Source organism: Bradysia coprophila, unplaced genomic scaffold (assembly GCF_014529535.1).
Source record: "Bradysia coprophila strain Holo2 unplaced genomic scaffold, BU_Bcop_v1 contig_137, whole genome shotgun sequence".
NCBI classification, from domain to species: domain Eukaryota; kingdom Metazoa; phylum Arthropoda; class Insecta; order Diptera; family Sciaridae; genus Bradysia; species Bradysia coprophila.
In genome coordinates this window covers 884,054-956,142 of record NW_023503408.1, presented here as the reverse complement: position 1 = coordinate 956,142, position 72,089 = coordinate 884,054, and the positions used below count along the sequence as shown (strand labels likewise).

General features: G+C 39.1%; 4 protein-coding genes and 1 long non-coding RNA gene across 7 annotated transcripts; 2 read left to right on the top strand and 3 right to left on the bottom strand.

Moving 5' to 3' along the window:
- Positions 1-5,912: 5,912 nt before the first annotated feature.
- LOC119073091 lies at positions 5,913-11,766 on the top strand. The gene is made up of 4 exons (XM_037178405.1): positions 5,913-9,734; positions 9,799-9,922; positions 11,260-11,262; positions 11,753-11,766. The coding sequence occupies exon 1, from the start codon at positions 5,969-5,971 to the stop codon at positions 9,254-9,256; it is 3,288 nt and encodes a 1,095-aa protein (XP_037034300.1). The 5' UTR covers positions 5,913-5,968; the 3' UTR covers positions 9,257-9,734; positions 9,799-9,922; positions 11,260-11,262; positions 11,753-11,766.
- Positions 10,750-11,511, bottom strand: LOC119073129. Its single transcript, XM_037178428.1, has one exon. It carries the CDS (start codon positions 11,509-11,511, stop codon positions 10,750-10,752), a length of 762 nt encoding a protein of 253 aa, XP_037034323.1.
- A 23,395-nt stretch (positions 11,767-35,161) lies between the features above and the next one.
- LOC119073138 (UDP-glucosyltransferase 2-like) lies at positions 35,162-45,250 on the bottom strand. The gene is made up of 7 exons (XM_037178435.1): positions 44,980-45,250; positions 44,427-44,653; positions 42,093-42,384; positions 41,827-42,034; positions 37,386-37,650; positions 37,246-37,322; positions 35,162-37,177 (listed from the first exon to the last, which is right to left on the bottom strand). Exons 1-7 carry the CDS (start codon positions 45,093-45,095, stop codon positions 36,773-36,775), a joined length of 1,590 nt encoding a protein of 529 aa, XP_037034330.1. The 5' UTR covers positions 45,096-45,250; the 3' UTR covers positions 35,162-36,772.
- On the top strand, positions 39,567-48,093 carry LOC119073140. The gene is made up of 3 exons (XR_005087009.1): positions 39,567-39,698; positions 46,573-46,575; positions 48,082-48,093. It is a non-coding gene; the product is annotated as an uncharacterized LOC119073140 (long non-coding RNA).
- A 3,820-nt stretch (positions 48,094-51,913) lies between these two features.
- LOC119073139 (proton-coupled amino acid transporter-like protein CG1139) lies at positions 51,914-63,949 on the bottom strand. 3 transcript variants are annotated; one of them, XM_037178437.1, is made up of 5 exons: positions 63,755-63,949; positions 58,108-58,490; positions 57,377-57,790; positions 57,025-57,298; positions 51,914-52,430 (listed from the first exon to the last, which is right to left on the bottom strand). In XM_037178437.1, the coding sequence occupies exons 2-5, from the start codon at positions 58,226-58,228 to the stop codon at positions 51,935-51,937; spliced, it is 1,305 nt and encodes a 434-aa protein (XP_037034332.1). In that variant the 5' UTR covers positions 58,229-58,490; positions 63,755-63,949; the 3' UTR covers positions 51,914-51,934. The 3 variants fall into 3 exon arrangements, with proteins under 3 accessions (XP_037034332.1, XP_037034333.1, XP_037034331.1); XM_037178438.1 differs by lacking the exon at positions 63,755-63,949 and adding an exon at positions 63,207-63,490; XM_037178436.1 differs by lacking the exon at positions 63,755-63,949 and having other exon boundaries at positions 58,108-58,516.
- Between the last annotated feature and the right edge of the window lie 8,140 nt (positions 63,950-72,089).

The window sequence follows — 72,089 nt, the reverse complement described above, 5'->3', positions numbered from 1 at the left end:
ACCGTCCTTACGAACGAATACATGTGAACAATTGTTCAGTTCTTTAAAAACAAAAATTTTTTGTTTATGGTGATTCGAGCTTTTTACCGGTTGAATCTCATCCATAATTCTTTTTAATTTTTCTACAAATAGAAAAGGGATTGGCTTCGGTATTATGAAAAAAATGATATGGTAAACGTAAAGTTGATCCATATACCATTTCTGAAACGGAAGCGTTTAGGTGTGGGTGTATTACTGATCGTAATCCTAGCAATATAATTGGTAGGGTTTGAACCCACTGTGGATTGTCATGACATTCTATCGCAACCTTAAGGGTGCGGTGCCATCGTTCAACAATTCGTTGTGTGAATACGTTTTGTTCCCAGAAGTTTATTTAATTCTGCGAATAAATCGGATTCAAACTGTTTTCCTTGATCCGTTGTAATTATTTCTGGTACTCCGAATCGGGAGATCCAATTAAATAAAAGAGTCTTGGCTACAGTCTCTGCTGTAGCATCTTTCATTGGCATTGCTTCAGGCCATCGTGTGAAACGGTCGATTACAGTTAAGCAGTAAGTGTAACCTTCTGAACTAGTCAATTGGCCAACAATGTCTAAGTGTATATGATTGAATCGTTCATTCGGAACATCAATTGGCTGAAAAGGACTAGAGTTATGTCGAGTTACTTTAGTCTTTTGGCATGGAATACAACATTGACAAAACTTCTTAATGTCTTTTGCCATGGAATTCCAAACGAAGTCTTTTTTTATGAGGTTGCCATTGATCTTTGCTCCATTGGAGAACTGTTCCTCCCAGGGCGAAATCAGAGGCATCGACGTATAAGGAAATTTTAGCGTGCCGTAATCATTTAAACGAGTAAAAAGTAGTCGTAAATGTTTTTCATGTTCTTGTTCATTTTCTGAAGCTATTAAAATATCGTCAAGGTAGACAAAACAGAAGTCTAATCCTTGAAGAACTTCATGAATGAATCTTTGAAATGTTTGTGCTGCATTACATAAACCGAAAGTCATGAATGGAAATTCAAAGAGACCGAAAGGTGTAATTATGGCAGTTTTCTGTACATCATCTTCATGCATAGGAATTTGATGGTAAGTGTTGGGCAACGCTGCAAGGATGACAGCACCGACTCAACGACGAGATTGCCAGATGGCAACAAAAAGTAGTTGAGTGACAGTTGAGAGATTTTTTGTTCTTTACTTTTCGCCGGCCGACCGTTTAAGTTGATGATTCAATAGTTAACCAGTATTCGGAATTAAATTTAAATTTAAAAGTCGACACAAGTCGCATTAGCATTAGATTAAGTTTCGTGAGTGAAAATAAAAGCGAAAGTCGTGTGTGTGATTCTGTTTAGCGACGGAATTTCCGGAATAGCCGAAAGGTAAATAAATAATTTGTTCAACTGCCATGTGCGCAACTGAGTAAATGTTCCGATGAATTTGTAGGCCTAATAACCATCGACACAGAATACGTTCATGCTGGGTCGTAACTTTAAGTTTAGCAGAGCGGTATAGAGCGTAAGGATTTTCTTTAGTATTATTTGACCGCTGGTAATTTGAGGTTATGTTATTTAGGATCCGGATGTACACACACACACGGACTTTGTAATTTGAATTGTTTGAGCATACGCAGAGGATACAAGATGTAAGAAAATTGTATTAGTGGATTAGATTAACTCGTTACTCAACTTTCATTGTTTATTTTATAGAATTTTGAAGTGTTATAGACAGTAACACGAGCGACAATAAAATTAAAGGAAAACGCAAACTACCGTCTATTCACTGGTCAAAACCAACTCCTTTGCGGGTGCACGCGTGAAACGAATTTTCACATTCTTCAAAATTATCTTACTGGTCAATGGTCGAAGCATAACCTTCAAGTCACGTCAAGCTATCAGTGGATCGTGCTGCTATCATTTATCAACACTTTGGTACAAATCGAGTCGAAAATGTCATCCAAAAAGGGAGCTATTCCTAAACTACGTTCGAATCAGCCATTTAAGAGATTACCAAGACTTGCCCGAACTCCTCCACCGATAGCCAGCCCAACACCAACAACACAGAAAGCTGCCGAGACTACAAATCCAACGAACGTCTCCGTTTATTTGTGTCAATTGTGTGGAATCATAGATGAATTTCGGAAGATCTGCTGCGACAGTTGCTCGCTATGGTATCATTTCACATGTGCGAATGTAACCGAGGATGTCATGTTGCAAGAAAGTTGGACGTGTGATAATTGTAGAAACAGGAGGAAGTCAGTGGTTCCTGAAGGCACTTTGGTCGATATCAATTTCGGAAATCCATCTGGGCAATCGACTTTACAGACACCCATGGCGACCACAACTGGCGACCTCAACTTACAGCCACCTCAAACAACAGCTGTCGAAGTGGTAACGGCCACGAGTGAAAACAACAAGTCCCGTAAAGCTCGGTCAACAACGTCCTCAATGAGTCGTAGAGCATTGCTGGCTCTACAACGTTTAGAAGAGGAACGGGATTTGCGTGAGAGACGTGAAAGTGAAGCATTACAAGCTCAGCATAGGCGAGATCAGGAGTATATGCGACAACGATATGCGATCATAGAAGACGATGCAATGTCAAACCTAAGCTACGATGATCAAGAATTGGAGCAACAAAAGTTGGAATCCGTTCGTCAATGGGCCGAAGGAATCATAGCTACTAGTGAACCTCAGCACGGTGAAACGCAATTCAACGACCTCGTCACAGAATTTCCAGTTAGTGGTTTAATTAAACTTGGAATGGGCGACCAAATGACTGACCAACCAGTCGGGGCAATTGGTGGAATCGACGTGAATAAAACAAATAGCAACGTTGAAGTAATAGCCTCAGGTCAAACCAACAATTTACCCGCTTGGCTAACAAATCCGAAAACATCCGTAAACCCGTTAACACACCCGAATGACCAGCAGCCATTGGGTACTAGTCAACCGCAGTCAATCGGTGCTAGTCAATCTCAGTTATTTGGAACAAGTCAACAGCAGCCATTCGGTACTAGTCAACCGCAGTCATTCGGTGCTAGTCAATCTCAGCTACTGGGAACCAGTCAACCCCAGCCATTGGGTACTAGTCAACCGCAGTCATTCGGTGCTAGTCAATCTCAGTTATTTGGAACAAGTCAACAGCAGCCATTCGGTACTAGTCAACCGCAGTCATTCGGTGCTAGTCAATCTCAGCTACTGGGAACCAGTCAACCCCAGCCATTGGGTACTAGTCAACCGCAGTCATTCGGTGCTAGTCAATCTCAGTTATTTGGAACCAGTCAACAGCAACCATTGGGTGCTAGTCAACCGCAGTCATTCGGTGCTAGTCAATCTCAGCTACTGGGAACCAGTCAACCCCAGCCATTGGGTACTAGTCAACCGCAGTCATTCGGTGCTAGTCAATCTCAGTTATTTGGAACCACTCAACAGCAGCCATTGGGTTCTAGTCAACCGCAGTCATTCGGTGCTAGTCAATCTCAGTTATTTGGAACCAGTCAACAGCAACCATTGGGTGCTAGTCAACCGCAGTCATTCGGTGCTAGTCAATCTCAGCTACTGGGAACCAGTCAACCCCAGCCATTGGGTACTAGTCAACCGCAGTCATTCGGTGCTAGTCAATCTCAGTTATTTGGAACCACTCAACAGCAGCCATTGGGTTCTAGTCAACCGCAGTCATTCGGTGCTAGTCAATCTCAGTTATTTGGAACCAGTCAACAGCAGCCATTGGGTGCTAGTCAACCGCAGTCACTCGGTGCTAGTCAATCTCAGCTACTGGGAACCAGTCAACCCCAGCCATTAGGTGCTAGTCAACCGCAGTCATTCGGTGCTAGCCAATCTCAGATACCTGGCATCAGTCAATCCCGGCCATTGAGTGCTAGTCAAATCCAGTCATTCGGTGCAAACCAATCTCATTTAATTGGAATTAATCAACCGCCGTTATTCGGCGTCAGTCAACCATCGCCGTTGAACACAAGTCAAGTGTTTGGTAGTGGTCAGCCGTCAAACAACGTCAATCAATCGGCGGGTTACGGTCATCCATATGACATTCATCAACAACAATCAACGATGAATAGTAGCAGCTACATTCCAGTTGGTCATGTGTCTCAAATGAATCAACCAATGAACTCATCATATGTCATGAATCAAGGTGTTAACCATGGAAACACATCAGCAATTATTCCGGCAAGATTGACTGTAGAGCAAATTGCAGCTCGCCACGTTATGCCTAGAGACCTTCCTTGTTTTGGCGGAGATCCATTGGAATGGCAAGCGTTCATTAGTGCATATGACAATGCCAATGAGACATGTGGATTCACTGACAGCGAGAACTTGGGTCGGTTGAAGAAGTGCTTAAAAGGAAAAGCGTACGATCTCGTAAAAAGCCGATTGTTCCATAAGGACTCAGTGCCCGGAGTTATTCACACGTTGAGGATGATGTATGGAAGACCGGAGCAAGTCATAGATGCAACCATCAAAGACGTTCAAAAGCTAACACCACCGAGAGAAGACGATCTATCGAGTTTGATAAAGTATGCGATTGCGGTTCAAAATATGAGCGCTACGATTATAAGTTTTCAAGCGATAGAACATCTGCGAAATCCGACATTAATCAACTCGATCGTAGACAAGCTTCCTACGCAACATAAATTGAATTGGGCTTTTTACATACAAACGGTTGGAGACGTTCACATTGGCCATTTAGGAGAATGGCTGTATCGAATAGCTGATGTAGCCAGTTATGTTGTCCGGAACACTAGCAAATCGGATAAATCACAAGACAACAACAAGAAGAAAGCCGATGCAACGAAACCTAATCCATTCCTCAACACGCAAGTGGAAAATACGCCGACCAAAGGTACTCCGAGTCACAATACCACAAAAAGCGAAGGAAAAAGAAGTTGTCCAGCGTGCAGTAGCAATAAATGTGTCAAATTGGCACAGTGTAAAAAATTCAAAGACGCAAACCGTGAAGAGAGATGGAAAATTGTGAAGAAAGGCAAGATATGTGGTCGATGTTTTGGGTTTCACAAGTACTATCACTGTCAGTCCGAGCAAAAATGTTCAATTGAAGGCTGCACAGCCAATCATCATTATTTGCTACACAAGCACGAACACGATACATCATCGGAAACTAAACCAATCGAGTCAACTGACGCTGCAGAAACTCAGAAGAATACGTGTAATTCTCAACGATCGAAATCCAGCCAAAGAATCGATAAATTTCGCATTGTACCGGTGATGTTACATTACAAAAACAAATCGGTTCGTGACTATGCGTATATGGATGACGGTTCTAATATGACTACTATGGAAGACAGTCTAGCAGATGAACTGGGATTAACAGGTTCAGTGAAAGAATTGTGCGTAGACTGGGCGTTTGGACAAACACACTCAGTTGTCAACTCAAGGATTGTTGCTGTTAAAATATCCGGATACTACGACAACGCACCTCGTTTCAATATGACGAACATTCGTACGGTGGAAAATTTGCACCTTCCAACTCAGTCATTAACAACGAGCTGGATTGCACAATATCCACACTTTAAGAGCGTTCCGATTGCCACATACGAGTCAGCAAAACCCAGATTGCTCATTGGATTGCAGTATTCAAGGTTGATTACGTCATTGGAAACGATCGAAGGAAAAGAAGATGAGCCAATTGTTTGCAGAACCCGACTAGGATGGGTCGTTCAAGGGCCAACATACGAAATGGATAAACCACTAAATAGTCAAAGGCTTAGCATCAACATGTGCGTTTGCCAGTCGAACGATAACGAGCTACACCAGTTAGTGAAAGATTATTTTACCCTCGAACATTTGGGCATCAAAATTCCAAATAATCGACTGGAATCGAAGGATTTGCAACGAGCAAGAAGAATTCTTGATTCAACCACAATCAAGAAAGGAAATCGATATGAATCCGGGTTGCTTTGGAAACAAGATAACGCACAACTTCCTGACAGTTATGGTATGGCATTGAAGCGGTTTATTTGCCTGGAAGCAAAGATGGAGAAAGATCCACAACTAAAATTGAACTTGCATAACCAAATCAAACAATTTGTCAAGAAGGGCTACATTCGGAAATTGTCGAAGGAAGAGGTGAAGCAATGCGAATATCCAGTTTGGTACTTGCCGACTTTCCCAGTATTCAATCCGAAGAAACCAGAAAAGGTGCGTTTGGTGTGGGATGGTGCCGCTAAGGTCCAAAACACGTCGCTAAATTCAAATTTATTGGTTGGACCAGATGAACTTGTTCCGCTACCCGAGTTACTTCGCCGCTTCCGAGAACGTAAAATTGGCATCATTGGAGACATCGAAGAGATGTACCATCAGATAAAAGTGCCAGAAAGCGATCAACACGTACAGCGATTCCTATGGAGAGACGATCCGTCACAAGAGCCCGACGTCTATGTTATGATGGTCATGACATTTGGGTCAAAATGTTCTCCAAGCACAGCGCAATACGTGAAGAATAAAAACGCTAAAGAATTCGAAGAAAAGTTTCCACGAGCAGCCGAGGCTATTATACAAAATCACTATGTCGACGACATGATTGACTGCACCGATTCGGTGGACGAAGCGGAAACATTAATTAAAGACGTAAAGATGATTCATCAAGCCGGTGGTTTCAACATTCGAAAATTCAATTCAAATTCGAAGAAGCTATTGGAAAGAATAGGTGAAAATGCAACGACGCAAAACAAAGATCTCAACATTGGCGCCGAGCTCAACAAAGAACGTGTGTTAGGCATGTTTTGGGACACTACAAACGATGCATTCACGTATTCACTCAGATTCACGAAAATCAACGGAAAAATGATGTCTGGTGAATATTGTCCTACAAAGCGGGAAGTCCTACGAATATTGATGTCAGTGTTTGACCCGATTGGACTGATCTCAAATGTTCTCGTTTACGGTAAAATTCTACTGCAAGAGATCTGGCGAAGTCAGATCGAGTGGGACGACAGGCTTACCGAATCGCTTCATCACAAATGGGTTAGTTGGATACGAGCTTTACCAAACGTTGAAAAGTTACAAATTCCGAGGTGGTACTCAACTAAATTGGCACCAGAAGTTCAGAAATCCATTCAATTGCATACATTCGTTGACGCTAGTGTTGAAGCGTGCGCAGCGGCAACATATTTACGGATCGAAACTCAGGATGGAGTAGATTGTTGCCTAGTAAGTGCAAAAACGAAAGTTGCCCCAACGAAGCAATTGACTGTTCCACGACTCGAGCTGCAAGCAGCTGTAATTGGATCGCGATTAGCTGAAAACGTAAATAAGAGTCTAACGGTGAACATCGAAAAACATTTTTATTGGACGGATTCGCAAACGGTAATGGCTTGGATCAATTCAGAATCGAGACGATACAGCCAATTCGTTTCATTTCGTGTTGGGGAGATATTGGAATCTACAGATTTGGCTCAATGGCGTTGGGTACCAACAAAGCATAATGTAGCTGATGAAGCTACGAAATCAAAATTGGTTCCGAATTTGAACGCCAATGCCAGGTGGTTCAAAGCTCCGCCGTTCTTGTACAACGAAGAGAACAGCTGGATCAATGGTATCGACAAATTCACGACTGAAGAGGAACTCCGACCGTGTTTCGTTTTGTCGATTCGAGAAATTCACCAAGAACGACTTATTGATCTGGATAGATTTTCGCAATGGAATCGACTGGTGCGTACGCAGGCCTATGTTCTCCGATTTATTGAAAACACGAGACGAACCAAGTATAGTCGCATAGTTGGTGTTTTGACCCAAGAAGAATTATGTGAAGCAGAAAATCATCTATTTCGAAGAGCCCAACGAGACGTTTTTCTGGACGAAATTCTCATTCTGAAACGAAACGAGTCTGCAGAAACACCAGAAGAGTTTGAACCATCGAGCGAACTTCGAAGGTTTTCGCCGTATTTGGATGAACAAAACGTTTTGCGAATGAAAGGAAGAATAGACGCCGCACAATCAGTTACACAAGATACAAAGCGGCCAATAATACTTCCTCGTCGTCATCGAGTCACTCAACTGTTGGTCGATTCGTATCACAAGCGATACAAACACATCAATCATCACACAGCTATCAACGAAATTAGACAAAAATTCGTCATTCCTGCGTTACGAGTTGTGATGAAAGGTGTCAGAACTATGTGTCAGAAATGCAAAAATGCATCAGCAATGCCGAGGATACCAGAGATGGCCGGATTACCTTTTGCCAGACTTGCCATAAATACACGGCCATTCACATTTACTGGAGTCGATTATTTCGGGCCATATTCTGTTAAAGTCAATCGCAGTATCGTTCCGAAGTACGGAGTCCTGTTCACATGTTTAACCACAAGGGCAATTCATTTGGAAGTGGCAGACTCTCTTAACACGAATAGTTGCATCGATGCCATTATACGATTTTCCGCACGAAAGGGACAGACCCGAGAATTCTTCAGTGATAATGGAACCAATTTCCATGGAACGGATAATGAACTGAAGAAGGAATTTGATAAATTGGACAAAGACGCCATTCAACAACGATTTACGTCGTCTGAACAGAAGTGGACGTTCAACCCGCCTACAGCCAGTCACATGGGCGGTGCTTGGGAACGGCTGATTCGAATTGTTAAGAGTTGTTTGAAGCAAATGCTAACAACAAAGACTCCGAGTTACGAAATGTTGGTTACATTGATGGCAGAGGTCGAGAATATAGTCAACTCGCGACCCCTAACATATGTTTCGCTGGAATCAGATGAAGACGAAGCATTAACGCCCAACCATTTTTTGTTTGGATCATCCAACGCATTGAAGCCAATTGGAGATACCACACCGAGAGATCTTAACCGAAACGATTGGCGGGCACTTCAAGAGATGACTAAGCATTTTTGGCATCGGTTCGTGTTAGAATATCTACCAGATCTAACAAAGCGCACAAAGTGGTTCAAATCTGTAGAGCCGATTAAAGTGGGCGATGTCGTCCTCAACATTGATGAACGCAATCCGAGAAATGAATGGCCGAAAGGAATAGTAGAGGAGGTCATCGTCGCCAAAGATGGATGCATTCGGCAGGTAATGGTGCGATTCGAAAAGAAAACACTGCGAAGACCGGTGTCCAAGTTGGCCATCATGGAGATCTCGCCGCCCAACGAAGAGCAGAAAGTTAACCTGAACCATATGGGGTCAGTTAACGGGGGGAAGGATGTTGGGCAACGCTGCAAGGATGACAGCACCGACTCAACGACGAGATTGCCAGATGGCAACAAAAAGTAGTTGAGTGACAGTTGAGAGATTTTTTGTTCTTTACTTTTCGCCGGCCGACCGTTTAAGTTGATGATTCAATAGTTAACCAGTATTCGGAATTAAATTTAAATTTAAAAGTCGACACAAGTCGCATTAGCATTAGATTAAGTTTCGTGAGTGAAAATAAAAGCGAAAGTCGTGTGTGTGATTCTGTTTAGCGACGGAATTTCCGGAATAGCCGAAAGGTAAATAAATAATTTGTTCAACTGCCATGTGCGCAACTGAGTAAATGTTCCGATGAATTTGTAGGCCTAATAACCATCGACACAGAATACGTTCATGCTGGGTCGTAACTTTAAGTTTAGCAGAGCGGTATAGAGCGTAAGGATTTTCTTTAGTATTATTTGACCGCTGGTAATTTGAGGTTATGTTATTTAGGATCCGGATGTACACACACACACGGACTTTGTAATTTGAATTGTTTGAGCATACGCAGAGGATACAAGATGTAAGAAAATTGTATTAGTGGATTAGATTAACTCGTTACTCAACTTTCATTGTTTATTTTATAGAATTTTGAAGTGTTATAGACAGTAACACGAGCGACAATAAAATTAAAGGAAAACGCAAACTACCGTCTATTCACTGGTCAAAACCAACTCCTTTGCGGGTGCACGCGTGAAACGAATTTTCACAGTAAGCTCTTACGAGGTCAACTTTACTAAATATCGTTTTTCCATGAAGGAAATAATTAAATTCTTGTAGATTCGGGATGGGATAACGATCTGGTAGAGTATTTGCATTTAGTCTACGATAATCGCCACAAGGTCTCCATCCACCTGTTGGTTTAGCGGTAAGGTGTAGTGGAGTGGCCCAAGGGCTGTTTGATGGTCGGCATATACCGAGACGTAACATTTCATCAAATTCTTTTTTCGCAACGTCTAACTTAACAGGATGTAATCGTCGAGCTTTTGCAAAAAGAGGTGGACAATTAGTAGTGATCCTGTGTTTGACGTTGTGTTTACGTTTCGTTGTTTTGAAAGCGGACATATCCAATATATCTGGGAATTCATTTACTAATTGATGGTAGACAGAGATATTGGAAATGGTTTTTACAGTTTGTGTGAAAATCTCGTGTTTCTCAATACCATTTACAGACAACGATGTCAAATTGTCGATTAACTTTTTGTTTTTCATGTCTACTAAAAGATCGCACTTGGCGAGAAAGTCAGATCCAATTATTGGTTGTTGCACGTCTGCAATAACAAAAATCCAACGGAAAGTACGTCGGAGGCCCAAATTTAGGGTGATGGATTTGCTACCGTATGTTTTTATCTTTGAGCCATTTGCGGCATGCAAAGTAAAGTCACAGGGAGCATGACCTTTCTCTTTGGATGTGGGTGGTATTACAGAGATATCAGCACCCGTGTCAATTAGAAAATGTCTTCGAGATGATTTTTCGTGAATGTAAAGACGACTTATCATTTTGCCTTTATCAAATTGCGTCGAATTTGAATGGCTCTTTAGTTTTTTGAGTCAGTCTTAAAATTGCAAGGAGGTTTGCATTTCCGTGCTTTGCTTTTATAAATCCGATGATAATAACATTGTTTGTCATTATGTGATAGTTGGTTCGAATTAGAACCAGAACGAGAACGATATTGTCTAGCAGGACTGTTGCGGGATCTAGAACGATTGAAGTCTTTATGTAGAGCAGCAATCTGTTCTTCCAGTTTGCAGAACTGAGTTGCAATATCGGTGTCGGATTTATCGTTTTTGGATGATAAAGCTTGGATGGAATTCTGATCAAGCGTTTCGAAGATCTTATCGGCCATAATAACTTGCTGTGTAAGCGGTTCATTGCTGCAAGAAAGTATGCTTTCGGATGGTTTGTCTTCATTTAATGAAAGATCATGAAAGAGTGTTCTCAATTTCTTTTTATCCGAGTCGGCAAATTCAGTGGTCAGTCGAGCTTTTATTGCATCATACTTATGAGTCGCAGGTGGATTTTTAACTATGTCACTGACTTTTGAAAGAATGTCAGAATCTAATTTACCAACAATTTGGTTATATTTAGATAAATCAGTGCGAATATTAGCAGATGAGAATTGTGCTTCAATTTGGAGGAACCAGAGTTCTGGGTCTGCTTTCCAAAATGGTGGCATTTTAATTTGAACGGCATCGATGCGACCATGATTGTTATTGTTGCGTGCGACCTGTTGAAGAATTCCGTCAACTTCATCGTTGGGTAAATTATTATCAGGTTCAATAACGTTTGCTTCAGCCATGTTAATGGGTGGTATTTAAATGGCGCAAAACAGATGTTTTTTTTTATATTTGGAAATTGTTCCCACAGATAGTTAATCTGGACAGTAGAACAATAACCGTTGTCACTTAAATATTGGAGAAGTCAAAAGGGACGTTTCTCAAGATTTAGTGAGAGTTTTTGTATTTAATGCAAGAAAGCAGTAAATAATTTGGACTTGAAGGTATAAATACGTTCAAAGTCGGGGTCACCAACTTATGGAGTGAATGTAAAACAAGATGTTTACTGGTCGAGCTCCAGAATTAGAATGAATTTATTTCTATTAAACACGCTGTATATAAAGGGTACAAATGGGTAACTGTGACCACTTTTAATTCAATGGGATACTTGATCCGCCACAACATCAACGACTCTGGTTTGTTGTCGAATCCATTGATTCGTCATTCTGTCTCTGAGTGTTATTCCAAGCATACTCCGTTCCATGGCTCTTTGTGTCACTCTCAATTTATCTTCGAATGCTTTCGTTAAGGTTAACGTTTCCGCTCCATAAGTGAGCACTGGAAGGACACAAGTGTCGAAAACTTTGCGTTTTAGACTATTATTCATTTTGCTTTTGAAAATTAGTCTGAGTTTTCCGAACGCTGCCCATGCAAGACTAATCCTACGTCTTATTTCTGCAGTTTGGTTGTCCAGACCTAACTTCAGTTTATGTCCTAGATATACGTAGCTGTCGACTCGTTCAATGACAGTGTCACCAATTTTGATTTCTCTATCGTCCCCGATTTTGGTCATGACTTTTGCCTTATAGCTGATAGACGCGTTCGAAAATTGTAAAAAAGATTTAGCCAATACAACATTACTTGCACACCCAGATCCAAAAGCTAAAATCTCTTTACACTTCGACGCTTCGGACTACGCTTTAGAAGAATTGCTTGCCATCTACGAAGGAATAAAACACTTCCGCTCAACGCTAGAAGGAACTGATTTTACCATATTTACAGATCACAAACCCCTAACACATGCCTTTAACTCAAAATCTGATAAAGCAACTCCACGACAAATACGACAATTGAATTATATTTCTCAATTTTCCACTGATATTCGTCATGTCCCTTGAAAAAAGAAAATAGTCGCAGATACTCTCTCACGTATCGCCACTATTAACAATATCTTTTGAGAGTTCAATCGATTATAAAAAATTGTCACAAGCACAACAAAACGACAAAAAGTTTTACGAAAATCTTAATTCTAGTCTCCATATAATTAAAACAGACTACAAAGGCGCGAAATTATATTGTGACATTTAACAGGAAAACTACGACCGGTTATACCTTCTAGTTCTCGCAAAATAATTTTTGACAATGTCCACAAATTATCCCATCCTGGAATAAAAGCTTCAACAGACTCAATCAAAAGAGATTTTGTTTGGAATACCATGTCAACATAAAAAGATTTTGCCAAAGTTGTATTCCATGTCAAAAGTGTAAAGTTACTTGTCACAATTCAATCCCAATTCAAACAATTGAGGTTCCAAATGAACGATTCAACCACATTCATTTGGACATAGTAGGACCTCTCAACATTTCCGAAGGATACCGCTGAAACAGTAGCAAAACATCTTCTATACCATTGGATCTCTCGTTTTGGAGTACCAGAAATCATAACGACAGATCAAGGTAAACAGTTCGAATCCGACCTGTTTGATCAACTTAACAAACTTCTCGGAACTAAACGGATTTGAACAACGTCATACCATCCTCAAGCAAATGGAATTGTAGTGCGATGGCACACAACACAGGGACTAACCTAAGGAACATCGTGGGTGGGAATTTTACCACCTGCGCCTTTTGAATTCCCATCCACGAATTCAATTTTGCCCACACTAAATTTTTTTACAAAAACGTAAAAAGAACTTTGTTTTTATTCCAAGTTTTCGATTAGTTTTAGTTTAGTTTTCGTTTAGTTCATGCCAAGTAGGTTTTAGCGTAACAATCAGGAGGTCGACAGATCCGTACCACTTAAATTCCAAGTCGTTGATTGATGATTTGATTAAGAATTAAGAGGCTGACAGCCTCACCATTCCTGTGTGCAAGACTGTCGACCACTTGCCGACTCAAGACAACACGATATTTAAGTTAATATCAGTTAGAAATTACGAAAATCGACAGTGGCAGCGAAACCATGTCCACAGCATTGACAAGAAAATTAACCATCTGAACAAATTGATCAAAGCTCAATTTAAAGCTCAAGACAGACTTTCACAGTTGACAAAATACTCTAACCAACTGTGGAAGATTACTAGGCTGGTTAGCAATTGCAAAAGCAGTCTTCATTCCTTAAGGATACATCAGGTGCTAGCAACTACAGACCAATTAGCCTGCCAAACTCCATCAGCAAAATCTTTTAAAAAAATATTTTTAATCGATTGCGGCTGTTTATTAAAACCAACAACATCTTTGTTTTTAGCCCCGTACGAAGTACGAAGGGGCTTATAGGATTACGGTGCCGTGTGTAATTGATGGAATTCGAAGCAGGCGGTAAGGGCAAAGTGTTTGCCTATTTTCATGCCCATGCCCATGCCCATGCAAGACTAATCCTACGTCTTATTTCTGCAGTTTGGTTGTCCAGACCTAACTTCAGTTTATGTCCTAGATATACGTAGCTGTCGACTCGTTCAATGACAGTGTCACCAATTTTGATTTCTCTATCGTCCCCGATTTTGGTCATGACTTTTGCCTTATAGCTGATAGACGCGTTCGAAAATTGTAAAAAAGATTTAGCCAATACAACATTACTTGCACACCCAGATCCAAAAGCTAAAATCTCTTTACACTTCGACGCTTCGGACTACGCTTTAGAAGAATTGCTTGCCATCTACGAAGGAATAAAACACTTCCGCTCAACGCTAGAAGGAACTGATTTTACCATATTTACAGATCACAAACCCCTAACACATGCCTTTAACTCAAAATCTGATAAAGCAACTCCACGACAAATACGACAATTGAATTATATTTCTCAATTTTCCACTGATATTCGTCATGTCCCTTGAAAAAAGAAAATAGTCGCAGATACTCTCTCACGTATCGCCACTATTAACAATATCTTTTGAGAGTTCAATCGATTATAAAAAATTGTCACAAGCACAACAAAACGACAAAAAGTTTTACGAAAATCTTAATTCTAGTCTCCATATAATTAAAACAGACTACAAAGGCGCGAAATTATATTGTGACATTTAACAGGAAAACTACGACCGGTTATACCTTCTAGTTCTCGCAAAATAATTTTTGACAATGTCCACAAATTATCCCATCCTGGAATAAAAGCTTCAACAGACTCAATCAAAAGAGATTTTGTTTGGAATACCATGTCAACATAAAAAGATTTTGCCAAAGTTGTATTCCATGTCAAAAGTGTAAAGTTACTTGTCACAATTCAATCCCAATTCAAACAATTGAGGTTCCAAATGAACGATTCAACCACATTCATTTGGACATAGTAGGACCTCTCAACATTTCCGAAGGATACCGCTGAAACAGTAGCAAAACATCTTCTATACCATTGGATCTCTCGTTTTGGAGTACCAGAAATCATAACGACAGATCAAGGTAAACAGTTCGAATCCGACCTGTTTGATCAACTTAACAAACTTCTCGGAACTAAACGGATTTGAACAACGTCATACCATCCTCAAGCAAATGGAATTGTAGTGCGATGGCACACAACACAGGGACTAACCTAAGGAACATCGTGGGTGGGAATTTTACCACCTGCGCCTTTTGAATTCCCATCCACGAATTCAATTTTGCCCACACTAAATTTTTTTACAAAAACGTAAAAAGAACTTTGTTTTTATTCCAAGTTTTCGATTAGTTTTAGTTTAGTTTTCGTTTAGTTCATGCCAAGTAGGTTTTAGCGTAACAATCAGGAGGTCGACAGATCCGTACCACTTAAATTCCAAGTCGTTGATTGATGATTTGATTAAGAATTAAGAGGCTGACAGCCTCACCATTCCTGTGTGCAAGACTGTCGACCACTTGCCGACTCAAGACAACACGATATTTAAGTTAATATCAGTTAGAAATTACGAAAATCGACAGTGGCAGCGAAACCATGTCCACAGCATTGACAAGAAAATTAACCATCTGAACAAATTGATCAAAGCTCAATTTAAAGCTCAAGACAGACTTTCACAGTTGACAAAATACTCTAACCAACTGTGGAAGATTACTAGGCTGGTTAGCAATTGCAAAAGCAGTCTTCATTCCTTAAGGATACATCAGGTGCTAGCAACTACAGACCAATTAGCCTGCCAAACTCCATCAGCAAAATCTTTTAAAAAAATATTTTTAATCGATTGCGGCTGTTTATTAAAACCAACAACATCTTTGTTTTTAGCCCCGTACGAAGTACGAAGGGGCTTATAGGATTACGGTGCCGTGTGTAATTGATGGAATTCGAAGCAGGCGGTAAGGGCAAAGTGTTTGCCTATTTTCATAGATGACGAATCAGCAATAAAAATTTTGTCTGTCCGTCTGTCCATCTGTCCGTCTGTCACGTCGATATCTTGAGTAAATCAAATCCTTTTTCAATTTTTTTTTCCCCTGAAAGGTAGTTGAAATTGTGAGGCTAAGTTCGAAGATGGGCGATTTTGGGTCGACCCCTCCCGAGCTGGGGCCCCATAAGTGCTTTAACGTTTTCCGAAGATATATCTGGCCATTTAAAGGCTACACTTGTAAGTGATACGTCAAATGAAAGGTATTTACAATACCGATCGACGAAAAAAAAAGTTTATGGAAATTGGATGACCGACTCGTGAGTTAGACCCCTTGGTGTAAACTAGGTACAGGGCGGCAAGCCGTTTTTGATTGTAGGTTGGCCAAATTTGAACGGATTTTAATGAATTTTGCTTTATTAGATAGGTATTGACCGTACCAATGAGGGAAAAAAAGTTTATGAAATTAGGTTGACCGGAGCATGAGCTAGGTCCCTTGGAGTGAGCTCATATCCGGCTACTCGGCCGTACAGTGAAGGTGGTGTTTTTATTAATATCTCGAGTAAACTTTGACCGAATTTCATGAATTTTTTTTTGTTTGAAAGGTACTAACGAATGTAAAGCAGTCGTACTACCTTCCACCTCCTAACAAAATGGCCGTCGTACTTAATTTTAGGTCAATTCGAAATTTGTGTTACATTTGAAAGGAACGTCGTTCGGGGCTTCGTAATTGCGCTATGCGCAATTTTTAAGACATACACATTTCATAAGAATTTTACTTTACCGACGTTTACGGGCGCAGTAGGCTTACGGTAAGAGTAGGGCGACGGACAAACTAGGGTCACGTACGCAATAGATGTACGGGTTTGTACGGGGCTCAGTCGCAGCAAACGCTCCGACTGTTCTGACGGCTCGTTTGTTAATATCTCGAGTAAAATTTGACCAAATTTCACGAATTTTTTTTGTTTGAAAGGTTCTAACCTCCAACCAAATTACGAAGGACCATTTGAAGTAATAAAAAGAGACAAAAAACACTTCACTTTGAAAATCAAAGGAACTGAAAAAGTCATAAGTATTGACCGTGTCAAACCGTGTTTTCAACTTTCGGAGAAAATTCAATCCAAAATATCAAAATTAAAAAACACGTAACTTTCAATTTATAAAACTTAGTTAACCTTTCTATAAATACTCAAGAAATAAATAAAAATTTTCACATTAAAATTCAACAACAACTGCGAAATAATTCCTCTACTCAAACGCCAAAAAATGCTAACAACATTGAGAGACGAATTTACTCAAATAAAAATAAGAGTTTATCCGCAAAGTTCAGTCTCTGTTCTTCCGGAATTTCTTTTTGAAAACCAGCCGACTCAACTATCGCTGTACACCCCTAATAGAATTTTCCCACTGTACCGTTTGTGCGATAAAAATATTAAAATACGCGGCAATTCTTTACGTGGCAATTCTACACGTCAGATACTTCACACATAATTCTAGGTTCCGATTTTCTTCAAAGCTTTGGATATATTACTTAAGCAACTACAAAGTACACTGAATCAATCACTGTACAAATAAATCACTCTACTAGTTTGATCATACGAACTACTAGATTTGAATTAAATTTGGTTAACATATCATTGACTTGCCTTTAGATACAAACGAAGACAAGAACATATCGTCATTCAGCTAAGGACTTGTGAAGAGTCAACAACTCCAAAGCAATTAAAAATTTAAAAGGAAACAATCATGTCGAATACATCATTGTTAAATAAAATCTTGAGCGAACTTCATGAACTTCGCCAAGACAACACTGCAATTCAACGAGCACTAGTACGGATGGAAGCAGCCTCCTTTTCGACGATGCCGTCAGGACACCGCAATCGCCGACGTTCCGCGTCTAGAGGAACACAAACCGGTTGTGGTCAGCAGAACAACAATATACTTGGCCGATCAACAATGCAGCGACCAGTCCGAACCAGTCATGGCCACCCAAACAGTCAGGTGGCGATCGAGACACCACCAACAGTGCAGAACCGTATTACAATGGCAATATGAATGGTCAGGTCACTCACACCAACCATTTAGAATGCGACAAGTTTTGAATGCGGCCATGGACACACCAATTGATACCACAATTTGCCGCAATCATCGTCAGTTTGGCAAAGCAGCTGATCCTCGTTCTTGCCCATCGGAATGTGAATTTTTGGTTCGTCAACATGCTGAACAATTGAACAATTAACACTCCCGCCGCCACAAGAACCAATTCCAAACATGCAACAATCCGCAACTCCAGAGGACACCGCAATGAGCAGCGACTTGGAACGAGAGTTGCTAGATCTTTCAGATTAAATAAAAAATCGGAGGGGAAGTACTGTGGTGGTCACAGTAGTCTGTTGAATTATAATTAGTCACAGTAAACGATGAGATTCCATTATATACGAAGCTTTTGTTAGAAATAAATTCATTCCAGTTTTGGATGTAGAATTGCAAACAACGAGTTTCATTTCCTCCACAGGCTCAACTCGAGGGCCCAAGAGTTGGAAATTTTTCTGCGAACAAACAACATAGATATTGCTTTTATATCTGAAACACATTTTACCGACAAAAGTCACGTAACAATTAGAGGCTTTGAAGTGCACTGGACAAATCATCCGAACGAAAGAGCCAGGGGAGGCTCAGCTTTAATAATTAAAAAAACATAGCTAACGCCGACCCGTACGAAACACCTATTCGTATCAAAAGCCTTTAATGTGAAACTCTTCATTTCTCTACTTTCTCAATAAATTGCCGGAGGCAAAAAAGACAGCCTCGTACGAAGTCACCTTTCATAAATTCCTATTTAAACAGCTGTATATCGCTATATTTACCTATATTTCACTATAAATAAACATTTCACAGAGGAATATGCTAATGTATAGCTCTATATACCTGTATATTTCTCAATATAGCTGTATATAGTTATATATAGATGTCCATATATGGAATGCCTAAAGCACCCCACACACATAACCAATTACTTCTATGTTACCAGAAACTCTCTAAGTACCATTTTTCCCACTTTATATCACTTTTACTAAAATACAGTATGGCCGCCGGCAGTCATTTTGTTAGGAGACCTGAAATAGTACTGACGCTTTACATTCGTTAATACCTTTCAAACAAAAAAAAAATCATGAAATTCAGTCAAAATTTACTCGAGATATTGACAAAATACTACACGTTCACTGTACGGCCGAGTAGCCAGATAAGAGCTCACTCCAAGAGACCTAGCTCACGCTCCGGAGAACATAATTTCATAAACTTTTTTTTCGCTGATTGGTACGGTCAATACCTATCTAATAAAGCTAAAACAGACGAAATATGTTCAAATGTGGCCGACCTACAAGCAAAAACGTCTTGCCGCCCTGTGCCTGTTTCACAGTCTAACTCAGTCTGTTTTTCAGTCTAACTCACGAGTCGGTCATCCGATTTCCATAAACTATTCGATTTTTGTCGATTGGTATTGTAAATACCTTTTATTTGACGTATCACTGACAAGTGTTGTGCTTAAATGTCTGGAGATATTGTCGAAAAACACTTAGGCACTTATTGAGCCCCAGCTCCGGAGAGGTCGATCCGAAATCACCCATCTTCGAACGTAGCCTGTCTTTTGACATTACCAAACGAGGAAAAAAAGAATTTTTAAAATCGGATGCGTTTTACTTAAGTTAGAGACCCACAGACGGACGGACAGACAGACGGACGGACAATTTTTTTTTGGGGACTCAGGGAGTCCAATTCGACGTGTTACAAACGTATGCGTAAACCTATAAGACCCCAGTACTTCGTACGGGTCTAAAAATATAAAATATCATACACAGAACAGCATACAGAAAGAGTTTATACAAGCCACTGTAATTACATTCAGTTCAACAATCAAGATGTAATTATAGCTGCCGCATATTGCCCACCAAAATCTACTCCAGTATATTCAGAATGGATGGAAATCTTCGGAATATTGGGCCAAAGGTTCATCATTGGTGGTGATTTCAACACGAAACACACAGCATGGGGAGCGAGGCTGATAACTCCGGTTAAAGGCAACGGTCTTCGAAACGCAATCAAAAAAGAAAACTGTAGTTACCACTGTGGCCGTAAGCCAACGTACTGGCCTACAGACCAGAAAAAGGTACCAGATCTATTGGATCTCTTCATTTCAAAAGGAAAATCACACAACAACATGGAAGTAGTAAACATAGTGGAAGTGACATCAGATCATACACCAGTGATTCTTAATCTCAATGCTACAGTCATACTAAAAAAGAAAATCTTACTAATAAATGCACCGACTGGGAACTCTTCAGAAATTTAGTAGAAGAATCAACCTAAACGCTAGCCTGAAATCAAAACAGGAGCTTGATCTACAAACGGAAAATTTTATCAGTCTTCTGTAAATTGCGGCAAGAACAGCAACTCTGGAACGAAAAGAAAAACTTATTCACGAAATCAATTATCCAGCCGAAATAAGAGAGCTTATCAAGGAAAGGAGAAAAGCGAGAAGATATTGGCATAGGAGCAGAAACCAAAGTGACAAAAGAATCTTCAACAACATTAGTAACAGAGTTAATAAAGTTACAAAGCAGTATAGACAAGAAGGTTTTGAAAACTACCTAAGCAATTTAAGTTCGAGTAAAGATAAAGACTACTCTCTATGGAATGCGACGAGACGATTCAAACGCCCATGCGTCCAAATCCCTCCCAATAAATAGATTTGAGTTTGTTGACCTTATTGTTCCACACATAAATAAGTACGTAACAAAACGAATTATTACACTAACCTCGAACGTTTTCGATACCCAAGGTATCATCTACAGGAGTCGAAACCAAACTGTCATCCAAAATTCTAAAAATTCTTCTCGTACAATACCATGTACTCGTCGATAAACAATCCATTCGTATAGTCACAATTGATTATACTCATCACCAGTGCCTATATTCGCGAAAATATTTCAAGAAAATTGTGAAAACTTGAGAAAATTCATGAAAATTGTGAAAATTTGACAAAATTTATGAAAATTCATGAAAATTCACGAAAATTTGTGAAAGTTTATGAAATTTGTGAAAATTTATGAAATTTGGGAAAATTTATGAAATTTGGGAAAATTTATGAAATTTGGGAAAATTTATGAAATTTGGGAAAATTAAAGAAAATCTTGTAAAATATCAGAAAATTACTTATTTTTTCATAAAATTTTCTATATCGTTGTTTTTCTCGTTTTTTTTTAATTTTTTTTATTAGACTTACAGTTTGTTCATCTTTAAAAAACACAATTTTCGATTTATCAGAGTTTTAAAAGTCATCCATGTTCCCAATTGACTGGGCTTCCCAGTCTATGATGTTTTGGCGTTTGAATTCGCTAATTAAAAAACGCACTTTTCTAATTATTTGTGAATATTTAGTAAATGCTGTCGTTTGTTTTTTTTTGCTAAATAATCGTTTTTTAAACTAATTTGACGCAACGCATTATTCCACTGAGTCAGTACTACCGACTTGGAGGTTTTTCTTTCGTCACAGAAGTAAAAAAAGCAACTCGCAAAGACCACCGTAATCGATTTTCGTATGGACTATCAAAGTAGATGTAGGGTTGTCTGTAACAAGAACTACATGGGTATTGACATTTTTGGCTGAAAATATAGATCAGCCATTTTGGAGCAGTTTTTGCTTATTATGATGTTTAACAACAATTAAAAATAATTTGTCCAATTTATAGTTCCCCATTATTTTCATTACATTCATCTGTTATCGAACCTCTGTGTAGTATGATTTCAGTATTTATATAGTAAAATGCATGTTAAAAAAATTGAAGTACAAGATTTGAAATCAACCGATTAAAAATACTTTTATGCAATTCCGTCGCAAAATGTTCACTTTTTCATGCATCATTTCAATGGTATATTGATGTACTTTTTATCACTAGTGACAAAAAGGACTTCCATATAACTTTTTGTCACTAGTGATAAAAAGTAAATCAATATACCTTGAAATAATACATGAAAAAGTGATTTTGCGACAAAATTGCATAAAACGTTGTATGCAACACGTTGCGAAAGTGGTTGTTTTTGTCACACGATGTTGTTATCAAACTTGCTACGCTCGTCTGATAACATCACATCTAGTGACAAAAACAACTACTTTTCGCAACTTGTTGCATAAATTACTATGATGGATGCAAGTAATAGGATAGTAATATTGAAAACTGAAAATCGTAGCACTTTATCGAAACAGAAACAAATGTAACTCAGAACTAGTTTCTCTTCGTCGTATCGGGATATAAATGTATATATTTGTTTGATACGAGTACGAGGCCGTAATCGTTTTTTGTTTCAATTCGCTCCTAATCACATAATTTGGTCATATGTATAAAACAAAGAGCATGAATATCTTGACGTATCAAATTGCACGTATGCACCATATTTAAACAATGTAACAATAGGTTTACAAGCGGTTTTCGTGCGTTTTAAACCAACGTGAACCTCTTTTGGTAGGTGAGCTGGGCACTTTTCAGTTAGAATAAGAAAAGTTATTTATTTTCGTCAGCATTTGAACGGATCTTACAATATTTGGCATTCATACAACTACGAATAAGAAAAAAGGTTCGAAAGACCGCATTTCCTAAATATCCATCAAATAATTAGTAAGTCTACGAAAAAAATTTGAAAAAACAGGAAAGAAAACAGCGAAATCGAAGATTTCATGAAAAATACCCACCCTGTACTTTCCAAAAACATTTTGATTTCTTCATTCGTGTTCAGAATTTAGAGATTCGCATATCCCAGTTAATATATATATATATGTAAAACACTTGAAAAGAGAAGAGAATGGCCCAAAATTAAGCATTTTTTCAATAACTCAAAAATTTCGACTTTGACGATTTTTTCGGCTTATCCTGTATTTTACACAAACTAATTTTTTATCTTTTCGAGTTCTCGTGATATTCACTAAAAAACTTGAAAAACACGGATTTTCGGATGCCGCCGCTGATGCTAACTTTTCTTCATCAGGATACTAAACTCAACCGAAAAACACTTTAACATGCTCCGGACCTCACTTTGACACAGGGTTTTCAGTGACCCATCGACTAAATGTTAATTAAACTGAGTGTTTGACGATTTTCTAATAGTTCTCTTGTTTATTCGTTTTTCCTAAATTTCATGAAAATTCTTGAAAATTCATGAAAATTTGTGAAAATTTAAGAAAATTCGTGAAATTTCATGAAAATTCACGAAAATTTGTGAAAATTCAAGAAAATTTGTGAAAATTTATGAAATTTGTGAAAATTTGAGAAAATTAAGAAAATATTTTCGCGAATATAGGCACTGCTCATCACTATTGTCTTAATGTTCACTTGCAAAATTTGAAAAGTCTACTGTCCAGTGGCGGCGGACGAACATTCATTAAATGATCTTCAAACTTCTTCATGTACAAAGATTCCCACGCGTCCAGATACACTTCATTCGATACGACTTTCAACAATTTACCGGATCTTTCTTCATTAAATTTATGAGTTTCATTTTGATCATAATGTAGTGCGATCGCATTTTCTAGGTTTTTCTTCCTTATGTCACATTTATGTTCTTTCCATCTCACAATCACCGCGCGACGGCTCTGACCTACGTACACTTGATCACAACTTTCACATTTCATCCGATAAATGCCGCTTTTCATACATTCTTCAATTTTGTCTTTGTTGTTGCACAACCGATCTTTAATCATGTTTCCACTCGCGAATGCCGGTTCAATGTCAGCTGACCTTAATGCCTGGGTTAACTGATTCGTGATCGGTGGATAATACGTCAATTTCATCCTCCGTTTTTTGTCCGTGGCCTGTTCGAGCGTTGTCAAATTTTTCACATGTATTTTTCGTTTCTGCTTGTCAATTAACCTTTGTATCAGCGTTCGACCATAACCATTTACTCTCGCTATCTCGAAAATTAGATCTTCTTCTTCTTTCAAATCTTCCGGGTTCATTGGAATATTGAGCATTCTGTGTATCATCGAATTGAAAGCGGCCATTTTTTGTTGGAACGTGTGGTAGGAATCGGAAGTGATGAATCTCATTGTGTTGGTGGATTTTCGGTACACTTTGAATTCTAATTTCTTACCATTCCTCTTTACTAGCACATCCAGGAAAGGAATCTTTCCGTCGACTTCCACTTCATGTGTGAATTTCACCGTACCGTAAATCGAATTCAATCTGTTCAGCGTCTCGACAAGGTCCTTCTTCTTGATAACTGCAAATATATCGTCTATGTATCGAAGCCAAATGCGCGGAAACCATCGTTCTGTCGAAATTTTCTTTTCCATGTACCCCAGGAAAATGTCTGAAGCCAAAAATGGCGCCAATGGATTTCCCATTCCGATACCATCAATTTGATCGTAGAAACGACCTTCAAATTGGAAAAACGAATTTCGGGTACACAATTTGAGGAAGTCCATGTAGACTAGTTTGGTCGTCTCATCCACCTTATTTTCGGTTAACCATTGGTCGACTAACTGGATAATATCCTCAATCGGAACACTCGGATATAACGATGCGACATCGAACGACACCAAGATCTCATCATCTTCGATCTCAACTTCTTTCAGTTTGTCGACAAAATCGATCGCATTTTTCACTGATAGGCTAAACGGAGCTTTAAGCTTTTGGAATTGCTTCAACAACCACTTGGCTACTTTCTCATTCGGTGCATTAATGTTGGAAGCAATCGGTCTAACCTTTGGGGAAGGATCACTGTCAGGTTTATGGTCTTTATACAACACATACAGACGCGGAACAACTGGATTGTGTGTTAACATATGATACTTCTTACCGTTACCCAGAAATTTCTTGTGTTTGTTCAGCATTTCGGACGTAATTTTAACGAAACTTTTTAACGGATTCGCTATTTCTTCGTAGGGTCCTTCAGTAATTAACCGATTAGCTCGGGCACTATACTCAGCTTTGTCCATAATGATGATTTTGTCCACGTCCACTCATGATGACGAAGAAGTAGAAAGATTCTATGAAGATGTCGAGAAAGCTCTGGACGAAAACCCTTCACATTACCAATATCTAATCGGTGATTTCAATGCGAAGCTGGGAAAACGAGAAGAAGACTCCGAAGTTTCTGTTGGTAGTTTTAGCAACGACCAAAGAAATGAGCGTGGAAATACTTTACTCAACTTCTTACAGCAACACAATTTGTACGCAATGAATTCATTTTTTGCAGGAAAGCCTCAACGGAAATGGACTTGGGCTAGTGCAGATGGTGTAACGAAAAATGAGATCGATTACATCATAACTGGCTGTAAGTCAACCGTTAAGAACGTTACGGTCCTAAACAATTTTTCAACCGGTAGTGATCACCGAATGGTTCGTGCAAGAGTCACGTTAAATACCAGATTTCAAAGATCACAACTAGTTCAGAAAAGTGAAAGGATTGACGTACAACGGCTTTACACACAAAATGAAGAATTTGCTACGAAAATGACTGCCGAATTAGATAACGTCAACAATCAATGTGAAACATTGGACGAATTGAATACCAAAATCGTCGATACAATAATGGGTTTCATGAAATCCAAATGCAAATCCGTCCAAGGGAAAGAATCAAAACTCAGCAGAGAAACATTAGACCTGATCGCAAGCAGAGCAGAGTTGGTAAAAAACGGAGGACGAGATTCGGTGGAATACCGGAACCTGTCTAAAAGTATCAACAAAGCAAGGAGATCAGATGAAAGAAAATATAATGTCCAATTGGCTCAAAACATAATTGAAGCTAACTGCAATATGAAAGTCCTACGGAGAAAAATGACAAACGCCAAAAAAGAAATCTTCAAACTACGAGACAAAACAGGAACGATCCAAACGGATCGAAATGCGATATTAAACGTTGCAACAGAATTTTATGAGAATTTGTTTTCTTCAGCAAGACAGAGTCCAACGGAAGAAACCGAAGATAGACCAATAATAAGAAACGTGGGATCGGAGGATATGCCCGACATAACTGTTGATGAAGTCAAGACCGTAGTAGCCGAGATGAAAAACAAAAAGTCTCCCGGAGAAGATGGTGTTCCAGTGGAAGCCATTAAACTAGGTGGAGACTCATTATTAAAGGCAATCACGGCTTTGTTTAATCAATGTCTCCAGTGGGAAGAAGTACCAGAAGCCTGGGAAAATGCGGTAATTACATTGCTGCATAAAAAAGGAGACATAACAAAGCTGGAAAATTACCGACCCATAAGCCTATTGTCAACACTCTACAAGTTGTTTATGAAAATCATTACGAAGAGGAACACTAACAAGTTCGACTTCTACCAACCTGTTGAACAAGCTGCTTTCAGATCTGGTTTCAGCACAAACGACCATTTGCAGGTGATGAGAACGCTTATTGAGAAGTGTCGTGAATACAACATCGACATAGTCTTGCTATTCATAGACTTCGAAAAAGCTTTCGATTCAGTGGAAACATGGTCGATATTGGACGCATTAGACGAATGTAGAGTAGACTCAAGGTACTCCAACACAATTCGATATGTGTACAAAAATGCTACTTCATGTATAAAACTTCATAAGAGCACGGAGAAATTCAGAATTGGCCGAGGTGTAAGGCAGGGTGACACCATTTCACCGAAATTATTCACGGCGATTCTGCAGAGTGTTTTTAGGAAGTTAAACTGGAGTAAAATGGGAATAAAGATAAATGGAGAGTACCTGAGCAATCTCCGCTTCGCTGATGACATTGTACCGATAGCAGCGAATCTAGGTCAGGCTCAGCTTATGCTACAACAGTTAAGTGAAGAGGCGAGCAAAGTTGGCCTCAAGATGAACTTATCGAAAACAAAAGTCATGACCAACATCGGGGACGATAGAGAAATCAAAATTGGTGACACTGTCATTGAACGAGTCGACAGCTATGTATATCTAGGACATAAACTGAAGTTAGGTCTGGACAACCAAACTGCAGAAATAAGACGTAGGATTGGTCTTGCATGGGCAGCGTTCGGAAAACTCAGACTAATTTTCAAAAGCAAAATGAATAATAGTCTGAAACGCAAAGTTTTCGACACTTGTGTCCTTCCAGTGCTCACTTATGGGGCGGAAACGTTAACTTTAACAAAAGCATCCGAAGATAAATTGAGAGTGACACAAAGAGCCATGGAACGGAGTATGCTCGGAATAACACTCAGAGACAGAATGACGAATCAATGGATTCGACAACAAACCAGGGTCGTTGATGTCATGGAAAGAATAGCATCTCTGAAATGGAGCTGGGCGGGACATATTGCAAGAAGGACAGACGAACGTTGGACCAAAAAGATCATGAACTGGCGACCATATAAAAGACGAGCTATAGGTAGACCACCAGAGAGATGGACAAACGGAATTAAGAATATTGCAGGTACAAACTGGCAGCAAATGGCAATGGATCGTACGAAATGGAAAGAAGTTGGAGAGGCCTACATCCAGCAGTGGATAGAAACAGGCTGAAAAAGAAGAAGAAGAAGAAGATGATTTTGTTTCCTTTGTCCGCTTTCATGTAAACACAGTTCTTTTGAGACAAAGTCTTCAAAATCTCATGGGCCCGTTTTTGGCAGCCCTTCACTCCCACAGGGCGTCTGTTACAATTCTTCAACACTTTGATGACACTCGCGTTCACTTTATCCTTCTGTTCTTTTGTAAAATAATCACTTCCGGTATGCGCTACAATGTCAACGATCACTTCATTTTGCATATCCCGTACGGGTGGGAGCGCAAAGTTCAGTCCTTTGTTAAGAAACTCCATTTCTTCTTTGGTAAATACACACGACGACAAATTCTTAACGTAATCATCAAGAAAAATGGGTTTGAACATTTGTCTCTCTTTCACGCACTTGGCTTGCAATTCTCTGATCTTTTTATTTTGTGTCCTATTCTTCTCACTTACTTTATGACCAACAACGCGATGCGTTTTCTTATCGAATTCAAGCCAGCATCAAAGTGTTGAAGAATTGTAACAGACGCCCTGTGGGAGTGAAGGGCTGCCAAAAACGGGCCCATGAGATTTTGAAGACTTTGTCTCAAAAGAACTGTGTTTACATGAAAGCGGACAAAGGAAACAAAATCATCATTATGGACAAAGCTGAGTATAGTGCCCGAGCTAATCGGTTAATTACTGAAGGACCCTACGAAGAAATAGCGAATCCGTTAAAAAGTTTCGTTAAAATTACGTCCGAAATGCTGAACAAACACAAGAAATTTCTGGGTAACGGTAAGAAGTATCATATGTTAACACACAATCCAGTTGTTCCGCGTCTGTATGTGTTGTATAAAGACCATAAACCTGACAGTGATCCTTCCCCAAAGGTTAGACCGATTGCTTCCAACATTAATGCACCGAATGAGAAAGTAGCCAAGTGGTTGTTGAAGCAATTCCAAAAGCTTAAAGCTCCGTTTAGCCTATCAGTGAAAAATGCGATCGATTTTGTCGACAAACTGAAAGAAGTTGAGATCGAAGATGATGAGATCTTGGTGTCGTTCGATGTCGCATCGTTATATCCGAGTGTTCCGATTGAGGATATTATCCAGTTAGTCGACCAATGGTTAACCGAAAATAAGGTGGATGAGACGACCAAACTAGTCTACATGGACTTCCTCAAATTGTGTACCCGAAATTCGTTTTTCCAATTTGAAGGTCGTTTCTACGATCAAATTGATGGTATCGGAATGGGAAATCCATTGGCGCCATTTTTGGCTTCAGACATTTTCCTGGGGTACATGGAAAAGAAAATTTCGACAGAACGATGGTTTCCGCGCATTTGGCTTCGATACATAGACGATATATTTGCAGTTATCAAGAAGAAGGACCTTGTCGAGACGCTGAACAGATTGAATTCGATTTACGGTACGGTGAAATTCACACATGAAGTGGAAGTCGACGGAAAGATTCCTTTCCTGGATGTGCTAGTAAAGAGGAATGGTAAGAAATTAGAATTCAAAGTGTACCGAAAATCCACCAACACAATGAGATTCATCACTTCCGATTCCTACCACACGTTCCAACAAAAAATGGCCGCTTTCAATTCGATGATACACAGAATGCTCAATATTCCAATGAACCCGGAAGATTTGAAAGAAGAAGAAGATCTAATTTTCGAGATAGCGAGAGTAAATGGTTATGGTCGAACGCTGATACAAAGGTTAATTGACAAGCAGAAACGAAAAATACATGTGAAAAATTTGACAACGCTCGAACAGGCCACGGACAAAAAACGGAGGATGAAATTGACGTATTATCCACCGATCACGAATCAGTTAACCCAGGCATTAAGGTCAGCTGACATTGAACCGGCATTCGCGAGTGGAAACATGATTAAAGATCGGTTGTGCAACAACAAAGACAAAATTGAAGAATGTATGAAAAGCGGCATTTATCGGATGAAATGTGAAAGTTGTGATCAAGTGTACGTAGGTCAGAGCCGTCGCGCGGTGATTGTGAGATGGAAAGAACATAAATGTGACATAAGGAAGAAAAACCTAGAAAATGCGATCGCACTACATTATGATCAAAATGAAACTCATAAATTTAATGAAGAAAGATCCGGTAAATTGTTGAAAGTCGTATCGAATGAAGTGTATCTGGACGCGTGGGAATCTTTGTACATGAAGAAGTTTGAAGATCATTTAATGAATGTTCGTCCGCCGCCACTGGACAGTAGACTTTTCAAATTTTGCAAGTGAACATTAAGACAATAGTGATGAGTATAATCAATTGTGACTATACGAATGGATTGTTTATCGACGAGTACATGGTATTGTACGAGAAGAATTTTTAGAATTTTGGATGACAGTTTGGTTTCGACTCCTGTAGATGATACCTTGGGTATCGAAAACGTTCGAGGTTAGTGTAATAATTCGTTTTGTTACGTACTTATTTATGTGTGGAACAATAAGGTCAACAAACTCAAATCTATTGATTTAGTTCCGCAGTGCTCGTATTAATGTTTTATGTACAAAGATGTTTGTCATAAATGATAATGTTAATTTACCTCCCAATAAAGGACTCCAGAGGTATTTGGATACGAAAGGATACTGAAAAAACGGAATTCTTTGCAAAACACCTGGCAGAAGTCTTTCAACCTCACAATGACATACAATCAAATGTAGACACAACAACAACATACCGACCTGGCAAAAATTTCAAAAAAATTCACTCCATATGAAATTGCAACAGAAATAGGTAAACTAAACAAGAAAAAGGCTTCACGTATAGAGAAATTAGCACCAGGAGTATTGAAAGAACTGCCAGCACATGCGGTGCACATGATTACATATCTGTTCAATGCATGCCTTAAATTCAAATATGTACCAAAAATGTTGTTCATAATTGTTAGTCTATAATATCATTTGTCTAAGGAATTTTCAACTTTCGTTGGCTGTAGCGTCATGGCCAGGTTGTCAAGGAAAGCAATTTCAACACGAATTAGCTTAGAATTAGTCCCTCAATCCGTTGCGGTAACAATCTGTACTGAAATTGACTCGTGGGTCCCGGTCAAACAGTTTCACACAAAGTGCATTTCTACGTTACCGTCATCTATGCGCACACACAACACGTATGATTGAAGTAAACACATTGTTAAGAATGTGTTTTGATTGTTTATCATACAAAAAGTGTTGGTTGTGGTAGATCAGCTGGTGATATTCAGTTGGTGCTTATTCTGCACATAGAAATCTTTTAATAATTGTAGGTGGGAGACAGAAAACTTGAAAATTTAGCTTTTACAATTTGTCGTAAGTTTTAAATAAATTTTTTTCAAATTTTCAAAATCGATTTTTTGTGTTAATCCATCGCACACCCCTATTGTGCTCGTGTTTACTAATTTCATATAATGCAACGTTATCGATGTTGTAATAAAGAAACTTACACATTTTTTCTCATTTATTCATATCGAACCTTAACCGATTAACAAGGGATAGCGTCGGCGTCGCTTCAGTCTGGCTTCGTAAATTGCCTAGAAAAGCGATAAGTTAGTAGTTCAGTTCACTCAGTCCCGTATCGTATTGGCATCAGTGGCGCTTTTTCTGTTTCTGCTGTTCAATGAGTTGACGTGTTGTGGCAGCACTACATCTCACATCGGACGCACTCATCATGCGTATTAAGTTTAGTTAAAGTTTAGCAACACTGCATGTCATTATCAGCTGACAATTGGACTTTGGATATCTATTGTCTTATTTTGCATGTAAACATTACCGTATAAAACCAAGTGCTTTTCATAAATAAAATTATTCCTTCTTGTGGATTCAAGAAACTAGTTTATTCTAATATCTTCCCACAACTGGTGACCCTCGACATTTTTCGTCTTTAAAATCATTGCGCAGTGCAAACAATACGTTTCAACTGCTGTTCAGAAAATTCGTTGCTTTCAAGTTCAACTTAAATTTTCTCTATTTTCACTACACTTGCATATCTACTATGGCAGATGGTGATAACAACGATCAATCAATCGGAGAAACTCCAATGGTTGTTCCTACAGTTGGTAGTGGAGGTAACTCTGATTTAGGTAATGGAAATATTCCACCGGTTAACAATTCGGTGCAACGCATCCAGCTAAAAATACCGCCATTCTGGAAAAAGAACCCACAGCTGTGGTTCATACAGCTGGAAGCGCAGTTTACTACAACAAACATAACAACCGAACAAACCAAATTCAATCACATCGTAGGTGTAATTGAATCGGATATTCTCGATTATGTTAGTGATATTGTACTCGCTCCACCTGCGAGAAATCAGTACCAAGCAATCAAAGCCCGCCTTATCAAGCAATTCACTGCTACTGATCAACAAAAACTGAAGGCTCTCCTCGAAGAATTAACCCTCGGAGATATGAGACCCACGGATCTTTTACGTAAAATGAAAGCTCTCGCATGCAAGAAGGTAGGTGATGAATTCCTTCGCACCTTGTTTTTGCAAAGATTACCAACTACAATTCATACATTCCTCGCTACGAGTGTAGCACCTATAGAGGAACTAGCACAATTGGCAGATCAAATGTTTGAAGTTACTCAGTCTTCTTCTGTAAGTGTTCAAGAAGTCTCTAGTCCCTCAAACGACCTTCTCGACGGTTTAGTTAACGTTGTCCATAAGCTGGAAGACAAAGTCGAAACTCTCACACAGGGTTTTCGCAGGACTTGGAATAGTAGTGGACAAAAATCACGAAACCGATCGACGACGCCGGCCAAAGCGTCGAATGTTACACCAAATAAACTCTGTTTTTATCACAAACGTTTCGGATCCAAAGCCGATAATTGCTCTCAACCCTGTAGCTGGGTTAACAGAAAGTCTAAAGAAATCGGGCAGCCAGCAGTTCGTACACTCACTCAGGGCCCCCTCATTAATCGACTTTTTGTTACTGATAAAAACTCAAACAGAGATTTTTTGGTAGACACGGGCGCCGACATTTCTGTGGTCCCCCCAACGTCGAAAGAAAGGCTCAACGCTCCATGTCTGTTTAATCTCTTCGCAGCAAACGGCTCTAAGATTAAGACTTACGGAAGCAAATCTATAACGCTCAATCTCGGTCTTCGCCGACCGATAACTTGGTTATTTATCATTGCAGACGTGCAATCACCAATAATTGGCGCCGATTTATTAAAGAAATTTGACCTTTTAATCGATGTTAAAAATGGTAACCTAATCGATAACGTTACAACCTTGCCTATTCAAGGAAAAATCAAACAGGCTAGCATTGATATCCAAGTGAAATCTCTCACAAACATAGGAATCTATCATGAACTAGTACAAGAGTTTCCTTCGCTACTCGATCTTTCTTCTTTTAAAAACCCATTGAAGAAACATAACGTTCGTCATCAAATCGTCACGAACTGCCAGCCTATTTTTTCTAAGCCGCGCCGGCTTAACCCAGAAAAGCTTAAAGTAGCCAAAGCCGAATTCGACAGGATGCTCGAACTTGGAATTTGCCGTCCTTCAAAAAGTCCATGGGCTTCTCCATTACATATAGCGCCCAAGCCATCCGGCGGTTGGCGTCCATGCGGTGACTACCGCCGTCTTAACGCTCAAACCTTACCCGATCGTTATCCAATTTCTCATATCCACGATTTCAGTAATTTTTTGAATGGAAAGAAAATTTTTGGAGTAGTTGATTTGGTAAGAGCTTACAATCAGATTCCAATGGCTGATGAAGACATTCAAAAAACAGCTTTGATCACTCCTTTCGGACTTTTTGAGTTCCCTTACATGACATTCGGGTTGTGCAACGCCGCTCAAACTTTCCAGCGTTTTGTCAACTCCATCATTCAAGGACTCGACTTTTGCTTTGCGTATTTGGACGATATTTTAGTCGCATCAAGAGATGAACAAGAACACCTTGAACATTTAAGAATCTTGTTCGGTAGACTAAATGATTACGGTGTCGTAATTAATGTCGACAAGTGTGTGTTCGGTCAAAAGGAGGTACGTTTTCTGGGCTATTCAATCGACGTAAACGGAACTAAACCTTTACAATCAAAAGTTTCCTCGATTGTTAATTTTCCACTACCGGAAACAATCGACAAACTCAAACGTTTCCTCGGTATGATCAATTATTACCGTCGTTTTATTCCTAAAGCAGCTCACATGCAAATTCCATTGCTAGATTGTACGAAAGGTAACAAAAAGAACGACAAATCGGTAATTGAGTGGAACCCTGAGCGCCTCGGCGCATTCGAGCTATGTAAAAAGGCTTTAGCCGACGCAGCCTTGCTCGCCCATCCGTCTCCAGACGCGAAGCTCTGTCTCATGGTTGACGCATCCGACACTGCTATCGGAGGGGTGGTAAATCAATTAGAAAATAATCACTGGAAACCTCTCGCGTTCTTTTCCAAACGCCTTTCCTCAGCTGAACGAAAGTATTCAACATATGACCGGGAGCTGTTGTCAATCTACGCTTCAATTAAACACTTCCAAAATCTGCTGGAGGCGCGTACATTCACGATTTACACAGATCATAAACCGCTCGTTTTTGCTTTCCAACAAGCCAACGAAAAAGCAACTCCCCGTCAACTTCGACACCTCGATTTGATCGGTCAGTTCTCAACAGATATTCAACATATCTCTGGAGTAGATAACGTGGTTGCTGACACTCTGTCTAGGATCAACAGCATTTCCACAGTCTCACTGTCCAGCACTGTTGATTACAAACTCATCGCCTTAAAACAATTAGAAGATGAGGAGCTGATCCAGCTAAGGAAGCAAAAAACTAAATTAAAAATCCTCGATATTCAATTTCACGATATCATTTTGGCATGCGACGTTTCAACCACAGAACCTCGTCCATACGTTCCGTCAGAATTAAGGAAACAAGTTTTTGAAAAAGTTCATAACCTCGCTCATGCAGGGGTCAAGGCAACGCAAAAATTAATTAGCAAAAGTTTTGTATGGCCTTCAATGAGCAAAGACATCCAAGTCTTTTGTAAAAGTTGTTTAGCTTGCCAACGAACCAAAGTCAGCAAGCACAACCAAGCAGCCTTTGAGCAAATCAAAACGCCTAACGCTCGGTTCGAACATATTCATATAGATATCGTTGGAAGACTCCCGGAATCAGAAGGTTTTTCGTATTGTCTCACTATCATCGATCGATTTACTCGCTGGCCCGAGGCAATACCAATTCAAGACATGTCTGCTGAAACAGTAGCAAAGGCCATGTTTCTCAATTGGATCGCTCGTTTCGGAGTGCCCTTGAGGTTGACCAGCGATCAAGGCCGAAATTTCGAAAGTAGCTTATTCACCGAGTTAAATAAACTGCTTGGGGTCCAAAAATTCCGCACTACTGCTTATCACCCTCAAGCTAACGGAATTTTAGAAAGATGGCACCGCACACTTAAAAATTCAATCAAGTGTCACGGAAACATTCGCTGGACAGAAACACTTCCAACAGTTTTACTCGGTCTCCGTTCAGTAATTCTGCAAAATGTAAACGCATCTCCAGCAGAGTTAGTCTATGGAACAAATTTGCGTCTTCCTTATTTTTACTTCGACAAAATCAAGCCCAGCCTAGTCTCAAATGCTTCAACATTTGTCGAACGATTAAAAGATGCAATGGCTGAAATCAAACCCATTCCATCTTCTAATCATAACAAACAAAACGTTTTTGTACACAAAGACATGTCTTCATGTACTCACGTTTTTGTCCGGTCGGACGGGGTTAAAAAAGCGCTCCAGCCGACCTATACCGGCCCATTCGAAGTAATTTCACGAAATGAGAAGTTTTTCACAATCAAAATTGGAAAAATTAATAAGGTAATTTCAGTTGACCGTTTAAAACCTTCATTTGATTTCAATGAATGTGTTTCGGTGAAAAAACCACTTAAAAAGAAAGTACGTTTCGCTAAAAATCATTAAACACATCAACTGCTATAAACATAAAATTTTACAGCAAATCGCATTCATCCTACTGAAATTCTCTCATCTCATCCTTTCTACAAAAGTCTGTGGTACGAGTAACACACTACACACTACTTCAGCAAAATTTTTATTCAAAAAATCCTACAAGTCATCGTGCTTTTCACTTGCAACCAAGTCATGGCACCAAATAAGAAACTTACCGAAAACCCGGAGTGGCTCAACGCATTACAGCAAATTTTAAGGAATCAAGAGTTGGCAATCCGTGAAATCCGTATAATCGCCATGGAAAATCAACAATTTTTGCGCGGCATGCGCAATAATCCAATTCAGTCTACCAATCCGACTCAAACGCAACGCAGTTCCGGTCAATCATCTGTACCAGGTCAGCCTTTCTCAGCCAATCCATCATTTTCGGCTAGTCAAACGTCGCATCCCAGGCAATCGTCAGCAAAAAAATCGCCAATCAGTCGTTCAACGTTCAGTGCAGAGAACACGTGTTTCGGTTAGGCAAGCATCGGTCGCCGTTCGTCAAGCAGCCATTCCAATCAAGCGCCCGACAAGACCGTCAGCCCAACCCGGTCGATTTTGCTGGTTTCACCGACAATTTGGTCGAGCCTCAGTGAATTGCCTACCACCTTGCGATTTTGTCGATCACATGACACAGCAGCAGTCCATGCGTAACCTGGCAACAATTCAGGTAACACCAACATCACATCCGCATCAACCGACCGTACCGATCATCGCACCAGCATTGGAAGCTCCGGCTCAACATACGTTTTCACCGCCAAAACCGACGCCAAGCACATCGGATCAAAAAGCGCCTGAAAAGTCAACCGCTATGGAAATAGTCAATGCAGCCACATCCAAAGTGGAATCCCGTTTCCCGTTGGAACGCTCTTCGAAAAGAGGACCCTCTTTCTCATCATCCGATTCTGGGCCCGAGTCACCGAGCAAAGCACAAAAACCAGACGATTGGAACGCACCGGAGGATAAAAACGACGAAGAAAGTTCATCAAGTTCATCATCCAGCTCTGAAGAAGAGAACGAAGAAAACAAATAAATTCTAGCCTTTCTCGCTACAAATTGTCTGCTTCAAATGAAAAATTTTCAATAAATTTTTCAATTCAGCACAGATAAACACAAAGTTTTTTCTTTTCTTCTCCTCAACGCTTCTTTAAAAGGGGGAATCCTGTGGCAGCACTACATCTCACATCGGACGCACTCATCATGCGTATTAAGTTTAGTTAAAGTTTAGCAACACTGCATGTCATTATCAGCTGACAATTGGACTTTGGATATCTATTGTCTTATTTTGCATGTAAACATTACCGTATAAAACCAAGTGCTTTTCATAAATAAAATTATTCCTTCTTGTGGATTCAAGAAACTAGTTTATTCTAATATCTTCCCACAGTGTCTTAGGCTTTGACGAACCGACGAGCACTTTGAGCAGATACAAACCAAACTTGGTGATGTTCCATGCAATGATGAATAGCGCAATTGAAATGACAGCAATTATGTCGTACGAATTTCCGGCAATGAATCCGAGCCGCAAAACTGGAGACTTTAGGTAGTCGCAGTTCGGATTTCGAATTAACCATTCCGCCCACCAAACGGCCCTTTCGAGTGGCTTCTCCTTCTGATCCTTTAACCGTGTTGCCAGTTGCTTCGCATTAACGTAGTATTTTGAATTTTCAAGCACTTTTCGCAGGGTGTCGACAACCATTTCGGTTGATAGAGTTCCGAAGTCGACCTGCTCGGCAACACCTTTCTCAATGGATTTTAAAATATTCTGAAAAAATTAGAAGAATTTAAAAAAAAATAGAGAATTGAAGTCAAAAACAAGGTGTTGGACTTTACCCCATGCTGATCAAATGCAAAGGGAACGCCAACCATTGGAACACCTCTCCAAATCGATTCGAATGTACTCAGCGAACCTGTCGAATCACAGACGAAAGCTACACCTCAAAAAGCGATAAGGAGAGAGTGGCGAAAATTACCTGAGTGTGTAATAAATGCTCTAATTTTCGTGTGATTCAGAATGTCCGATTGTGGAAGCCATGACCGAATGAAAACATTTTCCGGTAGTTTGAAATCGACGATTGGCTTTTCATATTTCCAGAGGAAGTTGAAGTCTGGGAATTGTGCGAAAGCATCCAGAAAAATTTTCTTTTTTTCCAGACTCATTGCACTCGATGGAACGTTCGACCCAAGTGAGAAAAATACCGACCCCTTCTTGCCGGATGCAATGATTTCTTCGAGATCCTAAACGGAAAATTAATTTTTGTTTTCTTGAGAATTCTCTAAAAAAAAGAGTTTGGGCATAAAAGAACGAAGAACCGCCCCACCAAGTGAACCGTGATGTTACAGTTTAACATACGAAATCCAGTTACAGTTTATTGGGACGCGAAATTGTGAGACCTTAACACCCCTTTACCGAGCAATTATAAGTTCAATCTGGACTAAGGTAGTGGTGAGAAAATGTCATACATAATCGAATTAGATTGGTAGCAGCACGAAATTTCGAGAGATTGTTAAAGTGGAGGACATATTTGATGGAACACTTTATGTCAGTTTTTTCGTGGTTTTTAACTTCGCAATATTTAACCTGTTACCGGCGGCAAGCATATGACCAGTATTATTATCGGGTCTATTACTTCCATCGATCGAAGTATTTTTAATTGGCAAATTTCAATTCTTGTACTTCAATTTTTTAACAAGCATTTTGCTATATAACTGACCATATTATCCAGAGCTTGTCATTATTTTTGTCGTCAGTAATCAGTATCGATAACAGATGAATATGAATAGCCGTATGTGATAATGAGATATCAGGATGGACTGGCAACTATTGACTTGAATGCATTTCCACAGTTTGTTGATTTGCAAACGAAGACTGTTCATTATACTGCGATAAGCTCGGAACCGATCGATTTGAAACGGAAGGTAGAGCAGTGGTTTATCGAAAACTTTGATCTTTCGAACAGAAGAGCCCGCAATGAAATTGCCATTTATTTGGAATTTTTTGGCCGTTTCGAATTGAGTCATCAAATCGATTTGTACAATCTGACGCAATATATGAGAGACGAATCACTCGTTCTGGGTAATTTGGATTCGTCGGACAATGAAATCATTTTATTAAACGTTGAAAACAGCCACTAGACGAGAAACTAGAATTAACCAAACCTAATTATTGATTCTATGCCGAGATCGATTTTAAGTACAAATCTGTTCAAATTCAATTAATTTTACTTTATCATGATGACAGTCGCGCTAAATTATAAGTCTTAAGTCTGAACAAAAATGGAAAGTTCAGAAATTTTTTGAATTTTTGTCACTACGTTAAGTTGCGGAAGGATCGTCCGATCTGGATGAGTAATTTGTCTATCGAAGTTCTATTTTATCCCCACGGGAGAGAAAGTGTCATTCGACCAGTCATCAAGAAAACGCAATTTTGTCATGGCCTATTGAGGTGATTGCCTTAATGGCAAAATACGACGCGCACATGAAAAAAAAACGTTTGATGTGTTGAGCAAGGCCTTCTGAAACGTGGAGAAATCATTTTTCTGGAAACGTTTGTCCTCAGATTTTCAACATTACAGAGTTTTTAGGGACAAAGGCCGTCAAATTTTTCCCACCTTCCACCCAGATAGGGTAAAGGGGAAAATTTGTCTCCATCACTTCTTCCAGAGAAGGTACTGGTCGAAATGGCGTTAAACCTTAGACTAATCATACCTAGACAGGAATTACGTACGGCGAAAAGTGGCCCCTACATCAGTTTGTATAATATTCACATTATAGGCGTTGACTATTTTGATAGTTGTCAATTTTCCATGTTGTTGTTTTTCGCGTCGCGACGTTTTGATTTTTAATTTTGTTTAAACAATTTAAATATTCAATTCAATTCAATCATTCAAATTAAAATATGGTGCATTGTACCATGTAAGAGGCAACAAATGTTCATTTTTCCGGTATAATTTTGTGCGCAGAGACCGTTTTTCCGAATTATTTGTGTGACGACAGGTATATTCAACAAATTTATAAATTATGGACCCTGATTAGCGTATTTACAGCCTTTCCAATGTTAATAATCGGTTAATAATCTATAGAGATTTTTGATCAATTTCGATGTAATTCAATGTTCGACTAATACAATCATTTTAGTAGGCACATTGAAATTCTACGCGCTAATTTTGGTGGGCAAATTAGTAGGAAAAAACTCACACTATCAAATAATTCGTATGTGATGTAGGGGCCACTTTTTTTACGTAATTTTGTTCGTAATTTCCTCTCTAGGTATAATTACTCTAAGCGTTAAACAATACACAATTGATTGAAAGTTGTTTTGCTTGGAATCGATAAATGAAAACTCCGAGAATTGATCTGGGCACTATGAAAGAAGATGGATCGATCGAATTCCCGGACACAACAGTCTACAACGACGGCCAGTCCTTAAAAACAAAATGGTTCCACAACCCAATCGTCTGCTGAACTATTATTCCAAACATCCAACGAACACGGTCTTGAACACAGCTAAAGCATTCATAAGGCGAGGCTTCACTCTCAGCCATGCGACGTTCCATCAAGACAACAAGTCGACCATAAAAAAGATTTTGGATAAAAACAACGTTCCAACCGAACTGTCTGAACGGCTGATACACCAAATTTGCCAAACAATGTCGAAGAAACAACCTGGTCATAGTTCGAGCAACCCACTGAAAACTAGAACCGAAGGAGAACTGACCCACGCGGACCGAGACACGTCGGTTGAAGGATCACCAACACCAATAACCAGCGCGACCGTCATTGACACTACGATAACACCGAGCACTCTGCCCACAAACAAAACGTCAGTTCGCTGGTATGACCTACGTCAAAGGACTGACCGAAGTTCACACTAAACAAGTTCAAAAGTACACACCGGAACTAAAAATAGCACCAAGGCCGTTCAACAAAGTGTCAATTTTCTCGAACATGAAACAAAAATTGACGCCAGGACAATGCTCGAAGGTAGTCTACAACATACCCTGCAAAAACTGTCCAGGTGGTTATGTGGGTTGTACGTGCCACCGGTTAAACGACCGGACAAAAGAACACAAAACGGACCTCAAGAACATGCGAAAGAACAATATGAAGACAGCATTGGTTCACCATGCATATGCAAAAGGCCACCAATTCGACATTGACAACAAAGAAATTCTGAAAAAGGTCCGATCAAAAAGAACGATCAACATTCACAAAGCAAACCAAATTATCCGGAAAGGCAACTCAGCAGTGAACTTTAGAAAAGATGCCATCCACGTATCACCGGTCTTCTATAATCTCATCCGTAATAGAGTGTTATGATGAAAGAGAAGAAGACATTTTGACAAGTACCCCAAGGCAAGTTAAAATAAACTGGTCTTCTATCCTCTCGCTCTCAACGTACCACGTTGAAAGAGAAGCAAATACTTTGACAAGTACCCCAAGGCAAGTTATAATAACTAGTCTTCGGTTTTCTCGCTCTGATCCAGTCTATAGCGGGAAACGTCAACGTGTAAGCCCAACAAGAAACCTTGCGACCGTGGTGAATATGGAACAGATGTTTAGTGACAGGTGAAATGCCACAACGACAACAAAAATAAAACGTAAAACCGATCAGTGCAATGTTATTGTAACAAATTTAACCGAAAACAGTTTTGTCAGTAATTTAGTAGTAAAGTAAGTTTACGAAAAACGAAATTTCACAACATTGCTTCTAAGTAATTGTCGCATTGTGTGATATTTTCAACCTTGAAAATGACTGTTATACAGTCGAAAGCTTGGTAATAAATTACACAGTGCCCAGATCAATTCTCGGAGTTTTCATTTATCGATTCCAAGCAAAACAACTTTCAATCAATTGGATAACTAAACGATAAACAATATAACACATAAGCAAAAACAGTACAAAAGTTTGAATTGAGATCTTTCCCTGTTAAAAATAAAATTCTTAAAAGTTCGAAATACGTAGTCTCACGGTCTCAAGTCACATATATTTTGAGACCACGAGAGTACGCATCTCGAACTTTTGAGACTATCATTTTCACGAGGGTTCAGAGAGCATTCCTGAGTTCAAGTAAAGAAGAACGTCGCAGAATGATCTTCTGTCACTGCGTTCGTTACCTCTCCCAGGGCGAGAACTGTAGGATTCTGAACTTTCGAGATTATCGAGATGGTGGTAAGATGGTTTCTAAAATTCCAATGTCCACAATCTTCCTAAGGCGAGAAGGACTTTCATTGCTTCTGATGAAATTTCAAGATTCGTTAGAATTTTTGAGTTCAGAATGTTTCACCATTAGCGAGTTGTTTCGACCGACCCTATGTCCGTCTTACGCTCGGGCATAAGTTTTTATATACTTGTCCACTTAGTCCATAAACATTAGAAGTGCAGTATCACTCGGTTTTAGCTGTATCACTTACCTTTGGCAGCGGCTTTGGATCTTTAACATGTAAACCAGCCACTTGTATAACATTTTCGGGCAGCGGTTGTGTTGTGTCGAAAACCGGTGTTGTACTCACAAACGCAAGCGCTGTACGTTGCTCCAACTCACTTGCCGATGGTAAATCAGAACCATATGCTTCTTTCATGATCTTATCAACCTTCGGAATGTAATCGTATCTCCAGTTGCTAAAACAGAGACATTTGCGAGTTGCCTTCAACAAGGGAACCTTAGTCTAATACTTACTAATACGACAAGATGTGTATGAAGAAATTGTAAGCCTTCTGCACGAAATTCAGATCGCCGTGATAAGGAAGGGCATAGTGTGGAATGTATGCATAGTAATGATGGCCACCGATGTATTCAGTCAAATATGGCGGATGGCTGAAGGCAGTGACCGATATTATGGGTGGATATTGGAATTTATGCGCAAATCCAAGCAAGCAACCGCCCAGCGTCATGTCATTTATAATCAAATCAAATTTGAAGTCATTCGAATATTCTAGTAATCTCCGGAAGGCGGCGCTTTTTACGATGTCTGAGGAAAGAGATTTCTCATTTCAATACTTATTAGCGACTCGTCCAATGGACTCTTGAGCAACAATGGTCAAATTTTGGATGGACTGGTTGTTTGCTTATAACTCGGGAAATGTGAAAGATGGATCGTTGATCGGGTAGTGACTATTAAATAGTTAGCGAACTCATCGTTTTGAGGAAAGCTAACGGCAGAAATAGAAAAGAATGGAAAGGATTTCTCGCAAATATCTTCGAACGTACCGGCGTTACAGTGACCAGAGACACTTGAAATGAGAGTCATAGGGGACATCAATGAAATTTAAGCATGAGTTCGCTTCACCTGTTTTTCATCTGGAATGTGTCAACCATTGGTGTTGTTGTTGTAGTTAGTTGAGAGTCGACAAGACCAACGGTTAACCGCGGTTGAGTCATTCGTACTTCACACCTTAATCATTCTGTTTTGTTTGTTTGAGTGAACCAATTCTAGCAAATTCATGTCCGAATATCGCTGACGTATTGGTTCATCGTGCATAACTCTTGGCAGATAGTTTTAGGGTCTTGTGAGTAGAAGTGAAGAAACATGGAGCAATAAGTCAACGGTACCGAAGAAATAGAAATGAGATTTCGTGAAATATATTTGCGACTTTCTTACGATCGTACGGTCACTATCTCACTGATGGCAACTACTCAATCTCGTGGTTGAGAATAAATCCCAAGCGGAGTGCGATTTCAGCTTAATGCAACGTCATGTAAACCAGGCAGGAGCAGAGGTGGAAAATACGTTCAAGGGAGGGACCTAAATCCCGTTTTAATCGTTTACGTATTCGTTTCATGCATTTGTATTAGTAAGCGTTTTGCACAAAATCAAAGACCTACTTATGAATTTAGGTCCCTCGTCAATATCGACTGCTATTGCCTGGGTTACTTTACTCTGCCGTGGTAGTTAACATGATAGTTAAACAAAGGTCGGCGAATCAAACACAAAGTTTTTCATATGTGCGAGCTGTAATCAACCGTTTTTCTCCACGAAACAAAACATCAATTTGTTACACAATTTCTGAAAACAAAAACAAAGATAACAGTTCCGAAGAGAAAATTTCTTTTGACGAGGGGAGAAAATAGTCATTTTCTCCAGAGAACTGTCATCAGACAAAACGTCATTGGCTGCACGCACGAGTTGATAAAATAAAGCTATTCATAATTCATACCGCACATATATGAAGAATGAATTCTTATACAAGCAGTGTGAATAATAATATTTATCACATACGCGCGGTGTTCGGATGTCAAAATTACTTAACTAGAAGTTTAATTCAAAAATTACACTTCAGTTATATATTGTTGTCTCGTTTTCGCTTATGTGATAAAACAGAGTACACGCTTGTCACTATCGGTCTCGGCAAGCCTCGACTTCTTCGTGACAAGTGTGTAATATATATTATCACATATGTGCGATATTCGGATGTCAAAATTACTTAACCAGAAGTTTACTTCAAACATTACACTTCTGGTCAATGTTGTTGTCTCGTTTTCGCTTATGTAATAAAATAGAGTACACACTTGTCACTATCAGTCTCGGCAAGCGTCGACTTCTTCGTGACAAGTGTGCAATATATATTTTTCCACTCAGAATACGCAATGACAAAATAGCACTTTGTTGACATTTTGTCTGATGACAATTCAGGCTAGAAATTTTAAACTCTCTCTCTCTCTCTCTTTTCAAATGGAAATTTTCTTACCTAAATTGTCACTTTGTTATCGAACCGATTTTTTAATTTCGTGGAGAAAACTGTTATTCAGGCTGTGAACGCATGAAAAACGCTGTGAACGCATGAAAACGCTGCAATCGCATTAAAAACGTTGCAATCGCATTAAAAACGCTGTGTTCGCCTCAGAGAAAATATGAAATACTCACCGTTTGCGCTATAACAATGGAAAAGAGAGAATGTTTTCATTGTTATTTCGAAAACGGTGAATAAACGGTGCCATTCACGCTCATAAAGATTGAATTGAGAAGTCGGGACGATAAAAACGTCTAAGAAGAAGACAAAATCGAATACTTACCGCGACACATGGTCAAGCTGTACTCGGTAAAAAAATTGGGTTCCGTAATCGGCGTTGCAATTTCTACAAAATTGAAAAAGCCTTGCACAACATCATCATATGCTTCGTTGTACAGTTCACTCATAACCAAATAGTGAACGTTTTTCTGTGGATTTTTTTCGGTATCTGCCGTTACGAACGTTACGTTGTGTCCACGGGCTGCTAATGCATTGACCAGAGCACTATTCCTATATTGAAAGCGATGCTTTTGAAAAACGCGATTTTATGACCCAAGTTTTCTAAAACTTCGAGTTTTTGGAGTTGTACAAATTGTTGTAATTTTCAAGGTTGTATATGAGAAGGTTACGCCGATCGCCATTATTTCACTGGAGTTGTATCGCAAAAAAAAACTATGCGGCTATCGGTAACCCTAAGTGCATTAGAGTACGAAATTTCAACTGAACTGAAATTGCTCTACAATTTTGTATGAAAATTAGAGCAAAGTTCTGTGGAATTTTGCGCTAATGACACCAGTGATCGGCTGACCATAACAGATTAATATCATGCAACTCACCAAAAATGATGACTGGGAGAAGAGATACCATTCAAATACAGAATATTTGCACCGTTCGAAATATTCGAGGAAAACACCACGAAGATGATAGCGATGAACTGATTTTTGCTGAACATTTTTTTTATTACAGGTCAACTACAGCTCTATTAATAGCTCTATATAAATAAAAACCAAGATGCTCTGTGCCACAGTAAATAATTCGTACAAAAATTTTAATTTGTACCAATTTATACAGTTTGTATACACGATTTGATAGCACCGTATCATCTAATCGGCAACTCACCGACTGATATGAAACATTATCTCATTTAAACATATATCATTGTTAGTACAGTAAATTGGAGCAGACACGAAATAGGTAGCAGCAATGTCGGCATTGTAAACCATTTTATAATCAACGAAACCGTAATTTTTAATGTGATGGTTACGTCACGTTTTGTATATACACAGTATGTATGGTAACTTCTTCATTTGTGAAATGAACTATCGTATAATATAAGAGTGGTGACAGTTAATTCGCGTATGAAAATAGAACATTTTTCATTGGTCTGCAAAATCCTTGAAAAATTATATCAGTCCCTCAAAAAGGGAATGTGACGCAAGTTTTCATAATGTAGTGTAATCTTCTTCTGCCTCGCTTGATTTTTTGCCTACGACTAATGTATGCAAAAATATTGCTGATTCTTAGTTGTTTAATATTAATTTAGGTTATGGTTTGTTGAAATTGGAATGAAATCATGGCCCTACGTTAGTGAAGGGCCGTGACGCAAGTCCGTTCACACTGAAAAATTTGACAAAAAATTTTTTCCGCAGGACTGAGGAACATATATACACGAACTTTTTGACTTTTCCCCCTTTGCTCCTACTACCCCCAAAGTATTTTATTCGTAATCTGGGCGTCTATACGAGTTCAACGAGCTATCACACGCCTCATAAGGTTAAAGATTGGCCGAGATATTAAATTTCAAAACTTGGAAATTTGCAGAAATTTGTATGAAGAATATGCTGACTTTTGATACGATTCAGAGACATCCGGCACATTTTCATCACTGATGTGGTTAGATCTCTTTAAAAAAAATGTATACATAGTCCAGCATTTTGAGCGATAAGTGAGTAAGTGAGTAAGTTGTTTCCATTTAAGGCTCGTCGTTGGGATATGACAGGACAATTTCACGAAAACAGTGTCACAAAAATTCAACGAAAAATTCAAAGAAATTCACGTCTGATGCTTTCCATTGCATTTGTGCATAGTCTCTTTAGGTCGCCAAGGCATATTTGAACCCTAGAACACTTTTTACTCAATGCAAAAACTTTTTTTTTGTTTTGTCGCGACAAAAACACAGAAAATATTTCGACATAGCTGTGACTGTGTGTAGAATAAATGTTTGCTGTGTTCACTTCGGCTGTGGCATATTTTTATTCAAAAAAGTGTCGGACATTTTATAAACAAGTCGTCAGAACAGTCGGAGCATTTGCTTCGACTGAGCCCCGTACGACTCGTAAATCTATTTCGTCCGTTACCATAATACGTCCTTAGCCCTAATACGCCCGTAACCCTAATACTCCTGTAACACGTATGCGTCCCATTCCAAGATTGTGCGAAAATTTTGTTAAGAAGTTACCTGTGTATCGATCAGGTTCCCTCAAATTCAAAAATTCTGCGATACGACGTGGCATTTTGTAAAATTTAGTTTTACCGATCACTTGTACACTGCATTTCCTATTTTGGTAATTAAAGAAAAATCGATTTGATTGTACGAGGCCGCAGATTCTCGTACTGCTTCACGACACAAACCAATGGTTCAGCTATAGCAAAACCATTCGGCTTGGGCCTCGAGCGATTTAGTGGCATTTACCTCAACGTAACTGACCGGTTGATGTCAAATGGCATTGTCAATTGTAAGAATAGTCGATAGTTCGTGGCATCTGCAAACACCAAATATACCGACTATGTAAGCAACCTGTGTCACTCAACGGAGACCTCAGGGATTGTAAATTCGACAGTATGAAACACACACACGAGATTCAATTTTTGCTTTATTGGTCCAATCTTCCGTGGTGTAAAGCGACACTTCAAATTTCTGTGTAAATAACAATAATGAGTAAACAAAAGGCTCATGATAGCTGAATATAACAAGCTTGCTTACATTTTAGTATTCCCTTCGGCAATTCAAACTTAACTAGCAAAGTGCGTATCTTGTGTGTGTAGCTGTAACTGTAGATAACCTAACTTTATAATGCGCCTCAATCATCAATCGTATTATTCTTACTCTTTGCAGCTCATCAGCTTGCCAACAATTTGCACTGATTGAGTTTCTCCTCGATACGACGTAAACTTTAGCCTTTAATAATAAAATTTTACGTAAAACCTCTCGCACATGGTGGAAAACTATCATCAATTCATCCTCACCCTCTACAACACACTTCGCACTTAATTAAATGTGAGCTTTTTGCAACACCGCCAAAGACTGTCCCAAGCCAGTTTGAAAAAGAGTGGAGGGAATGAAGTTTAACGAGGACGTAGCAGTAGATAAGATAGGATTAGATAGATCAATCTTAAGGTTGAATGAATCGTGAGCTGGAAGCCGAAAGAATTGGGGTTAAGGGACCAACGTTGAGGTGAAACAACACGATCAGGAAGCCAAAGGATAGAACGATCCCAGAATTCTTATTAGCTACTAGGTTAAGCTTTTAAAGGACGAATAACCTTTTGCTCAGATAGGTTCAAAAGAATGGGCAAAGCTTTATGGAAAAGAATGTTCAAAAAGAGTAACACTACCCCGTCGGGCACTGTGCACTTTGATAGGCACTGTGGTCCCGGTACGTGCAGAAATGCGCGGGTCAGAGCTCGGGGATTACCGGGGGCGAGCAAAGTAAAGCTTTCATACTCACCAACCCGCAGTAGCAAGCGTGGTGTTTTAATGCTAAAAACCTTCAAACGAAGCCACAACGAATTATACATTGCCACATATAATGCCAGAACATTGTCGTCAAGACAAAAAATGCAAGAAATGGAAGAAGAGCTAGAAAAGATAAAATGGGATGTTGTGGGAGTGAGCGAAGTGAGAAAACCAGGAGAGGAATGCCTGAAATTACAATCAGGGCATACATTCTTCTACCGAGGAAGTGACAGTCAGATGCTGATGCACGGTGTCGGATTGTTCATAAACAAGCGGTGGTCGGATCGCATAATTCACACGAAAAGCATATCCGATCGAGTGATATACGTAAGCCTGAAGATAAATAACAGATACAGTGTCAAATTAATTCAGGTTTACGCACCCACGTCCACCCATGATGACGAAGAAGTAGAAAGATTCTATGAAGATGTCGAGAAAGCTCTGGACGAAAACCCTTCACATTACCAATATCTAATCGGTGATTTCAATGCGAAGCTGGGAAAACGAGAAGAAGACTCCGAAGTTTCTGTTGGTAGTTTTAGCAACGACCAAAGAAATGAGCGTGGAAATACTTTACTCAACTTCTTACAGCAACACAATTTGTACGCAATGAATTCATTTTTTGCAGGAAAGCCTCAACGGAAATGGACTTGGGCTAGTGCAGATGGTGTAACGAAAAATGAGATCGATTACATCATAACTGGCTGTAAGTCAACCGTTAAGAACGTTACGGTCCTAAACAATTTTTCAACCGGTAGTGATCACCGAATGGTTCGTGCAAGAGTCACGTTAAATACCAGATTTCAAAGATCACAACTAGTTCAGAAAAGTGAAAGGATTGACGTACAACGGCTTTACACACAAAATGAAGAATTTGCTACGAAAATGACTGCCGAATTAGATAACGTCAACAATCAATGTGAAACATTGGACGAATTGAATACCAAAATCGTCGATACAATAATGGGTTTCATGAAATCCAAATGCAAATCCGTCCAAGGGAAAGAATCAAAACTCAGCAGAGAAACATTAGACCTGATCGCAAGCAGAGCAGAGTTGGTAAAAAACGGAGGACGAGATTCGGTGGAATACCGGAACCTGTCTAAAAGTATCAACAAAGCAAGGAGATCAGATGAAAGAAAATATAATGTCCAATTGGCTCAAAACATAATTGAAGCTAACTGCAATATGAAAGTCCTACGGAGAAAAATGACAAACGCCAAAAAAGAAATCTTCAAATTACGAGACAAAACAGGAACGATTCAAACGGATCGAAATGCGATATTAAACATTGCAACAGAATTTTATGAGAATTTGTTTTCTTCAGCAAGACAGAGCCCAACGGAAGAAACCGAAGATAGACCAATAATAAGAAACGTGGGATCGGAGGATATGCCCGACATAACTGTTGATGAAGTCAAAGCTGCAGTAGCCGAGATGAAAAACAAAAAGTCTCCCGGAGAAGATGGTGTTCCAGTGGAAGCCATTAAACTAGGTGGAGACTCATTATTAAAGGCAATCACGGCTTTGTTTAATCAATGTCTCCAATGGGAAGAAGTACCAGAAGCCTGGGAAAATGCGGTAATTACATTGCTGCATAAAAAAGGAGACATAACAAAGCTGGAAAATTACCGACCCATAAGCCTATTGTCAACACTCTACAAGTTGTTTATGAAAATCATTACGAAGAGGAACACTAACAAGTTCGACTTCTACCAACCTGTTGAACAAGCTGCTTTCAGATCTGGTTTCAGCACAAACGACCATTTGCAGGTGATGAGAACGCTTATTGAGAAGTGTCGTGAATACAACATCGACATAGTCTTGCTATTCATAGACTTCGAAAAAGCTTTCGATTCAGTGGAAACATGGTCGATATTGGACGCATTAGACGAATGTAGAGTAGACTCAAGGTACTCCAACACAATTCGATATGTGTACAAAAATGCTACTTCATGTATAAAACTTCATAAGAGCACGGAGAAATTCAGAATTGGCCGAGGTGTAAGGCAGGGTGACACCATTTCACCGAAATTATTCACGGCGATTCTGCACAGTATTTTTAGGAAGTTAAACTGGAGTAAAATGGGATTAAAGATAAATGGAGAGTACCTGAGCAATCTCCGCTTCGCTGATGACATTGTACCGATAGCAGCGAATCTAGGTCAGGCTCAGCTTATGCTACAACAGTTAAGTGAAGAGGCGAGCAAAGTTGGCCTCAAGATGAACTTATCGAAAACAAAAGTCATGACCAACATCGGGGACGATAGAGAAATCAAAATTGGTGACACTGTCATTGAACGAGTCGACAGCTATGTATATCTAGGACATAAACTGAAGTTAGGTCTGGACAACCAAACTGCAGAAATAAGACGTAGGATTGGTCTTGCATGGGCAGCGTTCGGAAAACTCAGACTAATTTTCAAAAGCAAAATGAATAATTGTCTGAAACGTAAAGTTTTCGACACTTGTGTCCTTCCAGTGCTCACTTATGGAGCGGAAACGTTAACTTTAACAAAAGCATCCGAAGATAAATTGAGAGTGACACAAAGAGCCATGGAACGGAGTATGCTTGGAATAACACTCAGAGACAGAATGACGAATCAATGGATTCGACAACAAACCAGGGTCGTTGATGTCATGGAAAGAATAGCATCTCTGAAATGGAGCTGGGCGGGACATATTGCAAGAAGGACAGACGAACGTTGGACCAAAAAGATCATGAACTGGCGACCATATAAAAGACGAGCTATAGGTAGACCACCAGAGAGATGGACAAACGGAATTAAGAATATTGCAGGTACAAACTGGCAGCAAATGGCAATGGATCGTACGAAATGGAAAGAAGTTGGAGAGGCCTACATCCAGCAGTGGATAGAAACAGGCTGAAAAAGAAGAAGAAAGAAGAGCTTTTTGCTCGTCAACGACTTTCGATAAAATGGTTTGTCTTTTCTCTTCATGCCGACCAAAGTCTAAAACTTTCCTGTCATATTATCGGGTAACATTGTCGCTGAATGTAATCTACTCAGTTCAGTGTTGTCATCAATGACCGCTTCACAACACGAGGTACAAATGGTCTCATAAGATTACAGTGCCGTGTGAAATAGCAATAGTGGAAATAGTGGGGCTAGGTTCGAAGATGAGCATATTCGGGTCGACCCTTCGTGAATTACGGCTGCCTAAGTGTTTTAAGGTCTTTTGGGGATATCTACGCCAAAATGAACGATGGTAATGTAAAATGTTGGAATTAAACGGCAACATATAGGTATTGGCGATACCGATCAAGGAAAAAAAAAGTTTATTCAAATCGGGTGAGTGGACCCTAGAAGTGAAAGACTACTCGGCCGTAAGTGTATTTTGCATACAACTCGAGTAAAGTTCATCCGATTTTCCTAATTTTTGTTTTATTTGTAAGGTAATCGATGGTCGAATAGAATTTTGTTGACAGAATTTTAAAGGCTCCTCCGTCTAAGGCCGCTACTTGGCCCTACGACTGTTCTGATGGCTCGTTTTTTACATTTCTGAAAGAAAGGTGAGGGTGAGTACCTTCATATCGAGCCATTAAACATCGGGGGCTTTATCAATGAATCGTCGCAATTCCAGTTCGGGTATGACTTTAGCTATCTTTGGAATGTGGCGTATGTGGCAATGTTGACGCTTTCATAAATTTTCAATGTCGACTTCAACATTGAATACCATACCGTAGTCGCAATGTACCAGGCGACAATTTTCCTTTCAGCTCACTAAAATATGACAGCACGACCCGCTTTCGACTTCGGCTCGGATGTGCAAACTCTACACTTGTCAAAATACCAGTTTTCAAAGCGAGTCCCTTAAAAGCCTGTCGTGAGTTCGCGAGTACACAAAATTGATCCAGAATGATCTGTATTCTTTCCGCCACACCCAATGTAATGTACTATTAGTCTGATACGCAGGTCACATATATGCACGAAGTTGAAGTCGTTGAAGAGATTTTCGAGTGATGGTCAAGCCTATTCTATATGGATCTTTATTCAAAGATAAAACGGTTGCTGGAATACAAATTTATTCGAAAATTATTTATACAATTCTATAACACCAAGTACACCCTCGTAACCACCACTGAGAAATCCACATAGAGCTAGTACCAATAACAACACATTTTTGATTGAATCAAATGTAGACATCCGACTGTCTCCTCTTGTCTTGACTAGATATTCAATGAATACCGGAAAAACCAGTGCCAAACTATTCGAACAAATTGCACCAATGATACTGATCAACAGTCCGACATTCGGTATGAACATAGCCACACCAAATGTAAAAAGCACTCCAAATACTCTAAAAATCATTTCACCAACTAATGGATGCGTTTCCGCTATCTTAATCCTTTGCTGTAGCAATGGAAATAAAATTTTAATTGGAACATAAAACAGTATAGCGTAGCCGAGTGCAATGCCAATAGATATGAGAATATTTAACGATTGAGCAAGGATGTCATCAGTGGGAAAGTTGGCTGTCAGACTTGCGGCAACATCTTCCCCATATTTCCAGTATCCCATGACACCGAAACTGTAATTTAAAATTAGTAAATATTTCAGTATCTGTAAAGGCAATTCGCACGCTTCCTTGTTTTCATAGAAGCGAATGCAATGAATGGATCATGTGTAGAGCACTGCGACGTTCAGACGATGGGCAGTTGGCGGCTTAGAAAATTTAAAAAACGCTACGACCGAATCACATCTCAGAAAAGTTTGTAAGTCAAAAGTCGGTTGGTATCTGTTGACATGGAAGATTTTAAGCGATTTCGCTTACAAAAATGCCTAAAATCAAACATACAGCCAAGGCCAGTCAAAAAATTCGTGAATTTGCGTCAAATGTTTTTAGCCCCGTACGAAGTACAAAGGGGCTTATAGGATTACGATGCCGTGTGTAATTGATGGAATTCGAAGCAGACGGTAAGGGCCAAGTGTTTGCCTATGTTCATAGATGACGAATCTGCAATAAAAATTTTGTCTGTCCGTCTGTCCGTCTGTCCGTCTGTCCGTCGATATCTTGAGTAAATCAAATCCGATTTCAATTTTTTTTTTTCCCTGAAAGATAGTCGAAATAGTGAGGCTAAGTTCGAAGATGGGCATATTCGGGTCGGCCCTTCGTGAGTTAGGGCCACCTAAGTGATTTAAGGTCTTTTGGTGATATTTATGGCAAAATAAACGATGGAAATGTAAATGACACGGCAAATGATAGGTATTGTCAATACCAATCCAGGAAAAAAAAGTTTTTTAAAATCGGGTAAGTGGGCCGTGAGTTAGGGCCTTAGAAGTGAAATGCTACTAGGGCCCTATGTGTATTTTACATAGAACTCGAGTAAATTTCATTCGTTTTTCGTAATTTTTGTTTGATTTGGAAGGTAATCGAATGCCGAATAGAATGTTGTTGAAAAAAAATTAAATTTGGGTCCTTGGCCTAAGGCCGCTACTAGGGCCCTATGTGTATTTCACATATAACTCGAGTATATTTCATCCGTTTTTCGTAATTTTTGTTTCATTTGGAAGGTAATCAAAGGCCGAATAGAATGTTGTTGAAAAAAAATTAAATTTGGGTCCTTGGACTAAGGCCACTACTAGGGCCCTATGTGTATTTTACATATAACTCGAGCAAATTTCATCCGTTTTTCGTAATTTTTGTTTCATTTGGAAGGTAATCAAAGGCCGAATAGAATGTAGTTGAAAAAAAAAATAAATTTGGGTCCTCGGACTGAGGCCGATACTAGGCCCTTCAAAAAAATAAAATTTTAAGGCGATTTGAAATTTTTGTTTCATTTGAAAGGAACGTCGTACGGGGCTTCGTAATTGCGCTATGCGCAATTTGTAAGATGTACATATTACATAATAATTTTACTTTAACTACATTAACCGGCGCAATAGGCTTACGATCAAAGTGACAGGGTGACAGACGCACTAGGGTCACGAACGCAATAGATATACGGGTTTGTACGGGGCTCAGTCGCAGCAAACGCTCCGACTGTTCTGATGGCTCGTTTTAGCTGGTTCCACTCGAACGACTCGAACACACAAAACTGCTTTGTCTTTATGTGGTTGACAACTACAACGCGCGCACGTTATTATTGGACAAAACATCAGCAGTTTTTGGAACTTTCACCGTCTGATATCAGCGTGCACAGCAGCACTTTATGTGTATGAGTGGAACCAGCTGAAAAACAACTGAAGCAAATTGATGAGTTTAATTGATTGACCTTCACTGTACGATAGACATACACAATTTTACTAACTAGCGGAAAAAATCGCTAAAAAATTCTCCAAAACGCTAATACAATCGCTAAACCGAACTGGTGTGCATACGTTATTTTGCACCAGCTGGTCCCATTTGAAATTGTATGTGACCAGCTGGTGCAAAATAACGTATGCACACCAGTTCGGTTTAGCGATTGTATAAACGAAATTTTTGCTAATTTTCCATCTTCCGCCGCCGATTTTTTACTCGGCGAAGGCGGCTGAAGGGGTTATCGGTGACGGCTTCGACTGCTGGACTTTCTCATCGTGGTGCTGTGCTCTAGTCATGTACCTGTTAAGATATTTTTGAGAAAGACCGGCGTTGTTCAGTTTGTCTAATTGATTTTCAACCTAGAACAAAAAATGATCGAAATTCGTATTTCTTTTTCGTATAAAGTATTACAGTCCACGACGTCTCAATTGTCTCACATCTTATGATTTCCACGTTTTAAATGAATTCCACACTGTGTGAGCTCTTACGATTAGTATTTTGTCTAATTTTAACTCAACAATGTCCACGTTTGACCTGCAAATTTTAGTTGACGAATAATTTCTGAAAGAAGAGGTTAAGACACACATAAAAGCAGCTGTCAGTGCTTCTATAGTTTCAATACAAACATTTTAGTTGACAAAAAGTCTCTTCTAAATTGGTTTACTGTCTTCGTGATCAAGTCAGATGTGAGCTAGCATGTCTTTTTAGAATTTTGATTGACGCTACGTAGTGCTTGGACACGCAAAGTAAAAGTAGTTAATGAGAAGTTAAATTATGTACGTGACGCCGATCGACAAAATCAAGAATGAAACTGAATTTGTATTTAGGTGAATTCTTCGCAGCGGTCACTTGTATTTTCGCGTTAATGCCACAGCGAAGAGTTCAACTAATTTGAAATGCAACAGCAACACAGTAGCAACTAGTTATTTTTGATTTAATGCCACCACGATAAAAATTGTTGGCCCAACCTCCTAATAATATACAACTTTGCCAACCACAGCAGATCGTACTAATACAGAGTTTGAATGTGTGGAATGTGTGGAATTTATTGAAAACGTGGAAATCATAAGATGTGAGACAATTGAGATGTCGTGGACTGTACGTTGTTATTGCATTTGTATGCAATAAGATTTTATTAGTGCCGTAAAAAGTAGAAAGTAAACATAAAATTATTGGGCACTAAATCAGATCAAGTTAAGTTACAGTTCTAAAAGTTTGTGGTGACTTCACAATAAAAGATTGCCATTGATTGATTTGCATTCCATTTATATACGAGAGTTTGTTCGAATAAATATAATTATATTCCCCACCCCTACTTCGGGTTAATTGGTTTGTTTTGATTTTTGGTTGCCGAATAGAATTAAAAATCAATATAAACCAATTATTGAATGATCGCAACACGTACACAGTCATTGATGAAGATCCCACCAAACTGATGGAAGGACGTTGCAATAGACTTATTTTGAAATGCAAAAGACTAAACAATTTTTTGTTTTGAAAAATGTTTTACGGCGATTTAAACTAACTTATAAAAACTTCAACCCCCATTGTATAACAAGCACATAATGGTTCTCTGTAAAATGTGCAAAGACGACTTAGAATCGCCGTATGATTTGTTTCCCCATCTTGATTATAAACATTTATTAACAAATAACTTCTATTGTCCTTACAACTGGGATAATCATCAAAAAGCATTCGAAGACAGCGGATTGTGTCGTAAAGTCGAAGTACTTAAGGAATTGGTTCAACTATCTTTAGAAGAATGTGACTCAGTGGAGGACTATATAAATCGAATGACGTCACTCAAAGTAACGAAAACTTTGGTGAAACTGGACGATGAATTGCTGGCACCACTAGTGTTGGCGGGACTACCGATCGAATGTAAATCGCTAGTAATGACAACAGAAAATTCTTCTGCGAAGTTGACATTGGATTCTGTGAAGACATTGCTTCTACAAGACCCGAAACTATCTAAGCGTTTAAGTTTCGTTGTCATACATGTGGTGAAAAGGGTCACATGGCGAAAGACTGTAGGAAGAAATACGAAGACCGCGAATCAGAAGAATGGAATTATTCTACAAGAAGAGAAGTAGACTATAATGTTGGAATATCAATTTGATATTATCGAATTAACCAACATTTGTGAGTTAGGTCTAAGCAATCAAATTGTGTAGTCGTCATTCTAAATTAAATTGTCCTTTTGATCAAACATGTTTGTCTCTAAATTCAATCTTCTCGGTACTTTGGAACCTTCCTAAATCCTGGTAATCTAACATATAAAAAGCGTCGAAAGGATACAAATTCAAAATATTGAAGACAGTGAAGTAGTTGTTTTATGTGATTTGACTTAAAAATTTTAACTGAAGCGAATTGATCAGTTTAAGGGAGTTTTCCATTCGTTTATTGTTTTGATATGACCTGGTCATGTACTGGTCATGTGGACGTTTGATTTAAGCTTGTTCTGTTGTCTTTATATAAGTTGAACTTGACGAATGATCGTGAATCTGACTACTGACAGCTGATATTGTTATGATGAAAATTCTGACATTTAATGTTGTGAATTAAATCTGTCAACGTTGCATTGTTGCATTAGTCGTACACACACATTTGAGTCAAGTATTGTTATATAATTCATGTACGCAGATAATAACTCTCTCAGTCCTTAACGTTTGTCTGTCGTATGAACATCACTGAATAAATTAGTTTTACGTTGTACCAAAACTGTTATTAATCACATCATCGGTCGATTCATCAGAAGGAATCTGGACTAATCTTGATAAATGTAAACAAACAGAAATTGACGGCATCTAGTCTAGTTATGCTTAGCCGTAAGATAAACAAAATCATGAAAAAAAATGTTTGTGCAGTAAAGTCAACATACCATATAACAAGAACCGTTAGAATCAAAACTCCAATGTTTAGAACTCCTAATGGCCTTGAGAAGTTTTTCGGTTCTTTCATTTCATTCTGTAATGGCAAAATAACTCCGATTCCTTCGAACACATAAATTACAGTGCCGAAAAACAGCGGCAATGTGTCGATTGAAATTGTTGCCATATTCCTGTCCGTGAGTGGCGGTAAATCAATTGTGATGAAATAATATGAAATTGACATTCCAATGATCATGAATATTCCAGCTAGAGCCGAGCACGGGGCTAAAAATGAACAGGAACATAAATTAGATCGTCTGATCAGAAAAGTGGACATCAAATTCATCGGTCATATAATTTTACCTAAAAACTTTAAATTGGTTATCAAAGATGAGAGTAAAATCGGAATAAGTGCCATGCTGATTAACACTCTAACTTCAAATTCATATCCAAAATAACTGACTACACTCTTCATTGTGTTACCAACGAAAACAAAATAAACTGCACACGTGCCGAGTTGCGTTAAAACCAGAAACAAATTTGTTATGATTTTCATTAATCCCGCTTGCTTCTTCCATTTATCGTTGGCTAAGAGTGCCAACTGGAACGTTTCTCCATAATCAGTCCGTATTGTTAAGCCAAAATAACTGCGTGCATCAGCTGCACACTGCAGTAGTATGTGTTGTTCGTATAACAAGACAAGCGACAGCATGACTGTAAAAATCGACCCCACTACATATCCCACATTTTTCACTGCTTCTGGCATTGCAAATATACCTGTGAAGTAGAGAAACAATAATAGTGCTTTGTTTACCAAGAGGAAAAGAAGTTTGGAAATGTCATTTCGAGTGTGTCGAGTCACCCGAGAAAATGAAACTTCAAACTTCTTTTTCTTGGGGTCAACACAACGTTTTTTAGAACAAAGGCTTCCGAATTTTCAGCTGAGGTGAGAAAATGACAGTTTTTTTGCCTTTGGCTTGAAAAATGACGTCACACTTTCATATTCTCAAAAACAATTCAGTTTGTCAATCAACGTACATGCATTCGCGTTACAATGGAATGAGACATATAAATTACAACAACATTTTACTCACCAGCACCAATACCCACTTTAAATAAATGAATGATTGTCTCCAGGTATGTAGTGGCATGTTTAATCTTCACCTCACTCTTCTGATTTTCAACTTGCAAAATGTCGATATTTGCATGCTTCATTCTCAAGATCTCAATTGACTCTGTTCACGCTGGATGAATGTATTGACGATCGACTCAAGTGGATTGAGATAAATTAATATCAAGGACTGATTGTGACATAATAATGGTTACGATTAAGACGTCGAATTGCATTGAATTGGTAAATTGCAAGAATATATGACAGTAATGTGACCAATATGTAAGTATTTTGTTGTCAGTTGTATTTCTATGTATACATTGATCATTGACGGAGCGGTAGCGGAGTCTGTGGCGCTAGCCTCTTCTGTAAGAAAAAAGTAAACAAAGAAATGCTTTGGAGCACAACATCATGGACGGAGCGTAAGCGCGTGAGTATGACTGGTGCTGTATTTTGAAGATATTTTTTAATCGTTAGCAGTAAAGTATTCGTTCCTTCGACAAAGTCTCAGAGTTTTGAGAGTTGCGTTTGAATTTTTTTATATAAAAAAAAATGAAATTGTGTGTTCACAGTATTACTGTGCCGTGTGTAATTGAAGGAATTCGAAGTTGACGGTATGGGTATGGGCAAAGTGAAAGGTAGTCGAAATAGTAAGGCTAAGTTCGGAGATGGGCAGTTAGAGTTCAGAAGTCAGAGGCTATTCGGCCCTGGCTACATTGGAGTTTAGTGGAACAACCCCGATTTGGACGAAAGTAGATGGGATCGAAAGGGAGAGGTCCCCTGATGACGAAACAACGAGATTTGGGGCGCGGAAGCCCCTCCCTGAGCCGCCAGGGCCCTCCAAAGTTTTCACACTTTTTCCAATTTTCACGTGTTTTTTTGACGGAATCGACAGTAGAAGGTCCACTGATTACAAAACAACAAGAATTGACGCGCACGAGGTCCTTCGAAAGGTGTCTCGCCTCTCAGAAGAAATTTTCCTTGTACGAAATGCCGAAGACTAAAGCTTACGACGCCACGAAAAAAACGAAAGACCAAGAACCCTCTACTGCCACCGACTCAGAGACGGAATAAGAATATAATGACTGCAACTAGATACATTCGTAATTTCATTGCAACAAGGGCATCAGTACATTTAAAACACAAAAAATGACGAATCCGTATAAAAAACGCAAAAATTCGAAACACTGTGAAAATTTTGGGGGACCCTGGCGGCCAGGGGGAGGCTATTGCTTCTTAATTCTTTTGTTTTGTCATCAGAGTCGTTTCCGTCAAAAAAAAACACGCAAAAATTCGAAAAATAATGAAAACTTTGGGACCTGGTGGCTCAGGGAGGGGCTTCCGCGCCCCAAATCTTGTTGTTTCGTCATCAGGTGACCTTCCCCTGTCGATCCCATCTACTTTCGTCCAAATCGGAGTCGTTCCACTAAACTGCAATTTTGCCCCTATGTGTATTTGTACTCAATAAATTTTAGGTCTATTTGAAATTTATGTTACATTTGAAAGAAAACGGGGCTCAGTTGCAGCAAACGCTCCGACCGTTCAGTTGGCTCGTTTAACATGATTTTCTGTAGTCAAATATTTGAACTCATTGGTGTCACCAGACAAAAAATGTTTAGTTTCCACGCATCTCGCAAAAATGTTTGCAAATCGATGAAACACACATAATTTTTAGACCCGTACGAAGTACTGGGGTGTTATAGGCTTACGCATACGTATGTAATACGTCGAATTGGACTCCCTGAGTAAAGACAAACCTATTGTAGTTGTCTGGATATGCCAAATCCGCGAAAAAAAATGTCTGTCTGTCTGTCTGTCTGTCCGTCTGTGGGTTCTCTAACTTAAGTAAAACGCATCCGATTTTAAAAATTCTTTTTTTCCTCGTTTGGTAATGTCAAAAGACAGGCTAAGTTCGAAGATGGGTGATTTCGGATCGACCTCTCCGGAGCTGGGGCCCAATAAGTGCCTAAGTATTTTTCGACGATATCTTCGGAAACTAAAGCACTACACTTGTCAAATAAAAGGTATTTACAATACCGATCGACAAAAAAAAATGGAAATCGGATAACCGACTCGTGAGTTAGACCCCTTGGTGTGAAACAGGCACAGGGCGGCAAGCAGTTTTTGCTTGTAGGTCGGCCACATTTGGTGATATAAAGTGATATATCTTGTGAAAAATGGTACTTAGAGAGTTTCTGTTAACAAAGAAGTAATTGGTTATATGTGGGGGGTTTTAGGAATCCCATATGTGGACTTCTATATATATCTATATACAGCTATATACAGGCATATAGAGCTATATAATAGCATATTCCTCTGTGAAATGTTTATTTATAGTGAAATATAGGTAAATATAGCTGTTTAAATAGGAATTATGAAATTTGACTCCGTACGGGGCTGTTTATTTGTATATGATAACAAGGCAAAGAGTGGCTGTAAGTGATTTTAAAGGGAGAATATTTTTTCAGCAGAGAAGAAAATGAAGTAAGAGAAATGAAGAGTTTCACATTAAAGGCTTTTGATACGAATAGGTGTTTCGTACGGGTCGGCGTTAGCTATGTTTTACATTATTTCGAAGAGCGCCCGCTGCGCAACTCTACCTTTCGAACAAAAGTTGTTTGTTATGACCCAAAAAACTGAAATACGAAGAGAAATTTTTTGATTAAATTTGGTTCAGGCACACCGTTGTTTTGTACTTATTTATTATGTTCGAGAATACCTGATGTAATTTCAATTTTTATCGATCGTGAACAAATTCAAATGAAGGATTTTACCATATTTTTCGATCAATAACAAATAACAAGCAAACTTAGCTTGTGAAAGAATTTAATGGAATTCACGCGTTTGGTGGTATTGGACTAGTCAGATTTTCCAGCGTGAGCATTTTTTATTGAGTTTTATGGATTGTCATACTCGTTTGTATAAAATGTTGAGTAATTTTTTTTCCTAAGTATTTCACACAAATGAGCAAGGTTGTGATCGCTAACGATTTTTATTAGCGACGCTAACGCTAATTTCGAAAAATATTAGCATCGCTAAACTTATTCGCTAACAGAAAAAAAGTTAGCGCGCTAGTAGCGGCCGCTAATAGCGATCGCTAATGTTTCGCTAAAAGATCTAGTGAATAAAACGATTTTTTAATTTATAAATTTTTTAACACTTTCGATCAAGCTACATAAACATGACGAAATCTAAAAAATTTTAAATATTGTTTTTGAAGAACTTTGATTGAGGAAAATTTATTAGATTTTATGATTACGAAGCTGCAAAGCTCCCATTTCTTAATTGACAGATATCGGCTCACTAAACGAATTTCGAAAAACTGGAAAGTCTTTCAGAAGTGACACTATTGCGCTTAATAGTATTGTATTTAATGAATAGACGACCAATTTCAAGATGACTTTTCAAAAAATTGTCATCTGACATGCAGAAGGTCATCTACATTGCAAATCGATAATTTTTGCATCCACAAAATCTTGTATTTCCAAAGTATACATCTTGAAATGCCTTTAAATAATGTCTGAGCAATCTATCTCCGAAAAGAATTGCCTTTTGTTCACAATGTAGACAAAAGTTCGAAAATGTTCCGAAAGTAGATGTCAAAGATTCTCTTTAACGGGAGTTGCAAAAGATTGTTTACAATAGGTATTTGCACCCTAGGGATGAACAAATGGAAAGTCTTCACGTGAATTTTGGTAGTCCAAAGAATTGTGAATTGAAATTGGTCTACTCAAGCAAAACACGACAACCGTTTTATGACAACTTATTGACACCTACAACATTCAAGAAACTGCCATACCAAAAACTACGTCAATTTCTCCGTTGCTGCATTTTTTGTTTGGATAAAGCTACCGACTCGTCAAATAGACGTATAGAGGAGTTGTCGAGGTTTTGCTTGAATAATACATTAAATTTCATGAACTTTCAACGGAATTTTGAAGTAAGTTTCATAACTTTATTTTTCAACACTTCACTTCTAGTTATGCAAATAACAATTTAAATAATTAAATTGTTCAATGACTAGAAAGTTCTATTATTCATTAGCGAAGTGATTAGCGATCAGCGAAAATAATTTCGATAATGACATTCTAACGAACGGTAACGCGAGTAGCGACAAATTTTCAAAATTAGCGTCGCTAACGACTAGAGACGCTAGTGCAACCTTGCAAATGAGTATGCAAATCGATAAAACTCATTAAAACGAGCCATCAGAACAGTCGGAGCGTTTGCTGCGATTGAGCCCCGTGCGAACCCGTTTATCTATTGCGTACATGACCCTAGCGCGCCTGTCGCCCTACTTTTACCGTGAGCCTATTTCGCCCGTAAATGTAGTTAAAGTAAAATTATTATGTAATGTGTACATCTTATAAATTGCGCATAGCGCAATTACGAAGCCCCGTACGACGTTTCTTTTGAATGTAACATAAATTTCAAATAGCCCTAAAATTTTAATTTATTGAGTATAATTACACATAGGGCCTAGTATCAGCCTCAGTCCAAGGACCCAAATTAAAAAAAAATCAACAACATTCTATTCGACCTTCGATTACCTTTCAAATGTAAAAAAATTTAGAAAGAACGGATGAAATTTACTCGAGTTATTTGCAAAATACACATAGGGCCAAGTAGCCTTTCACTTCTAAGGCCCTAACTCACGGTCCACTCACCCGATTAAATTTTTTTTTTTCATTTACGTTTTCATCGTTTATTTTGGCATAGATATCCCCAAAATACCTTAAAACACTTAGGCGGCCCTGACTCACAAAGAGCCAACCCGAATATGCCCATCTTCGAACTTAGCCTCACTATTTCGACTATCTTTCAGGGAAAATTTTTTTGAAATCGGATTTGAATTACTCAAATATCCACGTGACGGACAGACTGGTAGACACAATTCTTATTGCAGATTCGTCATCTATGAACATAGGCAAACACTTTGCCCTTACCGTCTGCTTCGAATTTGTACTTCGTAATAGGGCTAAAGATGCACACTCTGCAAAATCTGGCTCTTATTATCAATTCTCATACAAAAATTCAAAATATCGGATTCGATCGCTTTATATACAGCGCTATATACCTTACCACTAAACGTGTGGATTAATTTGACACTCGGTACGAACTCAACTAGAACAGCTGTATTATTGAATATATTATTGACGCATCAACATTTCGGCATGTTAAGTTGAATGACTATTTGACGATTGGCGCGATAATTACACAGTTGCATTGTTTCAGGTATTACATACCAGTTGAAAACACTAGAAAAAGTAAAAAGTTACGCAATTCTCTGTGTAGTGTCTACTTCCAAAACAACTAATTTTGTTGTGGGTGACGCATTCTACGCTCGCACGGAAATATCGCAAAAACAAAAGTTTGAATAAAAACATAAGTGAAAGAGAATTTTCACATTTTTTTATACACGAGGACTCGCGTCACTTTTTCTGTTAAGGGTTTCGACTGATATCAGTTGTTTTGGAAGTATACGCAGGAACTTGCGTCACTTTTTACAAAGTTTTTCCGAAAAAGTGTTTTTTCGACGATTCAGAACGTCCTCCGTCCGAATTTTCCATTCAAAAATTGTGACCACAAAAACCCCGAAAATTGTAAAACCACGAAATTCGCGAACTTACTTTTTTCTTAATAAATCAAGTATAAAGCTTAATGAGTTCAGATCAACACACAACCATTTCAAATTCTAACAAAACATTTTATTCAAAAAACGACTGTGTACATTTTGCATGCCACGCATGCATCATCAAGTCAGGTATTATTAGAACTAATGTGAAAAGTATACATCGCCAATAAACACAACCGTCCACGTTACAAAAACTGGATTTTGTCTTATGTCGTACAAAATTTCTTTTATTTCTGAAACAACCGTGAGTTATCACACATAGCATACGTACGAAATCAAATCAGATCAAACAAAACTGAGTTGACATTACCATCGTTTAAGTTCATCACAAGATTGTTCCGAATGTTCTTAATAACTCTCGAAAGTAACATTATTCCTATTGTTCACACGTTGAATCAATTTGACCTTAGAATTATCAGTCGTATGTTAGTGTTCAATCATGTATTTAGCGATCTCATTTTACTGGTTTGGTATTGTTATATTATCATTTTACGTTCCATCCACACTTACAGTTGTTTCGCAGATATACCCGAAAAGCCATAAAACATTTAGGCGGCCCTGACTCAGTAAAGACTTACATAAATATGCACATCTTGTCCTCACAATTTTGACTATCTTTGCTAAGTCTCACATAATGAGAGAAATTGCGAAAAGTCGAGTTCCCAATTGAATCAAACTTGGTCAACCTTAGTGGTCAATGCTAATACAAATACTAATCATACTCATGGTAAAATCAGATCTGTATCTTTATCAGATAGTCAAAAACATCATAGCTGACAAAAAATTGTTTCTGAGTCGGGCAACGCAATCGAAAATGTATGCGTTTCTATGCGTTTTAATGTAAACTTTGATTGCGTTGCGAGAGTCGGAATCAAAAATTCGAAATCGTCATCCATCCAGAAGTTTTCAAACGGATTTTTTTAACGTGAGTGCGGAACTAATAATACAAAGATAAAAAACGGAATAAATGCACCTACAACTGATCGGTCGGGGAATTGATAAATTTGACAGCGTTCAAATAGAATGCGATGTATTGTGGTCACAGCACTGCTTCTAGCGAAAAGGACAAAATAATAAAAAAAATGTTGGAAAATGCCTGAACTATTTTTTTAAATTCCAAAAAAAGATACGGGTCCAATATTTAAGCCTTCCGGACCAGAAAAACACCTATTTATCATAGTATCCCACACTACCCGGAGTCAGAGCAGACCATTGGTCCATGTAACATGAACATAAGTTTCGTTACGAAAGCTAATCAACGGCACTGTAATCAGTCAAGGAATTTGCGACAAAACAATATTCAAGTGAAAGCAATTCATTTATAGAAAGATAAGACCAACACATGAGCGGTAAATCTAACTTTGCAAATTAAGATTTGCTTTCATCTTAGGTAGCTTATCAAATTGATTACCAGCCGCATGAGCTTATCACAATCATTTCATTTCAATTCATTACAATTCAGTGTAATCGCCGCGCAACAATCTTTATCAATTTGTTGTACAAAGACTGGAGCATGTACATTGTACAACACTTGGATATTGTAAACAGTCAAGCTACAACACTCAAATGTAACAAGTTAAAATTTTGAATTTTGTGAAAATGCTCAACTTTCTTTAGTACAAACAACACATGTCATTCATCCGTTAAATCAGACAATGTTGACGTTGAGTTCTTTCATATAGTGTTATTGTTCACGTTGAGTTGCCGCTGCGCAACAAATGCAAACATCTAACGGGCGATATGCCTTAAATAATAGTACATAACTGCTATAAGGCTGTATATAAGAGACGTGTACGTATACGAGAGCTTGCGCAAGTATTAGTACGAGTCTCTTATATATATCCTTATATCAGTGAGGTATCAGTAGGCAAACATCTCTTTTTCTAGTGATAGCTAGAACAATACACACACACACCATATGTGATAAAACGTTTATTCTCAAGTGTAGACGGTGATGTGACTATAGTCATTTTGATGGTTTATTGACTAGAGTTCAAATCTGCTCTACCACGTAGCTCCTGTAAACTCTCGACAGCTGAAGCATCAAGGGGATTGAGCCGCTCCTGACGTCGGAGTCTGGATCTCGATTAAACACCCTTTTAAAGAAGGAAAATTTGTTGAAGTCAAATACTCGAGTTATCAACATGACAGACGGACGAAAATATTTCTTTTTGCAGATTCGTCAACACTCTACAAGTTGTTTATGAAAATCATTACGAAGAGGAACACTAACAAGTTCGACTTCTACCAACCTGTTGAACACCGCCAAAGACTGTCCCAAGCCAGTTTGAAAAAGAGTGGAGGGAATGAAGTTTAACGAGGACGTAGCAGTAGATAAGATAGGATTAGATAGATCAATCTTAAGGTTGAATGAATCGTGAGCTGGAAGCCGAAAGAATTGGGGTTAAGGGACCAACGTTGAGGTGAAACAACACGATCAGGAAGCCAAAGGATAGATCGATCCCAGAATTCTTATTAGCTACTAGGTTAAGCTTTTAAAGGACGAATAACCTTTTGCTCAGATAGGTTCAAAAGAATGGGCAAAGCTTTATGGAAAAGAATGTTCAAAAAGAGTAACACTACCCCGTCGGGCACTGTGCACTTTGATAGGCACGGTGGTCCCGGAACGTGCAGAAATGTGCGGGTTAGAGCTCGAGGATTACCGGGGGCGAGCAAAGTAAAGCTTTCATACTCACCAACCCGCAGTAGCAAGCGTGGTGTTTTAATGCTAAAAACCTTCAAACGAAGCCATAACGAATTATACATTGCCACATATAATGCCAGAACATTGTCGTCAAGACAAAAAATGCAAGAAATGGAAGAAGAGCTAGAAAAGATAAAATGGGATGTTGTGGGAGTGAGCGAAGTGAGAAAACCTGGAGAGGAATGCCTGAAATTACAATCAGGGCATACATTCTTCTACCGAGGAAGTGACAGTCAGATGCTGATGCACGGTGTCGGATTGTTCATAAACAAGCGGTGGTCGGATCGCATAATTCACACGAAAAGCATATCCGATCGAGTGATATACGTAAGCCTGAAGATAAATAACAGATACAGTGTCAAATTAATTCAGGTTTACGCACCCACGTCCACCCATGATGACGAAGAAGTAGAAAGATTCTATGAAGATGTCGAGAAAGCTCTGGACGAAAACCCTTCACATTACCAATATCTAGTCGGTGATTTCAATGCGAAGCTGGGAAAACGAGAAGAAGACTCCGAAGTTTCTGTTGGTAGTTTTAGCAACGACCAAAGAAATGAGCGTGGAAATACTTTACTCAACTTCTTACAGCAACACAATTTGTACGCAATGAATTCATTTTTTGCAGGAAAGCCTCAACGGAAATGGACTTGGGCTAGTGCAGATGGTGTAACGAAAAATGAGATCGATTACATCATAACTGGCTGTAAGTCAACCGTTAAGAACGTTACGGTCCTAAACAATTTTTCAACCGGTAGTGATCACCGAATGGTTCGTGCAAGAGTCACGTTAAATACCAGATTTCAAAGATCACAACTAGTTCAGAAAAGTGAAAGGATTGACGTACAACGGCTTTACACACAAAATGAAGAATTTGCTACGAAAATGACTGCCGAATTAGATAACGTCAACAATCAATGTGAAACATTGGACGAATTGAATACCAAAATCGTCGATACAATAATGGGTTTCATGAAATCCAAATGCAAATCCGTCCAAGGGAAAGAATCAAAACTCAGCAGAGAAACATTAGACCTGATCGCAAGCAGAGCAGAGTTGGTAAAAAACGGAGGACGAGATTCGGTGGAATACCGGAACCTGTCTAAAAGTATCAACAAATCAAGGAGATCAGATGAAAGAAAATATAATGTCCAATTGGCTCAAAACATAATTGAAGCTAACTGCAATATGAAAGTCCTACGAAGAAAAATGACAAACGCCAAAAAAGAAATCTTCAAATTACGAGACAAAACAGGAACGATCCAAACGGATCGAAATGCGATATTAAACATTGCAACAGAATTTTATGAGAATTTGTTTTCTTCAGCAAGACAGAGCCCAACGGAAGAAACCGAAGATAGACCAATAATAAGAAACGTGGGATCGGAGGATATGCCCGACATAACTGTTGATGAAGTCAAGGCCGCAGTAGCCGAGATGAAAAACAAAAAGTCTCCCGGAGAAGATGGTGTTCCAGTGGAAGCCATTAAACTGGGTGGAGACTCCTTATTAAAGGCAATCACGGCTTTGTTTAATCAATGTCTCCAATGGGAAGAAGTACCAGAAGCCTGGGAAAATGCGGTAATTACATTGCTGCATAAAAAAGGAGACATAACAAAGCTGGAAAATTACCGACCCATAAGCCTATTGTCAACACTCTACAAGTTGTTTATGAAAATCATTACGAAGAGGAACACTAACAAGTTCGACTTCTACCAACCTGTTGAACAAGCTGCTTTCAGATCTGGTTTCAGCACAAACGACCATTTGCAGGTGATGAGAACGCTTATTGAGAAGTGTCGTGAATACAACATCGACATAGTCTTGCTATTCATAGACTTCGAAAAAGCTTTCGATTCAGTGGAAACATGGTCGATATTGGACGCATTAGACGAATGTAGAGTAGACTCAAGGTACTCCAACACAATTCGATATGTGTACAAAAATGCTACTTCATGTATAAAACTTCATAAGAGCACGGAGAAATTCAGAATTGGCCGAGGTGTAAGGCAGGGTGACACCATTTCACCGAAATTATTCACGGCGATTCTGCAGAGTATTTTTAGGAAGTTAAACTGGAGTAAAATGGGAATAAAGATAAATGGAGAGTACCTGAGCAATCTCCGCTTCGCTGATGACATTGTACCGATAGCAGCGAATCTAGGTCAGGCTCAGCTTATGCTACAACAGTTAAGTGAAGAGGCGAGCAAAGTTGGCCTCAAGATGAACTTATCGAAAACAAAAGTCATGACCAACATCGGGGACGATAGAGAAATCAAAATTGGTGACACTGTCATTGAACGAGTCGACAGCTATGTATATCTAGGACATAAACTGAAGTTAGGTCTGGACAACCAAACTGCAGAAATAAGACGTAGGATTGGTCTTGCATGGGCAGCGTTCGGAAAACTCAGACTAATTTTCAAAAGCAAAATGAATAATAGTCTGAAACGCAAAGTTTTCGACACTTGTGTCCTTCCAGTGCTTACTTATGGAGCGGAAACGTTAACTTTAACGAAAGCATCCGAAGATAAATTGAGAGTGACACAAAGAGCCATGGAACGGAGTATGCTTGGAATAACACTCAGAGACAGAATGACGAATCAATGGATTCGACAACAAACCAGGGTCGTTGATGTCATGGAAAGAATAGCATCTCTGAAATGGAGCTGGGCGGGACATATTGCAAGAAGGACAGACGAACGTTGGACCAAAAAGATCATGAACTGGCGACCATATAAAAGACGAGCTATAGGTAGACCACCAGAGAGATGGACAAACGGAATTAAGAATATTGCAGGTACAAACTGGCAGCAAATGGCAATGGATCGTACGAAATGGAAAGAAGTTTTTAGTACAAGCTTTTTCCAACTTTTGAAAATTCCATTCTTATTTTTGGGCCATTATTAGCCTATAACCAAAATTTCAGGAAAATCTATAGAAACGTTTAGGAGTTCCTGGATCCCGGAATCCTGGAGCTAACTAAGTAACTAACTAAGTAACTAACTAACTAACGTAGGCGATTTCAGTTATCTGAAAAAACGAAATTTTGCTTATTTTCATACAAACATCAATATTTCGAAGTTCAATATCTCGGCCAATTTTGAAGCTGCAGTAACGTGTGATAGCTCGTTGAACTCGTATGGATTCCTAGATTCCAGATATCCTAGTTTGGGGGTCGTTGGAGTTAAGGGGGAGAAGTCAAAAAGTTGCTGTAAATATGCTCCGCCGTCCCCAAAAAAATTTTTTAAAGACATTTTTGGTAGTGGACTTGCGTCACGCCCGCTAACTAACGTGCGGGCATGATCTAATAGTCCCAGTATTTTATGCGGTCCTGTCCAATCTTCTACAGCTCTCAAGTTATATACGTGAAACGTCAGTCCTTCACATTTAAAACAACCATCACTGCCACCTGATTTTGAGGCATTCGGATTCCGGAGTGTTTTTGAATTCAAATTTACATTTAGAGCCCGCTTTCCATTCCTGACGAAACGTTTCTGTCGGTATGTCGTAGTTACGTAATTCATGAACTGTCGCACATGAGACTTGCAATGAAGTAAAACACTTGATTTCTGGGGAGAACGTACCTTAGGTTTATTATTTAGGTTTAAAAATTACAACTAAAATTATTGTGTCGCCAGTTTAACAGCATACTTGAACGCAACGTCCACATTTGCATTTTTTAGGACTACACGCTCTGGGCTGTATGTTTGAATTGCCTCCCAGATTCAGCACAATATCAGTGAACTCAACCGTCTCCACCACTGGTTCAACGGCAACATCTTCTTGGTCGTTGTCCTTGATGACAGAGGCAAACGTTATTCCAACGAAGAAAACGGCGAAAATAACTAGTAATTTCATGGTGATGTTAGTACTGTTCTTAAACTGAATTAGAATTCAAAAGCTACTCTGCTCTTGTTTACCGTTGACAAATCAATGGATGGAGCAGAGTACGCATCATACTGTTTATATACTTGACGATTTCCTGTTTTGCCTTCACCTGTAATCTTTCATTATCATGAGAGACGCGTTCCACGTTAAGCACTTGACATTTCTAATTGTAATTTGATTTGCTTATCAATTTCTGAGAAAAACGCACTCGACAAACCAGAGATTTGAGATATGTTTGTGCTCACACTGGACCGTTTACAAGTTTATCAAAACAGTATTGACCTTTGATTGTCAAGTGCGTTCATTGTCGAATGCCTACACCCAATGAGGGATGAATTTCTTCGCTAATTTTGGGTTTCGAAGTGATCTCAACTTTGATTTTCATTTCATTTATTTACGTTTGGGACGGTCAGAGTAGGGCGACCGACGCACTAGTGTCACATACGTAGAAGATTATACGGGCTAAGTCGTAGCGAACGCTCCGACATAATTCGTGGCTCGTTTGATTAACGATTAGAAACTGTCCCACATAAATATTATTGTTGGCATGAGTAGAAACCGGGGCATATATGGTATGAGTGGTTCAGTCCATTAACATTTTGATAACGGCGAAGGAAGCGATGACGTATCACTGTGTTCCGTTGTCAACAAAGACACCACTTCAGGTTGAAAATCTAATGTGCCTTTCCTACCTCTTTTGTAAATTTTGTGGCAATACTGCTGATCTAGATCAGGCGCAGATCATGTTACAACAGTTGAATGAGGAGTCAAGCAAAGTCGGCCTTAAGATGAATTTGTCGAAAACGAAAATCATGACGAACATTAACGATAACAGAGACATTAAAATTGGAGATACTGTCATTGAACCAGGCCCGTAACCAGCCCCCAAGCCCCTAAACATTTTAGAGTAGGCTCAGCGCCCTAAAAAATATTTTTGTATGGCAAAATTGAAAAAAATAGCTAAAAATAGCTAAATTAGAGGGGGCTCTGCCTACTCCAGCCACTACCTGGTTACGGGTCTGCATTGAACGAGTCGACAGTTATGTGTACATTGGTCACAAATTGAAGTTAGGAGTCTGGACAACCAAACTGCAGAAATAAAACGTAGAATTGGTCTTGCATGTGCAGCGTTCGGAAAGCTCAGGCTACTTTTCAAAAGCAAAATGAGCAATAGTCTGAAACGTAAAGTGCTCGATACGTTTGTCCTTTCCGTGCTCACATATGGAGCGGAAACGTTAACGTTAACAACAGCTACCGAAAATAAATTGAGAGTGACACAAAGAGCCAAGGAACGGAGGATGCTTGGAATTACGCTAAGAGATAGAATGACCAATCTATGGATTCGACAGGAAACAAAAGTCGTTGATGTCATGGAAAGAATAGCATCTCTGAAATGGAGCTGGGCGGGACATATTGCAAGAAGGACAGACGAACGTTGGACTAAAAAGATCATGAACTGGAGGCCACCTTTTTTTGAGGCCACCTAAAACACGACCTGAGACATAGACAAACGAAATTAAGAAAATTGGAGGCAAAAATTGGCAGCAAGTGGCAACGGATCGTTCGGAATGGAAGAGAATTGAGGGGGCATACGTCCAGCAGTGGACAGAAACAGGCTGAAAAAGAAGAAGAAGACTGCCGTCGTCGTGTCGATTTGCGGTATTTTGAACGATGAGGCTGAGGACAATGAGACCTGGATGTGTTGTATCCGTAACGATTAGCTAACGAAACACTG

What these genes read in the sequence shown, in the direction of transcription:
- LOC119073138 (XM_037178435.1), bottom strand. Translation starts at nt 45,095, where the DNA reads ATGTTCAGCAAAAATCAGTTCATCGCTATCATCTTCGTGGTGTTTTCC. An exon ending in CAGCTTGACCATGTGTCGCG is followed by an intron (nt 42,385 to 44,426) that starts GTAAGTATTCGA and finishes CTCTTTCCTCAG; the next exon opens with ACATCGTAAAAAGCGCCGCC. An exon ending in ATCCAAAGCCGCTGCCAAAG is followed by an intron (nt 37,651 to 41,826) that starts GTAAGTGATACA and finishes TTTTCCGTTTAG; the next exon opens with GATCTCGAAGAAATCATTGC.
- LOC119073091 (XM_037178405.1), top strand. Translation starts at nt 5,969, where the DNA reads ATGGCATTGAAGCGGTTTATTTGCCTGGAAGCAAAGATGGAGAAAGAT.
- LOC119073139 (XM_037178437.1), bottom strand. Translation starts at nt 58,228, where the DNA reads ATGAAGCATGCAAATATCGACATTTTGCAAGTTGAAAATCAGAAGAGT. An exon ending in TAAAGTGGGTATTGGTGCTG is followed by an intron (nt 57,791 to 58,107) that starts GTGAGTAAAATG and finishes TCTACTTCACAG; the next exon opens with GTATATTTGCAATGCCAGAA. An exon ending in CTAACGGTTCTTGTTATATG is followed by an intron (nt 52,431 to 57,024) that starts GTATGTTGACTT and finishes TTTAAATTACAG; the next exon opens with TTTCGGTGTCATGGGATACT.
- LOC119073129 (XM_037178428.1), bottom strand. Translation starts at nt 11,511, where the DNA reads ATGGCTGAAGCAAACGTTATTGAACCTGATAATAATTTACCCAACGAT.